Source organism: Pogona vitticeps, chromosome 3 (genome assembly GCF_051106095.1).
Source record: "Pogona vitticeps strain Pit_001003342236 chromosome 3, PviZW2.1, whole genome shotgun sequence".
Lineage (NCBI taxonomy): Eukaryota > Metazoa > Chordata > Lepidosauria > Squamata > Agamidae > Pogona > Pogona vitticeps.
Window position 1 is genome coordinate 162,569,534 of NC_135785.1, and position 72,089 is coordinate 162,641,622.

The following is a 72,089-nucleotide window of genomic DNA, read 5'->3' on the forward strand; positions in this document are numbered from 1 at the left end:
TTTTTTTTTTGGTATGTGTATGTCTAGATATCCTTGGTATGTATATGTCTAGATATCCTTCTACACACTAACATGGCTACTTCTTTGAAAACTACAATTAATGAATGATATGCCGTCAAGCCAATTCTGCCTTATGGTGACCCATTTTAAAGGTTTTGCAGATCAAGAATATTCTGGAGTAGTTTACCACTCCCTTCTCCTGGGGACTCCCTGGGACTATGCAGCTTGCCCAAAGCCACATAGGCTGGCTCTAGTTGCAAGAAGCACAGTGGGAAATCAAACTCCTAACCACTAGCTCCACAAGCAGATATCTAAACCACTGAGCTGTCCAGCCAGCTTTGAAAACTACAGCTAAAGAAAATTCCACAAGTTGACAGTTTTAAATTACCAAAACTGAAATCTGGCCCTTCCCAAAGCTATATGTCCTGACAGACCTACCTCACAAAGAATGGTTTGCCAGGAGTATTTACCAAGATCAACTGCAAACTGTGCTTTGGGGGGGGGGGTAGGGATGTGATGAGTACTTTCAAATTTTCTTATTCTTTGTGGTTTTCCAGGTCCTTCTGTGCCAAGATGCTCCACTGAAATATTCTCCTACACCAGCAAATTTTCTCCTCCTACCTTGAAAATGAGTTACTTGCCTCATTTTCCTCCTTTAATGTTGTGCAATTTTTTTGCCTGTTATTCTGGGCTGGATGCTAACAAATTCAAATTAATGACCTTTCTGTTGAAGCCCTATGAAGAAGGGAAAAACCATTCTGCACAGGAATCGTAATAGTCCTTTGAAGCTGGGTATTTCTTTCGAAGAAAATAATCACGAAACTTCTGACAAATCCAGGAAATATTGTGGGGGAACAAAAAATCTCATGCAAAGAAATCTCTCTGTAAGGGGCAGGTTTTTTTGTGCTTTTTTTTGTTTGTTTCTTTCTGGGAAGAACATGCAGTAAGATTCACACCCTTACCTCAAAGAAGGTTTTGAGCCTTATATAATGCTTTGCTCATTCTGTCCTATGGAGTTTTTTTCCCGTTTGTATGATTTTTGACTCAACTAAACAGGAATATTTTAAGACCTTGGAGAGAAAGACTGGGACAAGACAAAAATGTAGCGGGATACTTTGTGAAGGAAAATTGCAATTCCCTCCCCCCACTTTAAAATCAACTTTTCTTATTTCTAGCATAAAAATCCCTATGCCCCCCCCCTCTTTAATAAAATTGATAGGTTTCTTATCAAGGGGCAGTTCTGAAAACAATTTCTACTATTTTCATAGAAATAACCCATCAAACAGAGCACAGACAGAGTTTTGACTTCTGTCCTCTGAAGATGCCGGCCACAGAGACAGGCGAAACATTAGGAAGAACAACCTTCAGAACACGGCCAAAGAGCCTGAAAAACCCACAACAACTATTACAGAACCTTTGCCTTAATTGTGTGTGTGTGTGTGTGTGTGTGTGTGTCTGTGTGTGTGTGTGTGTGTGTGTGTGTGTGTGTGTTCTGTGTTGTCAAGTCGGAACAAACTTCTAGCAACCCTAATAGGGTTTTTAAAGTAAATGAGATATTTAAGAAGTGATTTTACCAGTTCCACCTCCTCAGTGAGTTCCCATGGTCAAGTGGGGATTTGGACCCTGATCTCCAGAGCCCTAGTCCATCACTCTCAATCCACTCCTTCACACTGAGAGTCCAGTGCAGATTGCTTAATTACTTCAAAACTATAAAGAGTCTTATATTGATGCCGGTGACAACTGGTAGGTTTGTCCCCATGGTATTTAGCAGGTTTGATTCCCACAGGAACAATTATCCCTTCAGGTGTTAGGCGCTGTTCCTTTATAAATATGTTTAAAGCAACTCAAGATCCACTGCAACAATTTATCGGAAACTGATACTCTCAGAATGGTTTTCTTTATCTGAAAATCATGTACATTGTGTCTAAAAGCAGAAATCTTATAGCTCCTTGTGGAAACCCAATGATCATCAGTCAGAGACACAGAGTTTGGGATTTCCAAGTCTTGTTTCAACTTTAGCTGTGAGCAGAGTTGTATGACCTCCAGTTTGGCCTGACATAAATCAGTCTATTTGGCAAATCAGGGCCTTGAAAGAATCTTGTGGTCAGCCACAAACCTGAAAAAGAACATGTGCCTGCTGAATCCGGCCAAAGGTTTATCTAGTTCCAACATTCTCCCCGCGCTGTGGCCAGCCTATAGGAAGCCCACAAGCATCTGCTGTGGGCTCCTTTTTCTGGAAATGTGTTTGCTCTGTGGCTAGTCTGTGCTTTGAAACACAGCTTGGAAAGTTACCTTTAAAAAGAATGACCATAATGACATGCTGATGTCATCCGTAACTGAGCAGTAGTAAGATAAAGATCTGCATCTCAGAGCATCATCTTCTATAGCTCAGTTATGGGCAATTTCACCATGTCATCAAGTTCATTCTTGATAAAAGAACCTTTCAGACTTTTCCATGGAAGTCTGTGGTCACCTTGTCTCTGTGCTTTATAAATGCTGAATAGCTGCATAAAGTAATGCAATGACAATGCAGTCCTAAATTCAGTTTTCTGAAAGTAAGCTTCACCAGATAGAAGGCAGGCAGGCAGTTCAACAATTATTCAAGATCAAAAGCATCTATATTCATAACTCAGTATGAAGAAATTATTCATGGACTAGTAGTTAAATGAAATAGAAATGATATATGCAAGAATGTAGCACTAAACATAACTGAGTCAAAATGAGAACTGCATCTCTATTAACTTCTTTGCACTGAAGGCTTGTTTTATTTTATATATGAAGAGCTATTCAATACCAAACATCTGTAATTTGTTTAATGGAAATAAAAGGGCAACCTTCTGCAATGTTCACAGCTGGTCTTAAGATTTGATTTGCTTCAAGGCAAATGGTGGTGCCAAAGCAAGGTCACAAGTTGGAATGCTCCGTGCCCTTGTTAGTACTTTGCAATGAACACAACAAGCAGTCTTGTAGCTTTTAAAAACTAACACATTTTATTCGACATAAGCTTTTGTGGTCTGTAGCTGGGGTTTGTATTCAGGTGGCCTAGGGCTAGCTCAGCATGCCCTCAGCCATTGTGGGTAGTTAGGATTGTAGTTTTAGGATGCAACCCTAACTAGTTAAGATTAGAGATGGGGATGACTCACCGTTTTGGCAAGTCGTCCCACTATGTGAATCATCAAAAGTTGACGACTCACGAAGCACAAAGTTGCCCCCATGAAGTGATGATGGCCCTGACCCTGAATGAAGCTGCAGCCACCATCTTTGCAAAGGGCAGCTAGTCTCCCTTTTTATATGTGTGGCTGGGAGGCCAGAAGGAGACCTCAGCAGCAGCCATTAAGGTAAGGGAGTGTTGGCAGGGGTGGGTTGGGGGCTAAGGTAGGGAGAGGAAGGGTGTGTGGGGGGTAAGCTGTTGGCATGGCTGGCTGTGGGGGGTGGCTGCCTATCTGCTGCTGATCAGTTGATTAGCAGCCGGTAGGCAGATTTTTTTTAATAATATGAAGGATGAATAAAAACAGGCAAATATTCATCCCTTTGTATTTGTGGGGGTCTCTGAAATCCACAAATATGAAGGGACAAATATTTAATGAATCAGCTATTTTCATCGAAAACCCAATCCATTTTTATAGTTGTCCCCATCTCTAGTTAAGATGTCTTGATGCCAAGATGGGCTGATAACTTTGCCAGTTGAAGTTATACTGAATCCAAACTCTCTTTCATCATTAGATACTAGAAACTACTGAGGACTACTCATACCTTGGCCTTACTTTGTGGTGGCATAGTGATAGAGGCAATTCTGCTTGTATTAAGATGATTTCTGTCGCTAGGATAGACGTCTGCCCATTCCATATTCACTATGGTGGGTGCATCTTTGAGCTATCACATTGTGTGTTACACCATAGATGTTAATGGATTGGAACCGAAGCTGCCATTCTGTTAAGGAATTTTAAGAAATTAGCTTGCTGGCTAGAACAGTGCCCTGCTGCAGTCCCTGATAGGTCTGTTTCCCATGAGAAACCATTAACTGCACTGGCTAATCTTTCCTTCATACAGCAGGCCTTCCCCTTGCTTTTTATGGACCTCCCATACATATAAGAATAACTATGTCTGTGTCTCTGTATTTTTTTTTTTTCAGGAATGGGCTTCACTACTGAATTCCACAAAAACAAAACTGAGATGTGTCTAAGAAAGAAGCAAACATCCTGTGCCATTCCTTGGATTCTGTACTCCATGGAAGTACAGAGGCAGGAACAAGAAGCCTGACTGAGTAAACTGAGCCTGGTGGGGCAGTCACTGCTCCTATTACTCAACTAAACAAATTTAATTCTGAACAGAAGCCAAAATGTGAGGCCCCCTCCAGCTTGAGGCCTGGAACAAAAGGCTTTCTAGTACCCTTCTCCCCTGTGGCTCTGATAATGAGGGCTGAATGGGTGAAATCTGATGTTAGCAGAAGCATTAAATCAACGGAAGTTTTGCCCTTCAAAAGGGCAAGTCTACCCAGATCCAACTCTATGTGTAATTGTTTGCTTACAGAGGCTGTTTTCCCCCTATCCTATGTGCCATTAAGTCAGAACTGACTTGTAGTGACAGGACTATAGGGTAAATGAAATAGTAATAAGGCTGTAGGATAAAACTCATTGAAAGAATCCCCTCTTTCATGAGTTTCCATGGCTGAGTGTGGATTCAAACCCATGTCCCCTGAGATCTAGTCTGTCACTCTATCTACTACGTCACTCTGGGTATCATTTACTAGAATAATAATAGTTGCGTGTTGTCAAGTCAGTTCTGACTTAGAGTAACCCTTTTCAGGGTTTTCTAGGAAGAGAATACTCAGAAGTGATTTTCTATTTCTTTCTTCTGGGAGCATCCTAGGACTGTGCAGCTTGTCCAATTCCCCACAGGCTGACTCTTCTGGGATGTGTGGGGAATTGAACTCACAGCTTCTGGCTCTGCAGCCAGATACCTAACGGAGCTATTCAGACAGCTTATCATTTTCTCTACCTACTACTAATACCCATGCAGAGACTGAGTCTGGTCAGAAGCTGTTATATTCCTCTAACTGCTTTTTAGGTTCTCTATACTTCATTATTAATAGCCCGGTGATATGATTTGCTTGGTCCATATTTAGAAGTGGTGATTCCTCAAGTGGTTAAAGATATCTGTTTTGTCATAGCACAGGGTTTTCTTTGTCTTTGTATCTTGCAATGAGTTGTGCTTTGTTTTGGAAAGTTAGCATGACCTTTCTTGGAAAGTCTGATGGCTGAAAAAGCCATCTCTGAGGAAATCCCATTGCTGGAGAGAAAATATGTCTCTCCTTAACGTCTACATTGACGCTAAAACGTTTGCTTTTCAAATGTGAAGGAGAATTATTGCAGTCAGTCCCTCACATACCAATCAATCTGTTCTTAGTTTTCTGTGGTAATTTTCTTTCGCTTCAGGAAATCATCCTAACATTCCCACCCACTTTTTGACCAGAACGCGCACATCCATATTATTTATAATCATTATTTATATATCATTTATTTTATTTCAGAAAGCAAGACACATAGATTAAAAAAGCTAACAGGGTAAAATGCTTAAGATTTGCTGCTACTATTTAAAAGGAAGGAAATGTGTTTGGAAGCACAGCAAAGATTAGTAACAAGAGAATAAGAGTTTGACTTAATACTGTTTTTTTCATGGAGCAAAAATAGTTTTTTTTTTAAAAAAAGATATAGTGCTAGTTATATTGATTTGACAGATCTGTTGTTAGTGGGAACAACAATTGAATTTAGAGCATCATTCCTACACGGCACACCCCACCCCACTATAATTTGTTCTCTGGGAATAATACTTTAGTTTTACAGCAAACTGTCTAAATAGGAGCTATGCGAAATTCTTCTTTTGTTGTTCCTAGAATATAATTTGATCCTTTGCTTTATTTTATTGATTGATTGTAAGCACTGTTGCCATATTTTTCAGTGAACAAGACTCCAAAGGTTGCTTATTTAAAACTGATAAAAACACAATTGCATTTCATCAAAACTGTAGAAATTGCTTCTTCTTTTTATCTGCGGACAGGCCTGTTGGTTCTCCTGGTCTTTGGGAAGCGGGGGCAGTACAACCAGTGGTGAGAAGGAGAACGCACCAATTCCTTATTGTCTCAAACGAAATCTTACATTCGCACCCTTTCTCAGGAGGTTACGGTATTTTAAAGAATGTGTACATTGATTGTCAAATTGTAATGGCCAGCAGCCAGTAGTCATATTCTGCTAATACAGATGAATCCTGAACAAGGGGGAACCCTATAGAATTATCCCATTTGCAGTTTGTTGTAGAATTTGTGAGAGAAATAGTCATTCAGCTAATTGCACAAGCAGCAGCGGGCCTAGGACTCACAAAAACAAATGTTCTGCTGTTTGCACCAAAGGAAAAGATGATGGTTGGCATCTTGTTTTTCTCTGCTAAACATCATTTTTAGTTTTAGTGTAACACTTATAGTACAGTCCTTTAAATTTTTACTCTGATTTAAGCCCAAATGGGGTTCCTTCCAGGTAAAAAAAATTCAGGAATGCAACATTCTCATTTTATATTTTAAGAAATGAGAATGAAAATAAATGGCATTTTCTAAGGGCACTTGCAAATAGCATGCATTATCAGTGATACCAAATTAATTTGATACGCCCGTGATTCATTTCCTTCTCCCTAAAATGATTTCTGAGTCATAAATTTAATTTTAGAGCTCTTGTGCTTTTTCTGGTGTGCTTGTTCTTTCATTTTTAAGTTTGATTTTTTCCACAGCTTGTTTTGCCATGGTGGGAAAGGTGAGGATGGCAAAAAGACAGCGCTTACAATGTGACTAATTTTTTTAAAAAGGAAATACGTCTGAATGTTCACATCATCATTTTCTTTCGGCTCAGGATTATTTCCCTAAATAGCTTTGTCATTTGGTTTTCTAAAAATAAAATAAAATAAAATAAAACAGTTCCCTCCTTTCACTATTTCATATCTTTCAAAAATATTTCCCCATCCATTTTTAAAGTGCCCTCAACTTACTCTAACCTTGAAGGCAGAATTGCCATTGTAACCGTTTTAAGGAATTCATCAAAAGTTGCCAGCATTTATGTCATCTAAAGGTTAATTACATATATTGCCAGCTCCTGCGAGTAAGGTAGCCTTTATACTTGCGTCTGATATAAGACTGTAAAGGTATTCTTCTTTGTGGAAGAGTAGATATGCATTTTAAAATAAAACCTCTGTGACTCCCCCTCTTCTACTGAAACAGTCTGAGCTGTCAGTTTGCCTAACCTTTGTTTGCCTGTCACTGTGTTCCCATGATTAAATGTGAAGATTATAATCATTAACTGTGCCAGAGGTTTACTGTGGGTGGAATTTTGATGTGTGGATAACATTCTGTTTTTACTACGATGCCAAAATCAGACTCCATCTCTTCCAGCTCAACACCTGGAGGTCTCTAGGTTAGCTACTAAGGGCTCGCCACATTTATGTCACCTGACTTTAATATTAAATACTGCAGCAACGGCAGATTGGAAGGTATTTCTCTATGGTCTTTAATCTCTACCATTTCTTTTAACTGGAATAATCTGTTGGACATAAATGAACTTGATTTGACCTAGACATGAACTTCTGAAAAAAAAGAAAGAGCGAAAGAAAGAAAGGGGGTGGGAAATCTTATTTAATACACAGACAATCCAAGATTTTCAGTCATTAACTAGTTTTCGCCTGGAGCCTCATAAGAATGTATCAAACCTACATCTCCTTTGAAATCTCGCCAGAGACTCCTTTCTTAATACTCTGTTGATGAGTTCACAGGAATTAGTATAATTTGCAAGCTCTTTTAGAATGGTGGCAAAATTATGTCTGAAACAGAAACGTTCATTTAATGCGAATCTACTGAATGAATATTTTGTAAATAAGCAAGAAATAATATATTGCAATTTAAGGCAAACATGCTCAGTGCCTATCTTTGAAGACCTGAACTCGGAAACGTACAGCATTAGGATAGATTCACCGTTGACATTATGGCAAAACTTAGGCATGTATCTTGAAAGGTGGGATTAAAATATACTGAATTCCTGTTATTCATAAGGAAATTATAGATGTGCTATAAAAATAGAATGTATATTAAGAATTCCCTGTACTACAATGGTTTCATTAGCATGTGATGCCTCAAAATAATGTTTGTTATCTTTTATTTATTTCTTCTTCTTCAGACTGAGGTGAACATTGAAATCAATGAACAGAATTCTGTATAAATATAGTTTACCTGTGCCAAAACGAACACTTTTTAGGTCTCATAGACTTAGACTAATTAAGTTAATAGAATAGTTTCTGAAAAGTTTAATTTCGACTGGACAAAATTGTTCTGCAATTGTTATGGTTTTTTTTTTCAAAGGTGAAACATTACTGAGTATGTACATGGCAATATGGTATAAAACACAGATGGAGGTTCTCACACATTATCATCATAGTTCTTGCTGCTGCTGTTATTCTTGCTTTTCTTACTATTCCAATGTGTATCTTGTCTTTTATCCAAATAGTGCTTAAGGTGTCTACCAGCAGTAAGATTTAAAATAAATGCAAAATAGTTTTCAGAAATGTAAAAACAGGTGATTAAGATATCAATAAAAACTGCTTACATTAACAGTTGATGGAACAGAAAGCTACCTTACTTGCAGTAGACATAGCAAATTAGTGTATGAAATCATGATATGCCACAACATGCTAAAATCCATGTACTTTATGCAGTGCATTAAGGAAAAGAATGTATATTATTTAAATCCTGATGTTTACTGTATTTTGCACCTCAATGTGAATGGCTATGCTGATCAGAGCTGACCTTCTGCTGAACTAGTCTGACTGGTTCACAAAGGAAGAGTGTGTGAAAATAATGTATGTATTCCTTTGAGAAATGTGTGGCAATGAAGTTGAAGGTCTGAACATCAAGTATGTCCTTTCCTGGACTGGATAAACTACACAGAAATACAAGGCAGGATCCAGCCAAATGAAACCATTCTAAGTATCAAGGAAAAATGATTTCTTTTACTCTATGATGTTATTGTAGTTTTTGTTTCTGGTCTATTTGATTTATTGTGCTGTTAAAAGCCCAGAACAGTGCTTTGCACTAATGGGGCAGTATAAAAATTGAATAAATCAATAAATAATTTTGTTTGATTCCATCATATTGATAAGAGTAGTGTTTTCACATCTTGAGAAACCTGTGAGAAGAAAGAGACATCATGAGAAGAATTCACAGAATTGCCAGCCAACCAGGAATTTGTATGTGAAAGAAACAGCTAAAACACACACACACACACACACACACACACACAGAGAGAGAGAGAGAGAGAGAGAGAGAGAGAGAGAGAGAGAGAGAGAGAGACGTTATAAATAAATAAATAAATAAATAAATAGATAGATAGATAGATAGATAGATAGATAGATAGATAGATAGATAGATAGATAGATAGATAGATAGATAGATAGATAGATAGATAGATAGATAGATATTTTAAAAAACAAACTGAACACAGACCCACTTGAGGCAGTAGGGGAAAGACTGCGAATTATATGTAGTTTGCAAAGGAACAAGAACATTAGGAACGGCTGCTAATATTTTTTTAAAAATCAGTATAGGTAGGCAGTACAAATTATTGCTTCTTTGTAAACACAAAGTTATTGACCAACTGAAACAAGGATGGAAATTGAATATAGGTGAGATGGGGGGGGAATCAATGATATAGAAAATCATGGGTTTTACTATCCCTCTTTTTTAATATGAGGCATGTAGCTATGTCCATTCTCTCTCCCTCACTCTGCCCCGAAACAGAAAGCGCAGGGGACCCAACTGCAGAGGGAGCCGTTAACATGGTGCCCTGATTGAGGGAAAACACTCCTTTTCCATTAGTGAGGCTTTCCCTGCCATGTAAATTGCAGGTGTACACGTGTGGGAAAGAGAGCAGTCTGACTCCTTCTACTCCACATCCTTCTTATTATCCTATTCTAATCTGTGGCATCTTCTGTGCTTATTTTTTGAACAAGAAGAAAATAACAACTGTACCTGCATCTATATACTAAGGGTGAAGTATAGTTTGGCTCTAAGTGATTTCTATCTGCATAAAGAACAAAGCGATTAGCGGGTCCAAACTTTAGACATCAATAGAGGTCTTTTTGTAACTGCACATCAAGTATAGTAGCTATCATTTCCCCAATCGGTCCGTTCCCCCTCCTCACCAAAACCTCCTTTTTCCCTACTGTCATCTCACTCCCCCCCCCCGAGCCTCAAATCCTGCATAATCTTTTTGAGGGGCTATTTTATAAAATATACAGAGGCAAGCCTGGGTTTGGTGCTTGGTTTTTCTATCAGCAAGGAGTTTGTTTGTGTTAATTCCATGAATTCATCAGAAAAACATGCTCATTTTAAAAACTGTACAGTGGACCCTCTACTTAAGGAATTAATCCGTATTGGAATGGTGGCTGCAAGTCGAAAAGTCTGTAAGTCGAATCTCCATTGACCTACAATGCACTGAAAACCGATTAATCCCATAACCAGTGGTTTTTATTCTATTTTTATTCCATTTTGGTTTTTTTCTGGTCTGTAAGTCGATTCTCTGGCTGCAAGTCGAATCTAAATTTTGCAGCCAGAGAAGTCTATAACTCGAAAAGTCTGTAAATCAAGCCGTCTGTAAATTGAGGGTCCACTGTATTGCCATCATTTAAAAAAAAAGACAAGACAACTTAACAGCAATAAAAATGCCAAAGAAAGCTGATAGCTCAGGATTACATAAAACAGTAAGTGTGGGAAACAGTCATTGACATACGAAATCAATTAAAGAACATACAGGGGATCATAAAGGAAACACCTGTAATCATAACAGACAAAACAAAGGTGGGTGGAAAATCCTCAGAATGAAGCCTTCTAAAACCTTTGAAAGGTCTAGCCAAAGGCCTTGTATACAGAACAACCAATTGAGACAAACTCTTTGTCTTTCCTCTTAACACCTAATTAGGGATGAGTGACAATTTTGTTTCCATTTGGTTTTACTCAGAACTTACTGAAATTGTCAAATGCCTTCAAATTTGAGATGGAAAAAACCATCACTGTCAGGACCATCCATCCAAGACCAAGGAGGTGAGTTCATAACCCTTAAAAGTCTGGCTTTGAATCCCTGCATATTAACCCATGTTAACTTTATTCAGGTGCCCAAAAGGGCAAAGGGAAAAAGAGACACTTCAGCCCAGTCCCCCACATCCACACTCCAGCCGAATGTAAGGTATATTTGTGTGTGTGTTCTTGGTTTTAATAAGGACTCAGATTTGGAACTTGGGACTCAGGACTTAGAACAGTGGGCCCTTGACTTACGGAATTAATCCGTATTGGAACGGTGACCGCAGGTCGAAAAGTCCATAGGTCGAGGGTCCATTTTCCATAGGAATGCGTTGAAAACCATTTAATCCGTTCCAGCATTTAATGCGTACTGGCTTTCAGCTTCCAGGGCTTCAAAAACCCCTCCGCTGCCCTCTGTCGCCCGTCCACGGTGCCCTCTGCCTCCTGTTCCCACAGGGGCAAGAGGCAGAGGGCACCAGGGACAGGAGACAGAGGGCAGCAGAGGGGGTTTTGAACCCCAAGAAGCCGAAAGCCAGCAGCAGGCTCAGAGCGGCTTTCGGCTTTCCGGGCTTCGAAAGCTGCACCCGCTGCCTTCTGCCTCCTGTCCCCGTGGACAAGAAAGGGAGGGAGGAAGAGCGAGCTAGAACTCAGGACGTGAAATCAAATCAGGACCCAGGGGAGAATCAATCTAGCTTAGTACTGAGAGTATTGGACTGGTATCTGAGGGTTCCAGCTTCTAGCCCCCATTGATCCATGAAGCTCACTGGGTGAACTTGGCTAAGTCCCTCTCTTCAATCTACCTAACAGATTTGTTGTGAAGTGGGGGGGGGCAGGGATTTCTTCTGAGGGAGGCAGAATATAAATCTAGCTATTCCACCCACAATTTCTGAACTTTAAATAAACCCCATCTTGTATCTGCCATTAAAAAAAGAGCACCTCCTCACATTTCAAGATGTATTTGCTTTACATAATTTAAATGCATTTCATCTAAAATGATCTACATGTATTTTGCAGTTTTGAATGTGTTTTCTTTTAGACTTATATTAGTATGTTTCAGTTGTTGAGAACTGCCTCCCAGCATTTGAAGGAATGGGAAATCTGGTGGATAGTTGTGTTCTGATTTTACTCATTAGTCTGAGAGATGCATCTAGGGCAAAGATTTAAGTACATGTTCAAACTCTCCTGTTGCAATCTAAATGGTTTTTTTTTTATGAGATACAATTTATTCCATTATAATAAAACCATTGCTACAGAGGGTTGTCAGATTAAGGCAAATCAACATATCAAAAACAGCACACTCTCTGAATATTTCAATTCCTTTAAAATAATTATTCTTGCCCCGATTGAACATGATTCAGAGTGTAACTGTTTACAGAAGCAAAAAAATATTGATTTCCAGGGACTGTGGATTAGAGGGCAACAGCACTACATCAGGCAGCTGAGGCAGGAAAAAGGGCGGGGCACAAAAATAAAAGAAACAAGGAGGCAAAGGGAGAAAGGCAAATTGCATTTTAGATAATTCAGACATAATATGCATCTTAGTGGGAGAAGGTATTCCACATAGCAGATGTCACCTGGCAATCATTTATGTTCAATTTATGTAGCAGTTAAAGAATCTCCCCATCTCCAAGTAGAAACTCTCATATTCAAGAGGTGAGTCATCCATGTTATCCATGGAGAGAATTCCACCACCATCTCTTTCTTTTTTCCAGACCTTCCTCACTGATACTAAACATTTCATGGCATCTCGCTGGGGGAGGGTGGTCCTTTTCGGTTCTGCTTAAATTGTGAGTTCACATGGCACTCTCACCGCCCGAGTTGTTCTTAGCGGAAGTGACATTTTTACCACATTTGTCTCTCACCTCCCGTAATGTGAAAACATATATATGATGAACAAAAATAAAATAACACATCAATAAATACTAAGCACATTATTTCCTCAGGACAGTCCATTTTCTTGCCCAGCACTAGCTGCAGCCTTGCAGTGTGTGTCATCATTTCTCATTAGAAGTATAAACCTTTACTCATTTAGTTCTGTCAGGCAAGAATGAAGCATTTCAAACATTATCTCACCACAAGGCGAGATGATAAGAGTTTTTATGCATTTTTTTTATTAGGACTTGTACCAGAAAAAAAAATTACATAACCTTATATTTTGCACAATAACAGAAGTGTTTTTACACAAAAACTTTTTTGTACTAAATATATTTGTGTGTTCTTTCTTTCTTTCTTTCTTTCTTTCTTTCTTTCTTTCTTTCTTTCTTTCTTTCTTTCTTTCTTTCTTTCTTTCTTTCTTTCTTTCTTTCTTTCTTTCTTTCTTTCTTTCTTTCTCGAGCCACAAATTCTTACAGTTGTTGACAATTTTTTTTCTTACACCCCTATCCCCCACCATTGGCTACAGTTGCAGGTAGTGATGGGAACGGACGTCCAACAAAAACGAGCAATACTGAGAAGTGTAGTCGCAGGTGATTCTTGCCCATCCCAGCCCCAGCTATACACTTTCCCCAACGGATGCATTTGACAACTTTTCAAAGCATCTGGGAGGGATGGTCTCTAACTCTCTTGGGCTATAGTGGCAAGGAATTTCTATTATACAGGAGAGCCACTGGAAAAAGATGGAGCTGAGTTACTTAACGGCTTTAATAAAACATGCTGAGTAGTTTAAAGGAAAGGGAATGAAATGAAAAGAGAGAAGAAGATAACCTGAAGCAAAAGAGTGCAAACAAAAACCTAAGCAAAAAAATAAATAAATGTTGAACTGAAAATGATAAGGAACAGAATGGTGGCTTAGCAGCCCGTTAAGGAACTCACAATATCGAACAGAGCAAAATAAGTGCCAGCCAAAGGATGTGCTTTTGATTGAACGCACTGGGAAAAATGCCATACAGGAGGTAAAAAGGTTGCTGAGCGTCGTGTCTCATTGGCTGCTTGTACCCAATAGAGTGGAAAGATACAGGACACTCAGAATTAAAAATTAAAATGATCCACATAAATAATTACACTTGAAACTCAGAACATGAAAGTCCATATGGGAGGCATGATAGAAATATATTTAATGTATCTGGGCATCATTTCCAGCAAGGGCTGGGGGTGGAGAAAATGTATGTGTGTGTGTGTCAAGTGCATGCATGGGTGTATAGTGTGTGTTTAAATCTCTGCTCATATTTCCCTTGAAGTCACTAGAAGCCACTGATGCTGAAATAATGTGGAAATGACTCTATGAGCTGCCTTTTGCTGTAGCATCTGGAGCCAGATTCAGTGCTTGTGAAACGTTCCAGAGAGAACATTCCAGCACACATTGACACAGAAGAAACTCCCCTATGGTTCATGGGCACTTACTTCTGATATGGATGTAAGGTTGCACCCCAAGAGGGTCAAATGAATCTGTGTCGGGCTCCCTGTATGCAAGATCTTTATAACATCAGAATTTACTTAATCTTGCCTGTCAAGTATTCCCTAGTTGCCACTTTAGATTCTCAATGGGCAGTAATCAGATCTGCCATCTTTCCTTCAAAAAGGAAAACTTCATGGTTTCTGGCCTTAGCTGTTTTATTCAGAGGAGCGCTGTAACTCTTCATTGCCTGTGACTAGCAGTGTTATGTCACCATGCTTTAGTAAACAATGATAATGATATATACTATACATGCAGTGCTTGGGCAGAAAATATATGTGGCTTTAACAGACAGCATTCCTGTGGCATTTTAATTGCATTACATGAACCACATGCATAGTATCATGTCACATCACATTTCTCCAAATTCTTCCAGGAAATTCAAGAGAACATTGGGCAACCATCTATCAAATCTGCTTTGATTTGAATTTCTGCGTTGAGCAGGGGGTTGGACTTGATGGCCTTATAAGCCCCTTCCAACTCAATTATTCTATGTTTCTATGAAGCTATGGAATTCTATTAATATTTTTGAATATATTTTGTATGTTTAGAAGGGTTTTGTAAAATTTGATATATGTTGTGCACATGTTGCCACTGCTACATAACACATTTGGTGTGAAAATCCGGTAAAGTGTCCTTCCTGTTGCCGCCTTCTCTCTATCTTGTTTCCCATAACAAGGCTGGAGAACACAATGTTCGGAGTGTTGTATATTTTGGGGTAAAAGAAAATGTTTCTTGGTTGCTGAGCACAAATGACTGGCTGATTATGTAGATTTTTAATATGTGCTTTTCCAAAAATTCAGATGTCACCTCAGCTAAACTCCTAACTGTGCTTATGAAAATTGATGCTGGCAGGTGGTCAGGTCCAATCAAAATGGAAGTAATTTTGTGCAAGTTTGTAAGAGTAGTAATTCATACCTCGAGACAGCAGTGGCTTGGACTGTAGTGAGTTTTGGGTGTGGCTGAGGAAGAGTATGTAGAATGAGAAAGAAAAAACTTACATGTGGCTGCTGAGGTAGGTTGTTTTTTTGCCTGACAAAAAAACAGCTTTGACATATCTCACTGGAGTCCAAGGAGGTCACTGGGACTCGGACTGGCACAGTTATTTGAAGGTCAGTAGAATCACGCTTGACATACCAGTATCGTCAGCTGGAAATTGTACTCGGGAGAGGGTATCAGGTGTATACGGTAGCAGAGCAGCTCTTCTGGCAGATAGAAGCCAGAGCAAACAGATGTCACATGAGAGGAAAGTGGGTGCACAGTACAATCTTCTGAAATGCAATCATACGGAGTATAAGTATGAGATAAACTTTTACAAAAGAAAGAAAGCCCAGCGAAAATGAAAGAAAAATGCCTTTGAATGCCCACAAGGCACAGCTAGCTTTTCAAAAGAGAAGCCAAAATAGAGGGAAAATAATGAATCCTGCTGATTTTACAATCCAGCATGTGCTGCTTCCATTCAGAGAGGGAAAGTACTGCCATGGCCTTAATTTTCAGCAGTAACATGTACTGTTAAGAGGAAAATATAATTTAAATATGCTCATTGATTAAAATGGCATGGGCAGCTCTTAGTCTAAGAAACCACGATCACCTCTCCTACTTAGACCAAAGCTGTCCCCGCCCTTTTGGGTGTAATCTCAAACACACCTACTGTATCGGTGGGTGACTAGCAATATACATTGTGGTGCCTACTTTCAAGATTTTATTTATTGATTTATTTAAACTATTTTGACGCCACCTTTCTCCCTCAAAAGACCCAAAGAAGCTTACATCACTAAAAGAATATTTAAAAGCTAAAACAGTAAGTATACAGATCCTAAAAAAGTATTAAACAAATACTATATTAAAATGGTAATTAAGGTCAATATTAAAACACAATTAGAACAACAGAGCACAACAGTCCATTTAAAACGCCTCTCAGACCACCAGTCGTTAAAGAAAAGCCTGCCTTTTCCTTAACAACCAAGGAAAGGTCTTTGCCTGCCTGCGGAAGAACAGCAAAGATGGTGTCCTTGTTTGGGTTAAAATGTTCAAGATGTTACTAACTTCAAGGATTGTACAACCTTAACTCTATATAAACACATATGCAGCAATATTTCTTGCCAATCAATGTATCATCATGTTAAATACTCCTACAGTGTGAATCATTAGCCCTTTTTTTAAAGTGGGCATCTCCCTCCAGTGTCTTTCTCCTATTTCCTTTTTTAGATTATTAGGAATTGGTCCTAAAATGCAGATACAGTATAAGATGAACAGTATAAGATGTCCTAAAATGCAGATACAGTATAAAATGCAGATACAGTATAAGATGTACAGTAGCTCCAAATACTTTTATTGCCCCTTTTAGCTTTTACCTGATGCCATTGTCATTAGATATTATTTATTCCACTGTTGTGTTGATATTGTTTTAATTAGCCCATGAGGACTTTTCCTGAAAGGTGAAATAAAATGCTAACATTATTACATTATTAAGCAATGATGCATAATCTTAATCAGAAGGGACTGCAATAGTGATAATAATAATGTTTTGTTATATGAGAATATATAATATATATGATATATATATATATTATATATATAATATTATATTAATATATATTTTATATATTTGTTATCTGAGAATATATATATACCTGATAATGTGGTGCAAGAAGAGGTAGATCTGTCACCTTTCCCCCTCCATTTGCCTCTGAGTGATATTTTGATTTAGTATCAGTTACATAAAGTGAATAAAATACAGTGTGTTTTCTAAACCAGAAATAGGGAGAAATAGGCCCGTGTGTGTGGCTTGAGAGACGGGGATCAGCCAAGGAATAACCCACTAAAACAATAGAGTCATCATCAACATTGCTTTACATTGCAGTCCTAATGCAGTGTGTCAGGCAGTAATCAGCTCCGTTTCACAGTGCTTTGCTCCATAAAAGCAGATTTGTTTAACCACAGCCTCCATTTCAGCATGACTGAGAATGAAGAATAACCAGCGAAGCTCGGCAGATCTCCCGGGTTAGAGCATGGGCACAGAGTGAATCCATCATTTGCTGAAGAGGCAGAGAAAAGCTGACAGGCCCATTCATGCCTCAGAGTCATTTTTAGGCCTATTGAAAATTAGAATCTGTGCACTTTGGATGAACTTCCCTACTTCTTAATTTAGCACATGTAGGCATGTGGCGAAGCCTGTCTGCCTCCCAACAGAGCAGAGATGCTCCTCCAGGACAGAAGCCCCTCCAAGCTCTTTTGTTACCCTTGACACAGCATGCCTGTTTGAACTTTACACAGGCATACAAACTCCAGTTAGAGGAGGATTTCAGAGTTAATTAAACACTGAATTTGTTTCTTTAGAAATCGCAGATGCCTCAAGACTGAGTCATAGCATTTCCGCAACCTTTTAAATTTGGGATTAAAGGTGATGTCCCTTTATTAATACTATTCTCATCATGTTTTACTGGTAATATAGTTTCCATTCTTCACAGACATATGTTTCCTTTTTTAAAAAAACAAACAAAATGGATTGCAAATGTGTATGCGTGTGTGTCTACATCGTCTACACGCTTGCAACGATTATTTTTAAAAATTTCTATTAATAATAATTTTAATTATTTTTAATGCTGCATTAAAATGATGAAGAGCAGTTGGAAGATTTTGTTGTCCTGCTGATTGATCTATAGGCATTGTCTATAAAATAAAATAAAATAGGCAGCTGGAATACAAATTGTAGAATCATCCAAAGAAAGGCTTAAGCCAAAACATTTCATGTTCCGTTCACACTGTCAACATTGATCCTTCAGTCAATATTATTGCAAGTGACAGTGGAGAGGCACAGGAAGTACCAAAGCACAACAAGTATGAATACGTACGTGAAAAGTGACAGGTTATATTAATCTGCAGAATTCGGCATATGCTCACTGCTTTGTCAGAATTAACGTATAATACAGGCCGGTATGTAAATAAACACATACGTAGAGGACAGTGAATTTCCCCCTTTTTTTCAACTATATTTGTATGGACAATTAATGATAATTTTGAAAATTTAGAATATTTCCAAGGAAGGAAAAACACAGGGCAAGTACAATGTCTCACATTCATTTTTATTGACACCTGTGGGCTGCGATATTTTCAAGATGATTGCACTTCTGCAAAATATGTAATTTGATGGGTCACAGATTTATGGTGAACTTTGTAGGGGGGAAAAGTGGGATCCATTTGACATTCAAGGAGAAATGGAAGTACATGCATTTCTGTTATTTGTAAATCTTTTTAGCATTCCCACCCACTATCTTCCTGATTTGTCATGAATTAAACTCTATTTTGTACATTGTTTTCACTGGTTTCTCTCACTGTCACACATCATGTATTTTTTTTTTTTAAAGAGGCAAGCAAATTAATTTGAAAGGGTCAGAAACTATAAAGCAATGGATAAATCGGTCATCTCATTCAAATTTCTATTAAAAAGTGGAACAGTGCTATTCCAATGTACTGTAATCCAAGTGGACAGTTGGATGATTAAAAGGTAAAAAGTTCAATCCTTGAGAAACAGCAGATACTGTTATTGGTTGAAATTGTCTTCAACTAAACAAGAGCAACTCTAGTCCATATTCCCCAAATCATTTGATGAAAAGCAGGTAGAATTTCACTACCTGATTTTTCTTGGGTCATTCTCATATGCATGCGCATAAATATGGAAGGGTAATGGTGGGTGTTATGTTTTTAATGACATATTTAATTACTATGTCAGAATTTGAATAAAACATACAGCCTTTATTAGTTCAATGCACCCAAACTTATCATATATTTTGTTTTAACTGAATTTTTCAGGTGCTGATTTTTGCATTAAGCAAACATGGTTAAAAAGGTATCAAGAGTAATTAGATCTTAAAACTCCCTGCACCAGTTTCACCATATCATATTGTACCATGTTGTTGATGATGTTATGTGTTGTCATGTTGCCTCCAACTTATGGCAACCCCATGAATGAGTGACCTCCAAAATATCATGTCCTCAACAGGCTTGTTCATCTCTTGTAACCTCAAGCCTGTGGCTTCTATTAGGGAGTCAGTCCATATTATGTTTTTTCTCTTTTATTGCTGCCTTTCACCTTTCCTAGCATTATTATCTTTTCCAGAGGATTGTGCTTTCTCATGGTGTGCCCAAAGTGGGGCAGCCTCAGTTTCAACATTTTTGGCTTCAGAAATAATTCAGACTTGATGTGGTCTAGAACGCACTTGTTTGTCTTTCTGGCAGTCCGGGATATCTGCAAAGCTCTCCCACAGAACTGCCTTTCAAAGGAAGCAATTGCTTTCCTGACAGCTTTTTTCCTGTCAGGAAAGTAGTAGAGAAATATAAATGCCATGATCTCCATTGTCACACGTTTTTCCCTCTTGTCTCCCTCTCTTTCTGCCTCTTTCCCTTTCTCCCTCCATTTCTCCCACTCTTTTTGCTCTCCATTTATGCTAAAACCCCAGGTCTTCCAAGAGTTATTGTCCATTTTTTTTTTGCATACCCATTCAAAAGCATGTAGGAGGAGGCCAGATGATAACTAAAATATTCCATCACAAGAAAAATGGATGATCCACTTGTTTGGGCACTGTTAGGTTAAATGCCATGTAGTAATTTGGGGGCAAGGGTTTGAAAGGAAGAGCTGCTGGCACTGTATGTTTATACTTTTCATTCTTCCTTTACAAAATTGTCTGGCCGTTCTGCCCCTCACAGAAGCTACCATTTGTCTTTCAGAGATGAGACAACCCTTTCATTCTCCTGAGAGGTATATTTTGAGATAACATAGTTTGGTCACAGTGTTAACCACTGCTGTGTGGAAAAACTGGGGGTCTCCAAAGTAGACACGCCCATTCCTCTTTGTTCAAAGAGAAGAGACACCAGTGGTCAGCGGAGCTGCACAGCATGTTTATCCACAAGGCAAACATTTAGCGCTTTCATCAGTTTCCTTTTATCTGCCTCTTCCTGTCAGCACCAATCAGCTCAGCTTTCGATCTGATGAGAGGGCACGAGTGTCATGGCAGAGAATGTGAGCTAATGAAAGTGTAATGCTTTGGTTCAGTCGAGTAGAAAATTCTCATCTAGTCAACAGACAGTGCAATCTGATATGATTGAGTTTTTAGTAGACATGGCTATTATGTGTTTAAAGGTCCAGGATTGTTACATTTCTCCTTAATCCCGTAAGCAGGGAGCATCTGCATTTTTCTCATTGTGTTTTCTCCCATGAGAGAATCCTTCAGGAGAGGTAAAATAAAAAAAAGCCCCCAGCCACCTTTTAAAAAAAGTTTCTTGGAAACAGTTGTTATGTCCGTGCCAGGATTTTTGTTACAACATTGATACGATGCTGATAACATTGACTTTAATTAGAGAAAGAGTTACTGTAACTATCAAAACCTCAGATTTTTATCACGGTTGGAAAAAACATGTGCTCCAGCTGCTTTTTTCCCCAACCCTAAAGGCAGATTTCTGAAATTGAGCAATGCTAATAATTTTCTTGCCTTGTGAAATCCCATAGAATGAAAGGGACTTTCTGATCCATCCTGGCCCAGCATGGCTTGGCAGTGTAAGAAGTCAAAACAGCAAGATCAGACCTCAAACTAATTTTGGCTGGGGGCACAGTTGTGTAACAGGAGAGAATGGTAAGACATAGTGGTTAATCTAATGGATTCATGCAGTGATGGAGGTGCTCTACATTCACACAAAGAATATCTTTAAATACACACAGAGAAAGACACAGATACAGACACACACTGGCAGAACTAGCACAGCAACGTAGAAATTAGGAGCAATTTCTTGTGACAGGGGAGTGAACATTGAGCAAGTCAAATACATAAAGCCATGGGTTTTAACTGAGTTAAATAAATGGCCACTGGTGGAAGAGTGAACATAACACCCTCCCGAACAGAAAAACATGAGTCCAAGGAGGAAAACCCTGAGTTATTTTGTACATCATGTTAAAAGGTTAAAACTTGCTAGATGTGCTCCAAATCCTGTCTCTAATGTAAATGCAAGCAAGCCCTGTGTCTCCCCACATAAACGTCTCTGGTCTTTCACATCTTTGAGGGAAAGACTTCTCATTGTTCCACAGCCATCCCAGGCATATTTGGTGAGGAGGACTCAAGAGGAAGCAATTTTGGTGGCTTCTAGCTTATGGAATTCCTTGCCTCAAAAGGCTAGGTTGGCTCTTTCCTTACAATTCTTCCACTGGACTTTATAAATCGGCTTTTAACCTCTAAATGATCCTGCAGGATATAGCATATTTTTGTTAGATGTTTTAACTTGCTTTAATTAATGTTTTAAATATTCTATTGGTTTAAGCATATTTTAATGTTAATGTGTTAATTTATTATTATTATTATTATTATTATTATTATTATTATTATTATTATTATTATTATTATTATTATTATGATAGATAGATAGATAGATAGATAGATAGATAGATAGATAGATAGATAGATAGATAGATAGATAGATAGATAGATAGATAGATAGATAGATAGATAAAGTAGTTGTACGCTGCCTTATGTCCCTTTACTTTAGAAAAAGGCAGGCTACACAGTAAATTAAGAAAATAAATAAATATCTTCTGAGAGCAAGTATCAGGGCCTGTTGATGACAAGTTTGATAAGAACCCTTAAGGTAGGCTCCCAAAGTCTTGAGAAGTTTTACTTACTGTAAGTCTATGGCCTTTGCTTTGAAAAGGAGGGAGCCTTAATGATTAATTTAAAGGCTTCTGCCAGAGGCAGCAGCAAATTCCTGGGGTGAGTTCATGCTCCAAGTTGTTTTTGATCATGTGGTCCCTGGAATAACACAGACTATAACACTGCAGTGTCAACAATGTGGCATCCGTTAATACTGACATAAATGCTTTTTGACAGATGACACTGGTGTGTGTCTGGGGGGGGGTAGCGTTTCTTTTCACTGAAGGTTTCTTCAAATATATTAAGATGTGACTAAAAAAATCAGACACTTGTTTTTTTGTTCACTCTACCTATAACATTTTCATTCAGCACTGATAAATACAGTTATTGTGTTTCTTCATGGCACCTACATGGCACCAAGGGTCAACCCAATTAATCATGCTATGAAAGCAATATTTTGTATTTTAAATCTTTTGTCCTACTGTTACTGAATGGTTGACCTATTCCGGTATATAGTTAGATGATAAAAATTCGCATTGCTTTTTATTGTGTGCTTTCCCTTTTTATTTTTTTTTTAAATTTAAGGGCAAATAAAGTTCACTACGTGCCAGTGGCAATCTACATTTTCCTCAGCAAGCGTGTGGGGGTGGTTTGTCTGGACCTGCGTATTGTTCATTTCATCCACATCTGATAACAGTAGCTTATACGCAAAACCTTTTTAAAAAAATAAAAAATAAAAATGAGCAGGTCTGGAACTGGACAAATTGAACGTTTGAAACCTTTTTGGAAACATTTTGTTGGGTGTACAGCCAAATTTAAAAAACTGATATTAAATCATTGCCATTTATCATAACTGACAAAAATGTTTTGACAAATCCTTCACGTTTGGGGTGTCTGCTTCCAATGATATTCAGTCAATACTGCTGTCGTAAGTGTGAGGAAATCTGAGGAAACCCACAAGGAAATTTAAAAGAAAAATCCACCCAGACACACAGCAATACTTGCAGTCTCACAGAATCTCCAAAACAAGTAAGCAAGTGTAAAATAATGCTTCTTGGGACCAATGAATCCCAGCTTCAAGTACACATTACTGAGCTAGTATTAAATCACCTAGAAAGAGATCCCGGGTTGTAATGAATAGCTGAATGTATGGATCGAGCCCGTATGTGGTTGCCAGGCATGATGGTGGTGGCTGAGTTTCGGTGTTAAGTATAATGAGAAAAGGAACTGAAAAGAAAATGGCTAAGACCATACTGCCCTTATATAAACCTATAATGCAGTCACATCTGAAATACTTTGTATAGTTTTGGTCACCAAACCTGGAAAGGGATACTGTAGAGATAGAAAAAGTATAGAAAAAAGGCAACCAAACTGATTATGGGGCTGGAGTGATTGTCTTATAAAGAAAGGTTGTAGCATTTGAGACTAGAGATGGGCATAGATTTTAAAAAGAATTGCAAAATTCATCAAAAATTGCTTATTTTTTGATTCATATTCATCAGAAGCGATGCCCTCCAATGAATTTGAATTGATGAATTTTTAGTGCTTTTCAATTGTTGATTCATTGGACTATAAAATGCCCCCCAGGCACCTAGGGAGATAAAAATTGCAGGGAAGCTTTTCCTGATTCTTCTCTACAAGTCCTGGAAGTTTGGGTTCTGAATGTCAAAGTCATACACCCACAAAGACCCCCCCCCAGCACCTAGAGACACCAAAATCAAAGAGAAGCTTCCCCTGATGCTCCTCTACAATTCCTCCAAGTTTTGTGAAGATTGAGTGTTTCCCAAGCCAGCTGCTAAAGGTCACTTTCTTGAGAGGACCCACTTTGTAGGTGTATAACTTGGATGTTTGAAACCCAATCTTCACCAAACTTGGAGGAATTGTAGAGAAGGGTCAGGAGATGTCTCTCGGCATTTTTGGTATCTCTAGGTGTCTGGGGAGAAGTTTACTAGTGGGTCCGTTTTCGTGAGTGCATAACTCAGATGTCCAAAACCCAAACTTCACCAAACCTGCAGCGCTTCTAGAAGAGAGTCAGTGGACGATTCTCTGCAATTTTGGTGACTCTAAGTGCCTGGGGATTGTTTTATAGGGTTTTAAAGTCAAGGTTAATTGCTGAATTAATTCATCAGAAAAAAAATCATATATTCATGATTTGTTGACCTTGATGAATTCCAGATAATGATGAATCACTATTTTTTTGACTTCTGCCCATCTCTATTTGAGACTATTCAGCTTTTAGGTACAATTAAGAGAAATGGAGAAAGCAGAGAGGGAAAAGATCTCCTTCCTCTCTAACAATACTAGAACCTCCAGCCATCCACTGAAACTGTAAGGTGGGAGATTCAGAAGAAATAAAGAGCAAGAATTCTTTCTACAGTGCATAGTAAAACTGTGAAATTCATTGGCATGGGATATAGTGATGGTTGCCAATTTGGATGGCTTTAGGGTGAGGATCATCAGTGGCTACTAGAGAGGATGAACATATGTCATCCCCAGCATTGTGTCCATCTGCCTTCCAGTATCAGTTGCTGGGAAGTGGACATGAGAAGTTGCTCTCACACTCATGCCTTGTTTGTGAGTTTCTCTTAGGCAATTGTTTGGTTCCTGTGAACAGAATACTGGTCGGTGTAGGTTTTGGTATGATCCAACATGGCTCTTCTTATGTTCTTAAGATATTCTGTGGACACACTCATGGCTTTTGTTTTCTACACAAGATTACTGATGAGATGTGCCTTCTCCCATTCTTCAGTTATGAAGAATATTTTTCTATTTGTCGATGTAGCTCAATATTGTCTAGCTAGGTCTTCCTCATCACTATGGATTCAACATGGGATCATCTGCATACAAAGCAGGCACTCAGTCACTGAGTTATGGTTTCTTCTCTTTAGGGGCACTTTTTTGAGGACCAGCAACTCCCTAGTCATAGGCTGGAACTCATTTCTCTCCTGCAAGAAGAGGTGAAGTGTCTCAATATTAAAATATATTAAATTTAAGCCATTTTGTTGGATACATCACTTGTTCATATTGCATCGAGTGGGAAGGACTGTAGAGCACTGTTGTGTCTCACCTTCAACCTGTCAGTGCAAGGATATCATCTTGAAGTATGATAATTTCATTAGGTCTAAGATGCTTGATTAAGGAACCAGCTTCACACCTTCTCCGGCTTCTTGTGAGAAAAAGCACAATGTGCCCTATAAATTCACTCCTTTGGTTTGTGGTATATTTTTGATGAATTAATTATTTACAATAACCATATAATGGATAAACGTGTGTACATTTAAAAAATACAAGCAAGCACACTTTTGCAAATGGGGGGAACCATACAAAATGTGAACACTATACATATACATGTATACCTCTTTTTAAAAGAAAAAAAGGACGGAAAGAAACATTATTGATTTCATTGTGAGAAACGTAAATTATGTCTTACAACTTGATCTGAGTCAAGGCTGTCAGTGGGTTGGAGAAATGCTATGAAATCGGGATTAATATTTTCACATTCCTATCCAGAAGGATAGATTAAGTGTGGATTCCTTGATATACAGATGGAAGAGAACCCTTTTTTCTCTTTTCATTCTGCTCTTGTTTGGGAGGTGACACCACACATCCAGGACTGCATGTCAAAATCTTGAAGTTACTTTTGTAGTCACAAAAGAGAGGAACTCCACCTCATCCCAAATGAGACCTTTCAAGTTATCTGAATGGGACAGGAGATTATTCCACATAGACAGGAATGCTCTCTTGTGAGATGGGATACTTGAGCTCCTGAAAGATTTGAAAAAGAAAAGTGGGCAGCATTGTAGCTGTGCATTTGTTGATGTAATTGCACAACCATTTCCTCACTTAGAAAACCAATCCTCTTAGCCCATAATCTCAATGTGACAGTTTGTTTAACTTAGTGAAATGGACCTCATTAAATTATATGTCTGATTGTTCTGAGGTCTATTATTCCATTATAGTATTACAAGTATGTTTCATACTTTATGAGTGCACTGTTGGTCATATACCTTGTTAGCATCACTGCTTATTTCATTTCATTAAAAGACAGTTAAAAATGTACAGCAGGAATAAATGAGTAAACTAGAATACCTTTTACCTGTAATGTAGCAAAACAACAACTCAACCAAACTCAACAGTAAGTTTTTTAAGGAACAAAGCAAAGTCGTTAATTTCTAAAGTCTTTTTAAAAAAAGAATAAGAAACTATTTGGTCCCACATTAATCAAGAGTTTTTAAGGTTAAGTTGAGGAAACTATACCTTAAATTCTCTTAGCTCTGTGTCTATATAATATTAATCTTAGAAATGCAGAGCTGGAAGGGATCCTGTGCACCACTGAGCCCAGCCCCTGTGCTAACTCTGCAACCAGATGCCTAATCATCCAGCAGTTCAGGGAGATGATAGCATCCACAGTAAAGTGCCACTTACTAAAGGCAATTTTGTGGTGCAGATGCTCGTACACAAGCAAACGAGACCACATGCACCCTGACATCGCCACAGCAAACTTTTAATCAGTGGCAAGTTGGCACTTCTGCTGACATCATGCCGGTTGTGCATGTGGATTTCAACCAATAAAAGGGAGCAGAATTCATAAGTGAGCCTCTGCAACAAAAAGGGCATTATAAACCACATAGTGATAACTCATCAGCTTGAATGCAGCTCACCAGTTTGGTACACTGGCTCATCTCAAGCTTTTACGTGAAATTCTCTTTACCAAGCTTTTGAAAAAGGGACTTACCTAGTTCGGTACCTGAAGATGGAATGAGACAAAGCTTGTGATTAACAGCCTGCACATATGGGGGCTTATGATACATTTTGTAAAAGAAAGAAAAAAAAAACCCACATACAGTACAATTTTCAAAAACTACCAAAAATGCCATGTATGTTTCTTAAATGTTCACAGTCATACTTAAAATTAGTGGGGGCATGCATCCATTAATAGATTCACTTGAAAACAAATGAATATATATTTGGAATATTATTTTGTAAGATGCTATGGGTCCCACGGGGGGGGGAGGGCAGATATAACTCAAATGTCAAAGAAACAAATGTATAAATAAGAAATATAAACAGATACATTCCTATTAAAAAGTAATCTGCACTGAACTGGCATGGAACCAACCTGGGGTAACCAAAGGGGTGAGCAACAGAGGAAGTCTGCTGATGTGGACTTGGAAACAATGCCTGAAATCCTGTTGCATAGTCGACATGAAAAAGAAAAGGGCGGTGGGAAATATAGAGACAGCCAGTGATCCTTTCCAGGCAGTCACCCTTTATCTTGTCCTCTCATCTTCTCAGACACCCAGGCAAGGAGAGAGCATCCCACATTCATTCATCATTGGTGAAAAGAAGTCAAGAGATAATATATCCAAAGGATCAAAAGTGCTACTAGGGGGTTAGAAAAAGCTGACTGCTTCTCTTAAGAGTGAGTGGATGGCTGTGGCCCCCAGAGCCATCAAAGGCAAAGGGGGAACTAAGAAGGATGAACTCAGCATGAATTCACTGGCAAAGGAAGAGAGAAGCTTGAGAGGGAATGACAGACAGAAAACATCCTGGGCTGCCACATATTTCTTGACTGGGAGGGATGACGTTGAACCCTCTTCAAATTGTCTGTTGTGGACTAGACTTCAAGCCTGTATCCTGCTCTCTTTACATCTTTGTGTTATTATCAATTGCTGCATGCCTGGAGCAAGGCCTGTCTTGTAGATGTTGTGCACACACAGCAAAATAATGGTCCCTGTGACCACTTAGGGATGAATGATGGTATCTGTCATTGGACTGTATGCCCTTGTCCAAGGAGCTAATTTTAGAAGACAAAAGAGGGGTCTATTTTATTTGTTTTGTTTTGTTTTTTATTTATTAGACTATTATCGTGCCCATTTATTTATTTATTAGACTCTTGTCCCACCCATGCCACTACTCTGGGTGGCTTACCTACATGAAGCGGAAACGTAAAAACACTCAGCCTCCCCAGCAGACAAATCTCTTATCAAAGAAAGAAAGAAAAAAACCCAAACAAACCCAACCCCCCCAGTGGCGACGGCACTCAGAAAACAAATTAAAATATAGCAACATAATAAATATCCGTTGTCATGAGGCAGCAGCCTGCTTCTCCTCTACAAACCCCCACAAGGGTGAACCCATGGCTGAAGCAGATGGCACACTGTTTTATCATATTGGCCGTGCTTGTAAATAAAAGATTTAAGATTCATTGTGGGGAGGCAAATAATTTCAAATCGAGGCCTAGAGCAGGCTGAATAGTACCTAATGGGGCTTGGGAAAATAGTAAAAAAAAAAGGGGGGGAGGGAGGCGATGCCTTGTTGTGTGACCGAAAAGGAACACAAGTGGATTCTATTGTATCCCTTGCATTAGCTGTTTGCCTTCAGATGAAAGGGAAAGCTTTTAAACAACCCAGAGGTGCTATGAGAGTGGACACATTTCACGCGCCATCTTTGGAACACAATAGTTTTATGCTTGGGATATCGATGAATCGAGAAGGGTCTATTATAGACTAGTGGGCTTTTATCCATAACAAAACCCGTTCCACTCTTTTCCTTCGTTAATCCTGCTAAAAAACCATCATCATAATTTCAAAACAGCATTTCACTAGGTATTTTCTTTCCGGAAATTTTACGTGTGCATTTTCTCTCTATATATATAGATTTTGCTAAAACGCCCAGACTCCCTTGGCCAATATGAGTACCGGGAATTGTACACTTTTAAAAAAAAGAAGAAAAGAAAAGAAAAGAACATCTCCCAAGCTCAAATTTCAGTATATCCAGATACAATGACATTACAGAGGACTGGCTGCACTGCAAGGTTTGGAGAAGAGCAAAAAAGTGAGTAGCTAAGTTCTCATTTGCACATCAGTTCCTGAAGTAAGAATCCAGTCATGAAGTACTGGCAAAGGTCAAAGTTACAAATCTTATATTTTCATATACTGCATTTAACAGGTAACAGTGAGACCACAACAATAATGGAGTACCAGATTTGGAGGGTGTAAGGAGAAAGACAGCATCCTTGTTCCCAAATGATACTATCACAGCCTATGATACTGTATGACATGCTAAATAGCCACAAGGACCTGCAAGCCGTTTCCCTCTGAGCACGTTAACAATTAACAGATTCTTAAGATATATGCAATAAAAAAGAGGACGGTGAAAACAGCTCTCAAGTAATGACAAATAAAGCCAACTCTCCTCCCCTCTCTCTCTTTTTAAATTCTATTACATTTCAGACTAGGTCAGTGAACACTGGATATAAAACCTAATTATTCCCAGTTGAAAAGTTCAATGTCACTGTTAAAATTTGACCTACTTTTTTCCTGCAGCCCTTGAAATTTTTGGCGGAGCTAACTGTCGGATCTGTTTAATATTGTCACTAAGCATTAGGCCAGCAAATTGTTCTGCATATACCCAATGTAACCCAAATGAGGAATGTTTGCTTTAAGTAAATTAAGAGCAACTGTTATTAGCTGAAATGAAGGAACAACTTTGTGGAAGCTGCTGAATGGTGCCCCTGTGTCTTTATATCAGCTTACACTGGGAGTATATTTAGCATTACAATGAAATGTAAATGACGTTGAATGCATAGCATAAAACAGAAATAATATCTTCCAGGAGTTGGAATTGATTATTCTAATGAAGTAAATGTGGCACTCTCCATTAATTTTGTAAGCAGTATTTATGAAGTTTGCATTTCTTCATTGTGTTCCCTAATGATATTATTCTTTCAAGATCTGATCTGGGCACGTCGGTTTCCATTGCCCATTAGTTTTGTCTGAAACTGAGGACATGCCAGCATGTGAAAAATGAGCATGATTAAGTGAGTTTGTTAGACTGTTCCAAATGGAGATTATAAAATTAAATTAAGTATGTGGCAGCTTGAGAATTTATTTCACTCCCATGTTTTGCCAGGAGAGAATAAAAATTGCATTGTTGCATGCAAACATGTGGAAAATTCAGAAGTCCTGCAGTAGCTCCGTACCCACATTGCTTTATGTGCATGGAAATGTCCAGACCACTGAAATGAAGGGGGAAGACTTTGGTATGGGATTGTTACTGAGAAGTTATCGTGAAGATAACAAAGCAGTGGACCCACACAGCATGAGGGGTGTAGCATCACTCAAAATGAGGGGGATATTGCTCTTCACATACTAATTTTCAGGATTTGTGGACACAGTTATCCTTTGGTTGTATAGGCCAGGGATCTGTTGTTCTGCATGAGAAACTGCCAAATTCTGTGTAGCTTATGCCTGGTGGATTCTGCCCAGGACAGATGCCATCTTGTGCAGGAGTTATAATAATCTTGTGGAACTTGGGTTTTCTTCAAGGGAAAAAAAAGAAATACTACGAACCTTCATAGAAACCCTGTGAGATTTCTGAGGAGAAAGAGAGGAACATCTGTCACAGAGAAAAGTTACTGCAAGGAGAAGTGAGGGAGGTTCTTTACCAAGAGCAAAAAGCTGTGGAATTCAAATCCTTAGTATGTCTCTGCATTTTGTGAGGCAGTTCGTAGCTCCAAAATGGCATAGAAAAATGTGTCTGTCAGGGACAATTACATATAAACCATGCACATATTTTAAACCAGTTTACAACCCAACTGCATATGATATGGAAAGATGTGTTTTTAAAATTGCATTTTTTTTCCAAGTCACAGATTGATGAATTAATGACTAACAGGGAAAGCCATCTCATCCCACCATTTAAAAGAGAAACTCCACCACTCAACCCCCCACAAAACTGCAGCAAACAGATTTGTGACTAAATCTATGTGAAATTGCAGTGGACTAAATATGAAACTATTTGTTCGTCCCTAGTATTTAAACAGCTCAGATATGCATTCATTTGAAGGAGAATGTTAAAGAGGACCCAGGATATCTGCAACAAGCTGCTATCTTTGATTTATTCAGTCACAGCTTTGACATTTACTACATTTGCTGGTGTATAAGACTACTTTTTTGCCCTGAAAAACATGCCTCCAAGTGGGGGGGTCGTCTTATACGCCGGGTGCACTTCAGTTGGGATAGACATAGCTGCCCATAGTGGCCTTCCGATGCTTGCCCGGTGCCCATAGTAGCCTCCTGATGCCTGCCCACCTCATTCTACATACCGTCCAGTATCCCGCGGTATTCTGCACAGCTGTGGCGAGCATCAGCAGCGAGACAGGGGTGCCAGCCTTTTCAACGTGACCGGTCCATTCTGCTTGGCGGGAAGCAGCGGTGCTCCGGCCCGCCCCTTGTCTACGCAGAGCTCACACATGCGCACTAGTGCCAGTCACAGGGAGATGCAGGGGCGGGTCGGAGGCACTGCGGTCGTGCTGCTGCCGTACAATGGTGGCAATGAATAGCACCTTTTATTTGGTGTGTGGAAGGTGTGCGGAAGAGGGGGTAGTCTTATACGGCGAGTATATAACAAACTATATTTTGAATGGAAATGTTGGGGGGGGGTCATCTTATATGCCCAGTCGTCTTATACGCCAGCAAATATGGTACATTAGATGGGTAGACTGCTGCTTCATGTCTTGCGTACTACTTATATACAATAGGGGGTAAGGCACAGTGTGTGTCTTCCCGGCCTGTCTCATAGACTGGCTTTTCCTGTATCCCTTACCTGGTTGAACCACAGCTGTATACGCTCAAGAGTGCCCACACAGAGGGTATAAGACCACATCATATAGACCATACATTTTTCACAGATGACGCTTACAATTGGAAACCTCTAGATCAGGTAGAAAACTCCAGAGGTCATGGAGGAGCTTTCTGAAGTTCTGGCCCATGTCAGCATCCTAGGCCTGTGTAACATTTTATTCTCCTGCGGCAATGATATAATATGCATCATGTGCTTGTGTTATTCCTACGGAGAAATGAAAATGGTCTAGAATGCATAAACAGAGAACCATGCACTGCACTGGGTGACACAAAGAAAAATGGAAGCAGTGATTATCTGAAAGCTTTGACGCCTTAGCCCACAGCATATAGACTCCACAAAGGCATGTGCTGTTCAACATGTGTTAGTCTTTAAGGTTCTACATTCCTCATTGTTGTTGTTTCCTCTCTGGGGTCCCTATAGGAAAAGAGGTTATCTGGCTTTCTTGAAGCTGCATGTGACTGCATCCTGTATATAATCGTATTATCCATAGCAGGGGAAGGAAAAGGCTTATAATGTGTGATTGTGCCACTCAGATGGGGAAGCAGGAATGTGTGCAGGTCACACACCTGCAGTTCGATCTGCCTTCTAGCCAGCCAAGAGAAAGCAGTATGCTTGATTTCTCCTATCCCTAGGCTTTCCCAGTCCATCATCTTTTCCTCCACATTAGGGAGGAAAAACAGAGTGTGCGATGTGTTTGATCGCAGTCCTGGATTGTGGCCAGTAATTAGAACTTCATTAAATAAGAGGGGGTGGGCGGAGTGAGAGAAAGACCAAAAGGAAAAAACTAATGTATATGTACTAAGTTATAATGCATTTATGTGAAATGTTGTTGAGAAAAAAAGCCCCGTGTGAAGGTTTATGCATAAAAGAGGAGGAAGAGGAGACGTGAGAAATAAAATGAGACGGCTGTTGGCTGCAAGCACCGATTAAAATGTTAAAAGAAATCCTTCTGTTAGTGAACTGGAGAATGATGCAGAAAGACTTTAAGTGGAAGTAGTTAGGTAGTTTTCTTAGGAAGATGTAAGACTAAGCAGAGACTACAAAGCACTTTATCCCTGTAAATATCCTTGTGGCACCTTTGTATGAATAAAAGGAAGCTAAGGTTGAAGGAGCATTATTCAAATGAAGATTCAGCTTCAGTGTACAGAAGGGGTGAGAGGTAATACTTTTATTGTTCCTGGACTGAACCCAGTGCAATTTGCTTGCAACAAGTTTCTGCAGTCTACATGTTCATTACAAGCCTCAAATGCAGTGCTTTGGTCCTGCTTGCACAAACTGTGGCACAATTCGTACAAACTTCTTTATACTGCAATCTCTTGTATGGGTTGTATATGTGTGTGAACATACTGTTGGATAGAATCCTCTGAATAATTTAACAAGGTGTCTTAATCTTGGACTTGTATTTTTTTTTCTCCCAGCGGAAAGGAATGATGACAGAGGCAACAGGAAGCAGTAGAATACATGCACATACATTTTACTCACATGTACTTAACAGGATTCTGCAGGTACTAAGAGTTTTCATGGAAGTAGTAGATTTTGCGGAAACATTTGGAAGAAATCTTAAGTGCGAGAGATAACATGTTAAAGCAACTGAAGAATAAGAGAACAGTGATATATATGAGAGGGGAAAAGGGGAAATGAAATATAAAATATTGCATACTGTAAAAAAGAAATAAAAACAGAAAAAGGATCAGAAAAATGATCAAAAATAATACATGCCATATATGATTACAGTTGTGTTTGTTCTAAGTTGGGTTGGGTTGGCATTAACCCACAGAGTGTATTTTTACAACTGCAGTGCATATGTGGTTAAAGAGAAGAATGAGAATATCCTGATTGCTGAGAACTTCAAATTAAAGCAGGGAAAAACAAACACAGTAAACACTGGATTTGGGCTCGTTTTGTTCTTTCCATGGATCATAGAAAACTAAAAAAATAAAATAAAATACAGGATTAGGAGAAAGGAAATTAGAGATCTAATTCATATATTGTGGTCAAAACAGTGGCTTACTTAAGTATGTGACAGGTCTTTCCATTGAAGGTAAGTAAGAAAACTTGACACAGTGAGGTGAAAATAAGCTGTGGGAAACATTAGGTGGAACTCCATGCCATATCTGAGCAAAATGTGGAAGCACAGAAAGTTAATTGAAAGACATTTGAGGCATGCCTTACTGGTACCAATCATTTTGCTTTATGGCAAGTGTCCGGAGATTAGCCAAGAAAGATTGTTGACTTCAGCTTATTTGGAGTTACTTGGTAAGTCCAACTGCAGATATACTGCTTTAAGTCCATTTTCCCAATAGCTGAAAGTTATTCATTTGTTCTGAATCATTACAAGTCATGGTATTATATAAAGATATTCCATGAACAAATCTTACTTGAGAGCAGGGTGGATAACTAGAGCTTTGCCCCAGGACACCAAAATCTAGAGGGCATCATTCCCTTTCTTTTCTTCTTGAGAGCATAAAGTTTATTTTATTGTTTTGTATTTTTTAAATTTCTTTTTCCTTGGGGGAATCTTTCACCCAAGCCTCGTGGGGGTGGGAGATGGTGCTGCTAGCCCTAGATGCCAAAACTGTAACTTACAGCTTTGCTTGAAAGTGAGTCCTAAAGAATGCTGTGGTACTTACATAAGAGGAAGGATAGTGTGGGGGGAACCAGGACTAGTGGCAGTCTGAGGCAACTTTCCACCTTTTGATATCATTTGGTGCTATTTCCTTGAAGAATGTGGTCACTGTTTACCTGAGTTGCAACTCTCTCAGTTGGTTGAGGGTCTTTATTTATTTTATTTATTTATTTAATTTATATGCCCCCCACTCTACCCAGAGGTCTCTGGGCGGCATATAAATAGCCTATATTACCTGTGGGTAGGCCTATGCCTTCTATGTAGTGAAAGGTCAGCTTGGTTTTTCAGAATTGTGTGAGACAGAGTGTGCTGCTTTGTGGACAGAGATAAAATGAACATATCGCCTCCCAATCCCTTTTCGTGAAGTTCTTCCTAATGGAAGACCAACTGTCTTTTCCGAAAGGGAGATTATTTTTTAAAAAGTGTTCGGTGATGACTGGATAGTCATCCATTTTCTGTTAGCACTGTGAGAGAAAGTGTTCAGTAAGAGAATGACATTAATAATATTATTACAGCTGAATTTCTGCTCTTCAATTGATTTTTAGAGAGTTGTTATGAATGATATGTGTATGGTGTTAACATATTATATTCATTTGCTACATTAGAGTACTGTAGTATACTTAATGCCATTATTATTTTTGCAAGCATAAAGGCAACATTTCATTTTGTGTTTTTGATAGATGGTCTTCTTCCTCATAATTCACATTATGTGCCACAATTATTGGATTATTATAAATTAAGAGGGATCTTTTGTTTACACGCTTAGCAATTTGATTTATGCTGAAATCTCCAGTTAAGTGTTCTGGGTCAGGATTGCAAAACGTTCCTATATAACCTTTATGATTTAGAAGTTAGTATGATCAGGCTGCTCCCTCCTCCAGGAGGTATCAGGTAATTCTTAAAAACACTGGTGCTTCAAAGGCAAATATATGAATGTGTATGTTTCTCAGGTATATGAGGTTGTGTGTCCCTATTGAGAGCACAAGACAGAGGTCTTGTTTTTGTTTCTAGTGCATTTTTTAAATGAAAGAGTTAAAACAGAGTTCTCTGCTTACAGTAATTGTTTAATGCTATTTCAAAACATCTTTAAAGCTTTATTCAGGGCGCAAGGCGATTCCATAATGTATAAAGTGAAATGAAAACAATGTTATTCATGTGCTTGTGTTTGCTTATGAGTATGAAATAAAAAATAAAAAATAAATCTCATATTCCTATTGTGTGCTAGTCCAATGATTCTTAACATTTTCTTCATGGCCCCCCTTTAAATATCTTTTGTTGCCTCAAACCACCAAGACTAACTCATGATTTAAAACCCTTGTTGTTGTTGTTTAGTCAATACGTTGTGTCCAACTCTTCATGATCCCATGGACCAGAGCACGCCAGGCCCTCCTGTCTTCCACTGCCTCCCGGAGTTGGGTCAAATTCATGTTGGTAGCTTTGATGACACTGTCCAACCATTTCATCCTCTGTTGTCCCCTTCTCTTCTTGCCTTCACACTTTCCCAATATCAGGGGCTTTTCTAGGGAGTCTTCTCATGAGATGGCCAAAGTATTGGAGCCTCAGCTTTAGTATCTGTCCTTCCAGTGAGCACCCAGGGTTGATTTCCTTCAAAATGGATAGGTTTGTTCTCTTTGCAGTCCAGGGGACTCTCAAGAGTCTCCTCCAGCACCACAATTCAAAAGCATTAATTCTTCAGCGATCAGCTTTCTTTATGGTCCAGCTCTCACTTCCATACATTGCTACTGGAAAAACACCTTTGTTGGCAAGGTGATGTCTCTGCTTTTTAAGATGCTGTCTAGATTTGTCATTGCTTTCCTCCCAAGAAGCAGATGTCTTTTAATTTCATGGCTGTCACCATATGCAGTGATCATGGAGCCCAAGAAAGTAAAATCTGTCACTGTCTCCATATCTTCCCTTTCTATTTGCCAGGAGGTGATGGGACTAGTGGCCATGATCTTAGTTTTTTTTGATGTTGAACTTCAGATATTTTTTGTGCATCAGATGTTATTTTGAAGTTTCCCATGCAGAGTCACCAGCAGATATTCCTTGCTGTAGCAGTGGCATTTTTAAGACGACTGGAAAAAGCTTCATTTTGCTTTGAACAGGACGCATCCTAACAATATCATCAGTTCTTTTATATTTCAGATTCAGCCAATGATCCATTCTGAGACTCAGCCAAAACGTATTGTTATGAAATTCACTGCAACAATATTGAAAAGTCATTGGCTGTTGTGGGTTTTTCGGGCTCTTTGGCCGTGTTCTGAAGGTTGTTCTTTCTAATGTTTCACCAGTCTCTGTGGCCGGCATCTTCAGAGGACAGCACTCTGTGCTCTGGTGAAAAGTCAGTTTACCCACAATACCAAACAGTTTTATTACAAGAAATCGATGAAGAAATACCATCAGAAAATCTGTCTGAACACCCACTCACACTCACACTGACTGACTGCGAGGTTCTCTTCCTGTGGCTTCTGACTGTGCAGCAGTAAGAAATTTCACATGCTGTCTTTCAGCTCCTTAGTGCCATACACTTGCATGTTCTCACCACGTGCAGAAATATCAAACAGATATTTGCTATTGAACAGTAATGTTCATAATCAATTTTTTTACTTTTGTTTGTTTTTAATGGAGGCAGTATGTTAGAAAAAAACAAGTTTTACTCAAACAAGCAAGGGAAATTAAGATTTTGTTTCTAAGTTTCCTTTTCTTGTTTGCTTTCACTCATTCATTCTTTGTATTTTAAATGCAAGAGATTATAACATTTGTTCAAGTTTTGTGGACAGTCACCTGGGGGTCCGTGGACCACAGGTTAAGAACCTAGGCATTAGTCCATTGAAATACATTTTTTGGGGTGGGCTTCTTCTTGGTGTTTGAGCCATTATGATCTGACAAATACAAGTATTTTAAAGTAAATGCACTGTTTAATGAGAGAAAACAAAACAAAATAAAAATTCATACAAGAACTCTTGCTTCTATCTGTAATATACCTTTGCTTTAGATATTTTTTTGTTGGGGGAGAGGGGAAAGAACAGGCTGCTGTGTGCAGAACAGTTTATTCTGCCTGCTCTTCCTCTCTGCTCATGGAAGACGGAATCCAGTGGCAAAAAGCCTCCTTGTTTACAATGGGGCTGTCTTTGGCTTGCATAGCCACAAGCCTAAGATTGCTGGGGCAAACACACATAGCACTGAAGGAGACTGCTGTAAATCTTCTTCCTTCCTCCAAATTCCTTCTACATTCGAGGAGAAAAGCCAGATCAGTCATTGCTGCCAGTTCCTGCTATGGTGGTTGGGTGGACTCAAAGGAAAGACCTAAAAGCAAGAACTTGTCTTTTGGCTAATCCTTGGGCTGCTCCCTCTGGACAGCTCTATAGACTGAACCCAAAATAAATGGGAGGGGTGGACAAGTAGACACATGTAGACACCAGTGACAACAACACAGAGCGCATTCAGTAAGGAGGCTCCTTGAGGACATATCGTGTGGAAGTTGACTTGGAGTGATATTGCACATTGATTTTATTATTGGGTCATATTCATATAAAGCCAACAGAAAGCCTCAGGGTCTTCCTACAAGTGGGAGTGAGTTAGAGGTTTGCTCATAATTCTTATTCCATGATTTAAACATTTGACTTTATTCTATTCCCATATGAATGATTCGCCCAAACACATTTGACATGCAGAATGGTTAGCAAGAGAAAATGCTCTGGAATGAATTATTAGGCTTATTATGCAACAGTCATACCATGGCTTGAAAAAATAAGAAAGAAAATTGGCCACAACCCAGGAAAAAATGATAACACATGAATAAGATATATCTGCTTGCACCTGGTGGGTTTACAACTTTTGCTTTAGTAATTCTGTCCTTCGTCCTAGCCCAGCCCCATTCACCCCACCCTGGATCGTCTCTTAATGCCAGAAAAGGATGGGATCCAAAATAGCTATTTGGCAACTGCAAACTGAAGGAATAACCTGGTTGTGTACAAGCATCTGCTACACACAACTGCTAAGATTACAGCAATTTGGCTGGTTCTCTCCCCCACCCTCCGTGTTGCTTTGTGTTTGTGTATGGTATGTTTTCTGTATGTGCTGAAACAGGAGCTCATCATTATTTAATTTACGTGCTGATTCTAGTTATACAATAGATAGGGACAGGTACTGTCTTTGAAAAAAAAAGTGTAAAAATGTACTTAATTTCTTTAATTTTTTTTTCCTGAGTAACTGCAGTCAAGACCACTAATGTTATTATTAGCTGATTATTATTTTTTAAAGTCTATTATGCGAGACAGAACTATTTATGCAAAAAATTACTATGCAGTTACTTAACTGGTGGCTACTTCTGTCACCAGTGGAAACTCCCACCAGTGAAAGCTGTAAGTGAAGCTCAAACTATCTAGGCATGATATTAAATTCTTGCGACTGAAAAATATTTGGTTGTTGTGGGTTTTTTGGGCTCTTTGGCCGTGTTCTGAAGGTTGTTCTTCCTAACATTTCATCAGTCTCTGTGGCCGGCATTTTGGCTAATCCTCGGACTGGCCGAGATGCCAGCCACAGAGACTGGTGAAACATTAGGAAGAACAACCTTCAGAACACGGCCAAAGGGCCCGAAAAACCCACAACGATTAGATCCCGGCCGTGAAAGCCTTCGCGAATACACTGAAAAATATTGAGCTATGCAATTTATGAGCACATTTAATTGCATTTCTTGAACGCATATGGTTTATGTTAAAAAACAGAAATGGGCACACTATCCCAGGTTTCCCCTGAGAGGACTCAGAACAGGGAGCATAAGGAATGCTCAGACATAAGTGGGGGCAATCGATTATTTCCTGAGTAAATCCAAGGGTGTTAAGGAATAGGGAGTTTCCCTTTCTGCCACACAATGCTCTCCGAAAGCAGTGATCCTCCTTTTTATTTAGCTCTCTGTGAACTGGCAGTGATAGGAGAAAAATCAACATAGAGAGGGTGAAGTGCTTTTCTTTCCTTCCCAATTCTATTGTGCCTTCTTGACACATCACCACCACTACAGGTGGAAAACTCAGTCATTTGTTCTCCCACCCCCCACATACGTAGATGGTGATGTGAATTCAGCACTAACATGGCTGGAGACACAGTTTTTGTAGTCTGAAATGCTCTTTTTTCTTTTTAGGGGGAAAAAGTCTTTCTTGACCTTAAACAGGTTCATGCATACCCCCTGAGGGGTTGCAACTGGCCAACTGTACTCCCCCCCCCCCCGGTTCTTGGACATATTATGCATTTCTGAGGCACACATCTTCCTAGGCATCTCCCAGAACATATGAGCTGCTGTGGCAGTGGCCATTTTGGCTGAGGCATCGTGGGAGGCTTTGTGCCAATAAGTGCATTTTCTGATCTCCAAAAACTGATCTTGTCTCTCTAGGTGCATACATTCATCCTCATGAAATCCTTGCTTTTAAATTGACAGGTAGCGATGTTTGTGTCAATGGTTTCTCACAACTGCCCATCTCAGTCTTAGACCTTGGTGAAGTGCTCTTGCATCATGCATTGTAGGAACAGAAATGTATTCTAAAGGAAAATATTGAGCCATCACTCACCAGCTATTTTCTTTGGGAACCTTCCTTTGTGTCTGCAGCTAGAAAGCATCTTCACCTCTCCTGCCAATCATCCAAAGTAACAATGATCAGGGTGGAAAGGATCTCTTATAAGAATGAGCTGTACTTACCGAGGAGGTACATGAATGCTGGAACAAAACACATACCATGACAGTTTGTTCTTCATCTTCCTTAGCATTGGCACCCTTCAGATTGGCTGAATGTGACACCTTTCAGATGGCCACTGAAAGTGTTCTAAATATATCCTTATCCAACAGATGAGACTCATATGGGACAACATATCATGCAGTTATTTTATGGGTCCATTAAAACAATATGGCGGAGCCATCTTTTCAATCCAGCTGTTTAATAACATTTAGAGAAGTTGCAGTTGAATAGATGAGAAGATGTTCAATACAGTGTTAGATTCTGAAATTTAGGTACCCATTGTGGCATTCTTTGCAGTTACACCTCCAGATAAAATACCATAATGCAAGTTATGTTGCTATTTTGATCCAGAGCAAAAAAAACCAAACAAACAAACATATTCTGGCAGTTATCCCCTTCATGAGGAACAGGTCATTTGCAAAGCCAACAGGTCTTAATTATCCCAAACAAGCCTCCCAAAATATTTTATGCAGTTAATTAGAATTGTTCATAACAATATATTGTTGCTGAGAAAATACATTTACTGTGAGCACCTGTGATGAATGCAACTAAGCCCAGAGGTAACAGGAAGCTCAACAGAGGTGGTAGATTATGTCAGCACATTTTTCAATAAAATATCTTTACATCTGTACCCAGTGATCCATGGTTCCACTACATCAGCAAGGAAGCCATTTCCATTTGCACATTATGGGTTTGAATATCTCTCTGGATTCTTCCTTTGCCCTTCCTTGTATACTAACACATATCTGGAAAACTCGTAAGATTGCCCAGTTAGCACCACCCCATCCCCTCAGATTCCAGACTAAAATCTGAGATGAGAGGATGGGCCCTTTTGTGGCATGGATCTTTGGGGGCAGGACTGAGTTCTGGAGTCCAGGTCCCATTTCTCTTGCCTGCACTTCCACCCCATCCTTGGTTCAGACCAAGCTTATGTTTCTCCCTGAAAGGGAGAAAATGGAGATAGATTTTCTGCTCACATTCCTGTAATATATTAGCAATCTTAGAACTGCAGAGCTGAAAGGGACCCTGTGGATCATCAAGTCTAGCCCCTGTCAAGGAGGCACAGTGGGGAATTGAACTCCCAGTCTGGCTCTGCAGCCAGATGCCTAAACCACTTTTGTGCTCATTTTCCCCACTGAATAAAATGTACTAGTGCATCTGGTTCAACTGTATGTGTGTTTAGCCATGTACTTAAAGGGTGTTAGATGCACAGATAATTTTGAGTGCATTTTATTTCTCAAAAATATACCACAAGCGTTGCAAATATGTGGATTTCAGTGCCAAGATTCACTGGGTGTTAAATGTCTTCAAGATACAGAATGGATCGTTTCAATAAGAATTTTGACTCTGCCAACATTCCTTTCCACCACACCCAGTACTTCACTTTTCTCTTTCTCTACATTTCTTCTTTAATTGTCACTCAACATACTGTTGCCATACATATTCTTTTTATTTATTTATTTATTTATTTGATTTATATCCCGCTCATCTGGTAAATCTATACCACTCTGAGCGGCTTTGTGTGTGTGTGTGTGTGTGTGTGTGTGTGTGTGTGTATGTGTATGTGTATGTGTATATATATATGTATGTATATGTATATGTATATGCATATGCATATGTATGTGTATATATATGTGTGTGTGTATGTATGTGTGTGTGTATGTATGTGTATATATATGTGTGTGTGTGTGTGTGTGTGTGTGTGTGTGTGTGTGTGTGTATACAGTGGTGCCTCACTTAACAATTGCTTTGTATAACGAAAAATTCGCTTAACGATTTTTTTCACAGCGATCTTGTGCTTCGTTTAACGATTTTCCCTATGGGCAATTTTCACTTAACGATTTCGGGACCATGCTTCGCTTAACGTTTTTGGTTTTAGGTCCCCTTGTTTCGCTTAACGTTTTTTGGCATCCCTGTTTTCGCTATTTTTTAAATATTCTAAAATATTTAAAAATGTTTAAAATGCTTGGAATCGTTAGTGCACCTAATAAAACCTTCGTTAACTTAATTTGGCTTTGTTCTGAGTCTTTTTGAATTTTTTGTGAATTTTTTTCCCCCATTGAAATAGGCTTCAATGCATTTCAATGGAGGAACCGTGTTTCACTTAACATTTCTTCCTATGGCGATTTTCGCTTAAGGACGGTAATCCGTTCCAATTGGAACGGATTATCCGGTTTTCAGTGCATCTCTATGGGAAATGGCGTTTCGCTTAACGATGTTTTCACATAGCGATTTTTTTTGAACCAATTAAAATAGTTAAGCGAGGCACACACACACACACACACACACACACACACACACACACACACACACACACACACATTCCCTTGAAGATTCACATGCCCTCCCTTTGATTTCAGCCAAGTCTGTTTTTCCTCCAAGCCTATCAACGCTTCCCATGTGAATCTACTATTAGAGAAAACTCCAGTTTCTGAGGAGAAACGGGGAAACGACATATTTAAGGGTTAATCAAAGGACACTACTGCTATTTAAGGCTGGGTCTCTCTCTCTCTCATTCAAACCAACCAACCAACAAGAAATTACATTTAATTGATTTTCTTTTATTTATCAAAATCATTTATACCCCACTCTATATCACAGGATATCTGGGAGTGTTACAAAGGTGTATAAAACAACTTTAAATCATAAGGTATTTTAAAAATTTTAAAATCAAACCATTTAAAACACAAAATTGAAATGTTTAAGTATTAAGAACATTAAAACCATGGGATTAAAACTTGCACAAACCTGCACAGGTGTATCTCCCTACTACACTAAAGGCTGGAAAGAGGAGGCAGAGTTATTGTCCTGTAGAAACAGTGTCAACCAAGATGGCTCTCTGACAAGCAGACACATGAGCATAATGCCATACTGAAGGCCTCCACACCTAAGCAGTAGTACAGAGGAGATTTGGGATTCAGAGCAGAATTCCAGCACTGCTCAGTTACACATACAGCATCAATGTCTCATTTCGTTTTTAAAAGGAATTTCCCAAATAAAGCTAGAAGAAGTTTCTGAAATGGAGTTTTCTGATTTGAGCTACCCCAGCAAAGAAATCTTGCTTTCTTTTTAAAGCAGTGAACACCAGCAAAGCCATTCCACCAATGGACAGATACAGTTGAACACAAACTTTAAAGAGCTTTGCAGTGTCACAGGCTGGTGTCCTGGCTTGCTTATCCTCCACCCTACCTTCCCATCCATTTTTCTTTGGGTTATAATGTAGTTCAGGTTATGAGGCTACAAACAGTAACTGTCTAGCTTTTCTTTTTTAAAAAAATCTGTATATATTGTATTCAAGTTGGCTGGATAGCTCAGTGGTTTAGGTATCAAGCTCTGGAACACACAAGTTTGGGTGTTCGATTCCCTACTGTGCCTCCTGGGAGAAGAGCCAGCCTGTGTGGCCTTGGGCAAGCTGCATACTGTAGTCCCAAGATGTCCCCAGAAGAAGAGAACAGTAAACCACTTCTGATTACTTGCTACTTAGAAAACCCTGCAAAGGTTCTGACTGCTGTAAGTTAGAATTGACTTGACGGCATATGATTACTAGTATAGTATTCAGAAGAAGTTATTAATTGTTGGAGTTTAGCTACGTATTTGTGTTGTTATGTATGTGTGTATTAAATATTCACTATTTCAAATATTTAATAAATGTCAAATTCACAGCTAACAAAGTCTGCCTATCTATCATTTGCCTATCATCTCTTTCTGTCTGCCTGCCTGCCTTTATAAGAGTAGTGGGTGGGATAGTATGGTCAATGGTTCTTCCCCGCCCCCCTCATATCGTATACATTTGTATAGAAACAGAAATACAGAAACAAACAAAAGAGGGATGGAAGTGGAAGGCTAGTGGTATGGAGAAGAGCATGTAGATTGTTTATGTATATAGTAAATCAAGTTGATGCTGCTCACGGCCACTGAAGCCGACATCCTGCAAACTATAACAGAGTCACCAAAGTCACTAGAGGTATCCTTGAAAAGAAAAAAATAATAATAAATGCATATTCCGAATATTAACTTCCACAACTGACAAACCCTTCTAGCTTTGCAAGCAAGAAAAATGGAAGCTTTGGCTCATTACTTGATCTAATGCATTCACTGTTGATGATAGTGAAGTTTTTGGTGTTTCAGCATATATGGCAGAATTTGTAATTTTGCCTGGGGGAAATAGCACGGTGGAGCATATTGTCAGTGTTGCTGAAAAGACATGAACTATGATAAGATCCACTAATTGCCTATGATTGATTCAAATGGGCTGGCTTGGAAGTCATTTATCTGCATCCACGTCTTAAAGCCTGATCAAAGATATGTATCTTTTGACATCAGTTTTGTGCACTATGGTAGTTATAGCACTCCATCAAAAGTAGCATGAATTTTTACCCTGTTGCTTCAAATGTAGCATTGGTTACTATTATACTATTTGTCTTGATAGTGGGTTTCAGCAAAAACAGAAACAGAGAAGTACTGTGGCATTTTTAAGGCAAATTTATTCCATTGCATACTTTTATTTTCTCATATACCACTGTGCTTCTTTAATCAGTTGAATATTTATGTTACAGGCATAATGTGGTGACCCATGGCTCCATCCAACAGTGCTTCAGAAATGTTTGTATTGAGGAGATGATGTGACAAGATTGATGTTGTTGGGCCACCCTGCTGCTCTTAAAGGTGAGGCACATGGACATGAGAGGTAAACATACCTGTGGCCCCTTCCACATTAGTCATGTTCGGATGTTTTCAGCTATATGTAGTTATTTATTTCTTATATTTATTTATTTCTTATATCTATACCTGCTTTGCACTAACAAATAGCACTCAAGGCTTATACATGTCTTTTAAAAATTAAACTGATAAACTCAAATTTTAATTAGAACACTATAAAATCTCGTAAACCATCAGCACTGTAAAAACTGTTGAAATTGAGTAAATACATTTAAAATCATTAAAATTAATAGTGGGTACAGTTAAGAACAATACAGAAGAGCAGGTTATAGATATCATACACCATTCTATTTTGTCCCCTTCTAAAAGTGGTCAGAGTGGAAACAGATCACAACTCTGAAGGCAGTGCATTCCACAGTTCTGTAGCCACATAGGAGAAAGCCCTAATCTGTGCGCTTGTTAAGCAGGCCTCTAAAAGTATTCCTGTGCTTTAAAGCAGTGGTCCCCAACCTTGGGCCCCCAGATGTTCTTGAACTTCAACTCCCAGAAATCCTGGCCAACAGAGGTGGTGGTGAAGACTTCTGGGAGTTGCAGTCCAATAACATCTGGAGGCCCAAGGTTGGGGACCACAGCTTTAAAGGGTCTCTCCTGGAAGTCTTAATGTCTGGACAGGCCCATAATGACACAGACGGTCCTTTAGATACCCAAGCCCCAAACCCATTAAGACTTTAAATGTTTTCTGACAGGTAAGGAAAGAGATTGATTTGAGCTCTTCTTCTCTTTGCTCCTGCGAAAAGCAACAAGGCTGAAGAAAAGAGTCTCTCTTAACCATGGAAATTTCTCTGCACTTGGCAGAATGTGGGAAAATCAAGGCTCTGGCTAACGTGGGAGAGCCCCCATGATTAGTGGCAAGTGGAAGACATGATCCCAGCTTTCTGAGGAAGACTGCATTAGAACTGAAGGTCTGTAGGTGAGGATGACAAGAAATGACATTAGAAATATGCAGATGAAAAGCTGTGGGAAGTATAGAAAATAAAACATACATCTTGTATAGAGTAGCATCAATTTCCCACGGCAGTAAAGTAGGTTAACCAGTCTTGTGCAGCGTATTTCATTTCACCAAGAGGCTAAAGTTCCTCTCCTTATAAGCTCGGAGTTGCACACACTTGGCTCTTTGCAAAGTAAATGTTAACTGTTAAGTAAACAGTGGAAATCTTTGCAACAGTGAGTAATTGTCTTCTGCTTCACTGACGGATATTAAAGCTTTTATCACATTGAAACCCAGGGTATAGATGCATAGCTGGTGATTTAAATCAAAAGGGAGAAGAAAGAGAGAATTTACAGGGAATAGTGACCACAAAAACTAGTGCTTGGCTGAACAGATCTAATGGGTTTATATTTTCTTGCTTTGCCTAAAGAAAAAAAAAAGGGGGGGGACACAATATGCCACATATAAAGAAAGACAGTTTTGAATGCTAATATTACAAATGCATTTTAATTTTAAAATGAAATTTAAGTATAAAATGGCCCCCCAGAACCTAGAGATACTGAAATAGCAGGCAAGCTTCCCCTGATTCTTTACTAGAAGCCCTGGTGAAGTTTGGTGAAGTTTGTTTTTCGGATGCCTGAGTTATATACTCACAAAAAGGTCCCCCAAGGAAAGTCCCCCCCCCAGGCACCTAAAGACACTAAAATCATGGAGAAGCTTCTAGAGGATCTCCTCTACAATCCCTCCAAGTTTGGGGAAGATTGGGTTTCCTCAAGCCAGCTGCTAAAGGTCACCTTCTGGGGGGGACACCCACTTTGTGGGTATATGCTTTGGATGTCAGAAACCCAATCTTCATCAAATGTAGAGGGCTTGTAGAGGAAAGTCAGGAAATGATTCTCTGCAATGTTGGTGTCTCTAAGTGCCTGGCAGGGGCATTTTATAGGCTTTTAAAGGCAAAAAACGAATTGCAAATCAATTCATCGATTCATCAGAAAAATTTGTTATTCATGATTCATCAACCTTGACAAATCACGAATCAAAATGCATTACCATTTTTCTGATTTGTGTCCATCTTGAATAGATTCTGAAGTTTGGCCTCTGTTTCCTCCACAGTTCACCATTTTATTCTATATACAGTGGTGCCTCAACTTACGAACATCCCTACTTACGTAAATTTCGAGTTACGAAAAGCTCTGGCCGCAAAATATTGCTTCAACTTGCATCCAGAGCTTTGTGTTATGGATAAAAAAAAAACGTGGAGGAGGAAGGGAAAGCATGAAAATTTAACTTTCTGTGAACCGTTGGCCAGTGAAGAGGCTGCTTGTCTGCTACCTCGCTCATCCCAACAGTTAGAGAGTGGATAGGGAAAATTCTTCAGACTGTCTTCTACTGCCTGGTACTGTACTGTATGGACTGTATTTTTTTTTTGGCATTTTTATTTTTAATTTTTGGCTTTTACTTTTTTAAAAAACAGAGAGAGACTGCCTGTTCTGGGTGAGTACACTGTATTTACTGTACTGTACAGTGGTTTTTGCAGCTTGGGGGGGCTAGGGCTAGGTGGGGGTTATGTTTCTGTGTTCTGATGGGTCTTGCAGTGTGGAATTAAAATGGGAAAAGTAGAGTGTGATATTAAATTAAAATTAAATGTGAAAATTAGACTGTATAATTTTTAAATATAAACTTTATTTATTTATTTTTGCATTCTGTGGCTCCTAGGGTTTGTGTACTGTGACCTTTCTTTTGTTTTAAAATGTGTCTGTTTAAAATGTGGCTCCAAGGTCTGTCTGCTTTAAAATCAGAAAATATTCTGTGAGGGGCTGTGGTGCTTGTTGATGTAGGCAGGCAGGCAGGATTTAAAATGGAGTGTAAAATGGAATTTTAAGATGGAGTCTACTGTAGACTCAAGGCTCTCTCCCCCCTATTGTCTTCTCTCTCTCTCTCTCTCTCTCTCCCTCTATGCTCTCTTTCTTTGATGAGAAGTTCTGTGCTGGAATAATATTTGCTGGATTCTGTGGCTTCTAGGATTTGTGTACTGTGACCTCTCTTTAGTTTTAAAATGTGTGTGTTTAAAATGTGGCTCCAAAATCTGTTTTAAAATCAGAAAATATTCTGTGAGGGGCTGTGGTGCTTGTTGATACAGGCAGACAGGCTTTAAAATGGAGTTTAAATGGGGTTTTAAAATGGAGTCTTCTCTCTTTTTGTGCTTAACAGCACAAACCTTTGTCTGAGGGGTCTGTGTGACCCAGTGATGACCTTCCTTCTTTTTTTCCCTCTTTCCCCCATTGTTCCTTCCTTCCCTCCCTCCCTTCTTTCCTGCCCTTTTTTAACCTAAAAAGTGCTTGGTTTTGTTTAAAAGGTGCTTGGGTTAAAAGGTGTTCTGTTTCAAAGGTGTTCCCTCCCCCTCCCTCCTTTCCTGCTCTTTTTTTGACCTAAGTTCATCTTAGGTCAAAAGAAGAAAAATTATCCCCCTAGTGGTAGAGGACAGATTAACCGGCTTTGCATTAGTTCCTATGGGAACTAATGCTTCAACTTAAGAATTGTGCCTCTACATAAGAACAAAAAACAGCCGAAATGCATTAATTGCTTTTCAACGCATTCCTATGGGAAATGGTGCTTCGACTTACAAAAATTTTGAGTTGCGGCCACCATTCCAATACGGATTAATTTTGTAAGTCAAGGCACAACTGTATTGTTATAATAACATATTTGACATTTCCATATCTCTGAAGGGGATGACATCTTGCATTTTTGATACCAGAATAATTACTGACCATGTTGACTGACAGATTCTGGAAGTTATAGTTCAAAAAATTAGCTTTGTCAGTAGTCCCTGCTTCCTAAGATGTACGTGTATATCAATGTCTACGCACATTTATTGAGGTGTAATCCATCAAATTCTGCAAGATATATATCTAAGCAAGTAGTACAAAAAGTTGTATCATACTCCTTAGACAAATATGTGCAACATTAGTGCTTTTAAAGCTTTGGAATGTTAATATTTACAGTAACCATGAGCTCAAGGCTCTGGCTATATTCAAATTCAAATTCAAAGCTCAAATTCAAAAAATAAGAATATTCTAATCACTTGTACTCCAACCCACTTACAGTGACGTCTCGACTTACGTGTGGCTCCATTTACGAACTTTTCGACCTACGGACTTCTCTGGCTGCAGTTTCACTTTGACTTGCGACCAGAGAATCGACCTACGGACCAGAAGGGGGAGGCGAGGAAAGCACCAAATTCAAATTTGGCTATTTCCTTGCCACCCCCTTCCAGTCCATAGGCTGCAGGTCTAAGCCCTGAAAGCCCAAAGCTGACAGCAAGTGCAGGGCAGCTTTTGGCTTTCCGGCTTCCAAAGCTGTGAGCAGGGGGGGTTGGCGGAAAAAGCCAAAAACCACCATGCGCCCGCTGTCAGCTTTGGGCTTTCAGGGCTTAGAAAGCTGGACCCACTGGCCTCATGTCTCCTCTCCCTGGTGCCCTCTGTCTCCTGTCCCCATGGGGATGGGAGGCAGAGGACAGTGGGGACAGAAGGCAGAGTAGCTTTGGAAGCCCCGGATTTTTTTTCTCTGGCTGGAATTAATGAAATGGTTTTCAATGTTTCCCTCGACCTACGGAATTTTTGACCTGCGGCCACAGTTCCAATACGGATTAATTCCGTAAGTCAAGGGTCCACTGTATTTAATCAATTCTTGCTTTCCTGGGAATTGTTGTTATTTAGTCATTAAGTCATGTCCGACTCTTCATGACCCCATGGACCAGGGCACGCCAGGCCCTCCTGTCTTCCACTGCCTCCCGGAGTTGGGTCAAATTCATGTTGGTAGCTTCGATGACACTGTCCAGCCATCTCATCCTCTGTTGTCCTGTTCTTTTCTTGCCTTCACACTTTCCCAACATCAGGGTCTTTTCCAGGGAGTCTTCTCTTCTCATGAGATGGCCAAAGTATTGGAGCCTCAGCTTCAGGATCTGTCCTTCCACTGATCAGCTGATCAGAGGGCCCATAGACAGAATGGGAAAGCCATAGGAAGAGAGGAGAATAAATATGGGGATCTATTCATCCTTTCATATTCATATTCATATTCATATTCATATTCATATTCATATTCATATTCATATTCATATTCATATTCATATTATTATTATTATTATTATTATTATTATTATTATTATTATTAAGCAGGCAGCACTTTGTGTTAGGGGCTTTGAGTTCTAATCCTCACTGAGGGAGGAGAGCTCACTAGCTGCGTGGCACTGGTAAAGCCACTTCGGGAATGGGGCCTTGGTGCAATTTGCCTTGAAATAATTTAGGGGGGTAATTGGTTATCAGACTGCTTGTGTCATTATATGTTTTTGATATTAGGAGTTTATATTTTCATTATTGTTACACTTTATAGTGGTACCTTGAGTTAAGAACTTAATCCGTATTGGGACTGTGTTCTTAAGTCGAAATGTTCTTAAGTCGAAGCACCATTTCCCATAGGAATGCCTTGAAAACCGATCAATCCATTCCGATGGAAGAAAAAAGGCAGAAAGGCAGGGAAAAGGGGCTGGAAATTTGAATTTGCCTTTTGAGACCTCTGAAGGCAAAAAGGCAGGGCGAAATTTCCAGCCCTTACCCCCTGCCTTGAAGACTGCTGAAGGCGCCGATTGCCACAGCAGGGACCCCCAGGGAAATCTCCCAGGGCTTGCCCGGCACCATGGGAGACCTCTCTGGGGGTCCCCACCGCAGCGATGAGCACCTTTGGAGGTCTCAAGGGCTTTCCCCCCAACATTGGAGCCCTTTCCCCCTGCCTTTTTGCCTTCTGAGGTCTCAAGGGGCTTCCTCCAATGTTGGGGTGGGAAGCCCTTGGAGACCTCCAAAGGCACTGATCGCTCCATTTGCAAATGGAGCCTCAACCTCTGAAGGCAAAAATTTCCCACCCTTTCCCCCTGCCTTTTTTCATTCATAAGTCGAGGCTCCGTTTGCAAGTCAATGCCAATTTTTGTGAACGGAGCCGTTCGTAAGTCAAAATGTTCGTAGGTAGGGAAGTTCGTAAGTCGAGGTCACACTGTATTTAGTAGGGACACACTGCCCCCTGTTGGTTCAATTGTAGTTGCTCATTTTATTATTATTATAATTATTATAATTATTATAATTATTATAATTATTATTATAACAACAACAACAACAACAACAACAACAACAACAACAACAACAACAACAACAACAACAACTCATTGATAGTTGGGGAACAGCACTATATTACAACAACAGTTTAAAGTTATTCAATAAATTGCAGTGAACCAGCATGGGGCCAAAAAGGGGCAAAATTCAGGAAAAGGCAAGCAGTCTGCTAAGCGCAGGGCCCCTGAAAGACCATTCCCTGCACTCTCTTCATCAGAGGATGAAGACTGGCCAGACTATAGTGCTATTCTGGTAAAAGTAAGTGAGTTAGAAAGGAAAAGGGCGATGGCATAAACCAAAATACAAATTGACTACTAACATTTCAATAATCAAACAAAACAGAACTGGAGAAAGGCATCTTGTCTGGTGCCTTGGCCTAGAGCTAGCTGCTCTGTCATCCCATCATTAACAATTACTGCAGAAGTGTTCTTCAAATATAATTGGTCTATTACCCCCCTAAATTTCTTTCCAAAACCCCAGTCCTTTAAAAAGATATTTAATGTTGGCCATTCTACACAATCAAATGCCTTAAAATATCTAATGATAAAATACCCACCCTTGATTTATATTTTTCTGTATTATTTATAATATTCAAAACCCTCCTAGTTAAATTTTCCATTTGTCTTCCCTTAAAAAATTCATTTTGATCCTCTTTAATATATTTTGTAATAAACTTGTTCATTCTATTTGCCAAGATTGCAGTAAATATATTTGCATCTTGATTTAATAATGAAATAGGTCCATACGAACTTAGGTCTGTCAAATTTTATTGGGTTTTCAAATAAGAGTTGTTAATGAATATTTCCAAGAATCTGGTATTTTCTCTCCTTCCAATATTGCATTATAAAGTATTTTTAACTTGGGGATCAGTATTGATTTTAAAACTTTATAATATTCTGAGCCCATTCCATCAAAGCCTGGAGTTTTACCATTTTTTAATTTGTTGACAATCTCTGTAATCTCTTCATCCTTTATCTCTTTTTCTAATTCTCTTTTCTCATTCTCTAATAATTTACTCTTTACATTTTCTTTAATATTATTTTCTATATCTTCTTTTGATGTACTATTAACTTTATATAAATTTTGGTAAAATTCATGTAATATCATTAATTTTTCCTTCATTAGGCTACAATTCTTTCCTGTTTTATCTCTGATCACCCCAACTGTGTTTTTTGATCTTTTAGTTTGAGCTACCCTAGGAGCTTTGAGTTTTTATTACTATACTCAAAAAAATTTCTCTTCGAGTATATCAAATCCCTCTTTGGTGAAAATTCTTAGATGGTTTTAATGGCTGTAGCATTCAACCTTATTATGTTAAGTAGTTATGAATATTCATGTTGCAGGCTAATGTTGCTGAGAGGCAGAGCCGAGAGATATGTAATAAAGAGGCATAGTCACAGAGAGTGAAACAGTCAGTAAGAGTCAGTAAGAGTCATAGTGAGAGAGTGAGAGAGTGGAGAAGGAGATAGAGTGTGGTATTTGGGAGATCTGAGATGTGATTAGAGTGAAAAGTGAATAAGAACTGTAATAGCAAATAGAAGGTTGTGATTGATGATAACAGAAGTTACCTATGATTAATATCCAGATATCTGTAATCAATAAAAACATTTTATTTAAAAGACAGTGAAGTTGGGACTGCATCTTCATCCTTCCATAATTAATGTTGATTTAGTGATCAACTGGTGGCAGCGGAGTAAAAAGGGGTATTGGTTTGCCTTCGTGTGCTCTGTGTTTGGAGGGTTAGGCGGGGCATGAGGGCGAACATCATAATGGCATTTTCTTTTTGAGAGATGAAGTGCGCTGAGGAGCAGAGTTCCAGGTCCAATCTGATGCTGCCGGCTCAGGGGGATACGGCATTTACTTTAGGGGCCGATGGTGTGCTGGCCTTTGGCCAATGGAGTGGTGTGACTCTGAAGTCACCCACGATTTAATGTTTTTGGAATTTTTTCCAATTGTGGGAGCCTTATGGCTTTGATAGACATTTGGGCCATTTCTGCCAACACATTTTGGTGTGACAATATAGTGGTGGTCCATGTTGTGAAAACTCTTTCATCAGAATCACAGAGGGTGATGAGATTGGTGAGAGCATTTACCTTGTGTTGTCTGAACTATAACATCATGTTCCAGGCTTGTCACGTGCCTGGTGTTAACAATGAGCTGGCTGACGCCTTGTCCCGTCAACAGATTGATCGGTTCAGGGCGTTGGCTCCGGGAGCTCAGGCTTGTCCAGAGACATTACTGCAGGAGGTATGGAGGATTGGACGATTGACGCTTACAGGGCAATCAGCTTAGCAATTGTTCCTAGCACCAGGTGTAGTTACGCAGCTGCTTGTGAGGAGTTTTTCAATTTTTGTAATAATGAAGATCTGGGAAGACTTTGGCCTATGACGGTCAATTATTTGCAACATTTTGGAGTTTATCTTCATCGTCAAGGTTTGGCTCCTTGCACAATTCAAGGAAAAATGTCTGCCCTGGTATTTTATGCTAAGGCTCAGATCCAGCAAGTGATTTCCGGATTAGGAAAATAATTGAAGGATGGAGCAAGGAAAGGGGTTGTCAAGAAGATTGGCACACTATTATGTCACCAAAAATATTATCTCAACTGAATCAGGTTTGGTCTGCTGTGTGCAGTGACCAATATGAGGCTGCACTGTTTAGGACAGCAAAGTTGTGTGCCTTTTTGGGGCCTTTAGAGTGAGTGATGTGGTGGCGCTGTGGGCTAAACCACAGAAGCCTTTGTGTGCTGCAGGGTCAGAAGACCAGCAGTCGTAAGATCAAATCCACGCAACGGAGTGAGTTCCCGTCGCTTTGTCCCAGCTCCTTGCCAACCTAGCAGTTCAAAAGCATGTAAATGCGAGTAGAGAAATAGGTACCACCTCTGTGGGAAGGTAAACAGCGTTCTGGGTCTAAGTCGCGCTGGCCACGTGACAACGGAAACTGTCTTCGGACAAACGCTGGCTCTACGGCTAGGAAACGGGGATGAGCACCGCCCCCTAGAGTCAAACACGACTGACTAAAATGTCAAGGGGAACCTTTACCTTTACTTTTAGAGTGAGTGAATTAGTTAGAACATCAAAGGAGGACAATTCAAGGACGGCTTTACAGATGGCAGACTTATTGGTCTCCAAAGACAAAGTCTTGTTTCATCTTCATTGGTCCAAAACAGATCAGTTAGGTAAGCTCAGGCTGCTGTTCTGTGGGTGAGTTATGCCCAGTTAGGGTTGTTTCTGAATATGTGGAGCTAAGGGGGACCTTTAGAGGAGATTTATTTTGCCATAGTGATCAATCACCCCTCACAAGATACCAATTTTGGACAATAACATCCTGAGGGCTTAACAAGGCAGATGTCGTGGGATGGAAATTTGGCACACATTCCTTTTGCATAGGGGCAGCATCTACAGCTGTTGCCTTGGGATATGGGGATGAGCAGATAAAGAAGATGGGGTGGTGGTCTTCCTACAGGTTCAAGACCTAAGTGCATTCTCTTCTGCAATAGATGCTGGTGTTTTTTTCTCTTTTAGGCTTCCATTTTGCAGAGGCCCAGTTAAGAGTGGTTTTGTATGGCCACAGTTGCATATATTGGGCGGTGAAGTACACTTTTTGGTCCGATTGGGGCTGTAATTTCGGCCCAGGCGCACAGGCCATGTTGGAATGGAGGGGCTGGAGAGGTATGCTCTGGGGCAAGTTCATGGAACTGGCATCCCAGGATTCTCCAAGGGTACCTCCTGATGTGATAGTTGTTCACCTGGGTGGAAATGACTTGGCTCAAAGAACGGGCAAGTCGCTTATTTTGCAGGTGATCAATGATTTCCAAGTTATTAAGGCCAAATTTCCAGCAGTGAAGTTGGTTTGGTCAAACATTATACCAAGGTTGGTACGGCGGGCAAATTGTGACCCGAGCTGCATTGACCAGGCATGGCGTCGTGTTAATCGAGAGGTGTCCATAGCTATGTTGTCTGGATTGGGGTCAGTCCTGAGACACCCTGACACAAGAGTCCATCACCCAGATGTATATAGGAGTGACAAGGTTCACTTATCCGATGCAGATTTAGACCTTTTCTTACATGATCTACAAGGGAGCCTTGGGGCTGAAGTTTTTGGCTGTGTTGGTGGGCTTGGGGCATATAAATAGCCCCAAGCCGTGGCAGGTAATGCAAGGGGATGAGCTTTTGGGGAGTGCCTGGTGGGTCACATGGTGCAAAACATCATATTTCCCCCTTTTTTGGTAAACAACAGGGCTCCAACGGGAGCTAGAATTTTATTAAGGGGATCTCACAGGCTGCAGTTCACCTAGGGTCATGAGGCTCGGTGAGCTGTGCCACTGGGGAAGCCCCTATCAAGGTGCACCTGAACACGTGCTGGTTAGAACGCAGCACGATTCAGAAATAGGAACTCGCCCTGCTTTTGAATCCGGAGGTAAAGACTACACCAGATTTCCAGATAGATCGCACTACAGTAGGTTCCCTTGTTGATCGGGGTTCCAGTTTAGATAGTTAATAAAGTTGTGGCCCAAGTTTAACCCAACAATCTGTGTCATCTCTTTATTTCCGGGCTGGGTGAGCAAAGAATCCTGCCTTAAATGTGAACAGATCCTAGGCTTGCACTCACAAATTCCACATTTAGAACCTGGTGGAGCTTTGAGCTTCTAATGCTAGTTTCAATCTCTAATTTACAAGCTTACTGTCGTTAGTGGTAACTATGGTTACAACAATTCAGACACACTGTCACATGCTGCAAGTAAATTGCTGTGCCTATTTTTGCCTTTGAGGAGAACCTGTGAAAATACCGTTAAGCTCGAACTGACTGGTTTGTTATCCTGATGGCCCGGATATAAAACTCCAAATCTGTGAAAGATCAGTCAGTTGGGGTAGTAATGGCAGATACCTGTCTTCTCTCATGCCCGTACATGAGAAGTTACTGTGGGGAATTGCAGCTTCCAGAATCCCCTGATCCACCATGGTCTTGCTGGTTGTGGATTTTGGAAGTATGGTTTCCCCCAAAATTAACTTCCTCAAGCTCTGCATGCAGAGCTTTGTATGTATGAACAGTGCTAGTGTGTGTGTGTGTGTGTGTGTGTGTGTGTGTGTGTGTGTGTGTGTGTGTGTGTGTGTGTGTGTGTGTGTGTGTGTGTGTGTGTGTGTGTGTGTGTACACATTTTAGTGGAAGGCGAGAGTTTAGTGATCGGAGACGGTGAAATGTAAGTGAGGCCATAATGTTACATTTTTTGCAGTCTTGGGAGGGACCTTTTCTGTGCTGGGGTGACTGTCAATGTATCCAGCAGTGCCCAATAGTTTCCTCCTGCCTTGCAATTCAGAGAAATCCCACTTACCTGTTCAATGCTCTTTCCCTCTCTCAGTCTGTCAAAGTATGCTGGAGGCAGTCTGTTTACTATGCTGTTGATTTTTTCACAACTGTAAGAAAAGAGAATGGTCTTTATTCTTTCTACTACAGAAGAACCCCCATATCCACTGGATTAATGTCTGCTGATTCACTTATCCACAGTCTGAAAACACTGTAATGTATTATATTAAAAATACTAGAAGAAAGAAATCCTCTCCCCTCCCCTTGCATGTTTTACCAGAACTGGCCACTAGAGGGAACCTGAGACAAATTCTTGTTCTCTTCAAGGATTTTTTTTTTCTTTTAGGTTCCCAGATTTTTACAACTCCCGTTCTTTCCCATCCTGGTGACTTAACTCCAGGAGGTAGGTGGAAGGGTGTTGGACTTGCCTGGGCCACCTCGTGTGAGGGCGGCAGCCTCCAGCCCTGCCCTGCCTTTTTCTCTCTGATCCTAGACACACAGCTGTCTTCACTCAAGTGTGCATAGCTGTGCTCCCTTGTGCATGCACAGCACATCCTTCTCAAGTTCTGCTTCTGGCCTAGGTGGGCGCGATCCCTCTTCCTCTGCTGCTGTCTTGGGTCAGTTTCTAGGTGACGAAGCAAAGTCAGAAAGGGTAGCTGTCGCCGGACCCCCACCCCTGGTGGCTTGGCCCCTTCACCCACTGTCGCTGCAGAAAGTGTGGGGCTGGCCTTAGCCACTTCTTGTGAGGCTGGTGACAACGGTGATGGGTGGGGGTGTTTACTATTATCCACGGTTTTCAGAGTCCTTGGGGTGGGTGGGCTTGGAACCAATCCCCCACAGATATAGGGGTCCTACTGTATTAGTGTCTCAGAGTGAGTTATTGAGACTGTAAGTGCCAGTTAATGACAGGAGTGGACTACTCTGGGGAACTTGAAGCTATTCTGCTCCATCCATCCCTGCACTTCTGCTGCACAGCTAGAGAAATTTAACCAAAAATTCAGAACTCTGAAACACAACGTTCATGCATGTAGTAGACATGTCACCTAACAAACTAACTTCAGTGAAGAGCAGGGAATCAGGATACCTTCGTGGAAAAATACATCAGCTCTTTTCATACAGTTCAAAGCAGATAAGAAGATAGCCACTATAATCTTGACTATTTTATGGGACAATGAAAAGCCAAAGTTATAATCTGCATTCATTTTTTTCTAGGGAGAAGGTCAGAAGAGAAGAAAAATGATGACTCAGGATGCAAACACCCCTCCCTCCTTCTCTCCCACCTTGGTTAGATCCAGTTTGATTGCTAATAGTGTTCTCAGATGAATTTGCCCTCTTTTTTTTTGGCCACAGTCAATTATTTATGAGACCATTCTGGTATGCTATTTGAGTTTTATATGCCTTTTAATGGACATTTTAAAAATTACTGTATATGATTATGGGATTTAAAATGTCCACTTTCTGACTGCACTCACTCATAACTACCGTTTGTGAAAATCTAAAGGGAATGCAGGCAGCTATATTCCATATGATTGCCTTTTCCAATTTTGTGATGCCAGTTGCTGATATTTTTGTGAAAAATCACCTGTCTCACTGGTCAATTCCTCCATAATGTTCAGGGTAGGGAGACAATTCTGTTCATGTAATGTATGTATTCGATCAGATGCTTGGAGCTAAGCACTCTGAGTACCAAGCCAAATTTTGACGGGCTTATTTTTTTAATTTTTGTTTTGGCAAACTTGCCACTTTGACAAAGCTAGAACTGTCCTCAACTGCACCAGCTTTGCCATCTGATTTATGGATTTGCATGGAGCAAGTCAGTCATGGCTGACCAAAGTCTCACTACCTGCAATGGGACTTAGCTGTGACTTACGTCTGCTGCATCTCCATAGAAACTACTGCGACTGGCAAATTTTGTTGGGTAGACAACTTCTCTGAAGGCAGCTCCTTTTATGACATTAGAGTGAGAATATGCAGTCAATAGTGGCCAATACTCCGATGGAGGCAGGGAAGGGGAGTCAATAAAATGTAAATATATTCACAGCTTGTGGGCACCAGAAGTTCAATATATTCATTCCGGCCTACTTGATATATTCAGTCACATCTATTTCCTTGCCTCTGCTGCTGTCATGAAGAAACCCACAGCAAACTAAATCAACATTTGAAAGTTTAGATATCATGATTTCTGGCATCATTCATGAGCACTTTATGACATTCACAGTTTCCATGATTGGTTTGATAATACTTAGGGCAATCAATAATAATAATATAAAAAAACACCCAGAAAAAGGGAGAAATTTGTTTTCCCTGCCTACTTTTCATTAAGTTACCACTGGCCTCGCTGCCTTGACTGAAAGAAAGCACAGTGTTCCTCATTATTCAATAGCACTTTTCAATCCCCCAATGAGCTGCTTTCATTATTGCAGATCATTTTTTTCCGTAGGATGTGTGATTTAATTTGAATGCTGGAATCTAAATCTAAATCCTTTTCCTCCTTAGTGTTTCTCTGGTGTAATAATAAAATGGAGAGAGGCCTAGTCCTTTGGTTTCAGGCTCAAGAGAATTTCCCCTGCTTTTGAATTATGACAAAACCAACATGAACTGACAGACAGTGTGAGATGTTTGGGCTAATCTTTCCCAGCGCTACCACGCTCTTCTCCTCTTTTCTAATGGAAATGCAGAACTTGGAAAAGTGACTTTTATGAGGAGGGGACTATAGTCCTCTGAGAATACTGGGCAGTGTAGTCCAAAAAGATAACTGTGGAAAATATGAACTGAATTTCCCTTTCCTCACACAGTAGTGAAACTAGATAATTCTAAACTTCTAAAGCCACTGCTTTATATGAGAATGTGCATTATTGAACATCCTTCGAAATGTGCTACATTGGCTCTGTCTTTTAAGCTGGGCAGAATTTGGCCCTTGACATCTGCCCCCTGGTGGCACTGCTGCCTTTCCTGGGATGCCTCAAACAAGTTACTCAACAATTGAGTTGATTTCATAACTGTTTGGCTTTCCCTTTGTTCTCACGCCTGATTCGCTAATGGCATTAATGGACCGGGCTGTTTTGAAGTCATATTGTGTTGTACTCTTTGTGCTCTGTTAATTCCATAAGGGCACCTCTGTGTTGTTTCTGCTCTTTCTCCCTGGCTGATCACGGCCACGGATTTGCTGCTACTCTTAGGACAGCTTTTCTTTCACTGGCTTGGAGCCAAGGAAAGCCATGATCTAATTCGGCACATTATTTCTCCCCCATGCCGGGTTTTTCTACTGTACAGCCAGGTTTATTTTTTCTTTCTTTCAAAAAGCAACATTTCCTTCCCTAACTTCAAGAGATCTGGATAGACAAGTAGCTTCACTTCCTAACAATGGCAGGCTTTTTTTTTCCAAATCTACGTGGCTGAAGTCTCATTGTAGTACGCACAATGTGTGAGTATGTTCCTTGAACCTCTCTCTTAAATGAGTTGTCCTGGATTTTAATAAAGGGGGGGGGGGACACCCTATAGAAATGAGGAAAAACAAGTTTTAGCTGGAAGCATCTTTGCCTAAGCAATGCCTTGAAATGCAGGTCAAGCCCACTGCTTAGCAATAGACCTGAAATCCAGGTCATTGCTGATCATCAGCTGTAAAATGGAGGGGTACGAGTGTTTTGCCATAGAATGGCTGCTGGTGGAGGTTGCTTAACTCTTTCCTCGCCCACTGTCTTTCTCCTACAACTCTTTCACTGCAGCCTTCTTTCTTGAAAGTCAGATGATCCAAAGAATGTGGAGCATATTATCATTATTAATAAACATTGGCAATTTTTGTTGTTAATTTGCTTATCTTCTAATATCTCCTCCTAATATGGGTTGGTTTCTTGTGTTCTTTCTCACAGGTGAAAATTGCTCTTACCTTTGTTCTTTTCACATGAAGTAGTAATGTTATAGAAGCAAAGTGTGCTGCTTATATACCGCCCCATAGTGCTTAAAGCACTCTCTGGATGGGTAACAATTTTAATTATGCAGGCTACACATTGCCTCCCACCCAGCAAGCTGAGTTACTGACTTCAGAAGGATGGAAGGCTGATGGAAGGTAACCTCAAGCCAGCTACCTAGGATTGAACCCAGGTTGTGAGCAGAGTTTTGGCTTAAGTACTGCAGTTGCAATGGATTTTTTTTTCTACAAACAGGCAAAAATGGGTTAGTTAACATTCATTTGATAGGGAAAAAAACACATGTGATGGGTGACTAGGATTAAAAATGTGATACATGTTTGATATCCATGTGTTGGACATCATCTTCCAGTTGAAGTTTATGTATGAAGAGATGGGTCAGATGCGCAGAATCTGTACACCACAAAACTTGACTGGAAATGTGCAAGGCCAGCTGGAAAGCATGATGGCTAAAGTGCCTGGTGGGAGGCAGATGGAAGAACTGACCAATGTGACCCCGCTTTCTCACTATGATGTCTTTCCCAATCACACAAAAAGTCCTCACAGGGCATTTCACACAGCTAATTGTATACACAGCATTGGCAAAAAGCTTTAAGTAGTTGCACATGTGGAAGCATAGGAGTGGGGATTCTGTTGACGGTCAAAGTTCTCCATGTTCCAGCTGGACATATCAACAGGATGCCTTGTAAAGATGGGCCAGAAGATTGCTAAAAAGACAACTTTTGAGCCACAAACTAATGTAGGAATTGAAACCTGGTTATTTGAAATTTACTTTTCTCATCGTTTTGGAGTATTTTGTTTTCTGATTTTTTTTAAAAAATCGATGCAAAATGTGTTTATTTTGTGAAAATAATACAGAAATGTATAAGTTTAGGAAAACTGCGTGCAAAATATGTGCACGTAAGGCAAGCTTGCGTGCAAAATACATGCATTAGGAGAAATGTGCACAAAAATGTATACAAATTTCCAAACAAACTTTGGGAAAAGTCTCAAAATATAGGATACGCCAAGTATAGTACTGGAAAAAAAGAGCAACAAAGAAACCAAAATGGAAAAATAAGAAGCAGGGGGACCACAGTGCTTTCAAATTTGTAAGATTTCCTCACAGTGCTCTTTTTAAAAATATTTTGTTTTGCTGTGACCCTTACAATACACCCAACATGGGAAGATTTTTTTTTCAAAAAATCTAGCTATTTATCCATGGTTTCTAACAAGTCTGTCTTCTAGGTTAACACTATTGGACAATGGAATTCTAATTTTGAATACTCCATCACTTACAGCAATGTCTTTTATGTGTCTGCCTAGAAGTGAGCCCTGCTGAAGCAAATATTCAGAGAGTGATTATTCATTACTTAGAACACATAGGTAAAATTGTACTGGAATGCAGCCTTAGTATATTTAATGTTTTGACACTAAGACATTGAATAAATTACTCAAGTGAGACTTCCTAGCTTATTGCTCCTGGAGATGTATGGCTGACATTTTCTGTGCGACTGAAGGGCAGACTGTCAGCAGTGTTCTTAAATTTCCCATCATTAGCTGATTTGTGACAAACATGAACAGCATTAAATGCCACTCTTATGGTTACCATTTTTTTTAATGTTCTGGTATTAAGCCCATAAAATGTCATCTTTCCTAATGAAAGTATTCAAAGTTTTAGAAAACAGAGTTTTAGGGTACATTCACAGCAGTCCTTCACATAATCTCTCTGATTCTGTGTGTGTCTCCCCTTCATCTGCCAGAATTTCAAAGTCTGGGCACATTAATGTATCTTAAAATATTCAGTTCTTTGGGTGCTGTGCTTATTGTCTGGTAGTTACTTTACTTTTAATGACTTCTTATAGGAACATTCGGACTGATTATGACTTAGAAATCTCTATACCAGGGGTTCTTGTCTCCAATTTTTCTGTGATAGAAATGAAGAACCCACTGTTTTTAAGAAGGGCATTTGTATCTTTCCTGGCACTTGGTTATTAGATTTATCATTCACCGTAAATTGTAAGGACACCAAAATTGCAGTAGTATTGTAGTTGGTAAGCAGAAATAAGCAAACAAAAACAATTCTATTAGTAGCTGACAACTCTAACAATATTATTGAGCACAAATTGAATGTGTTCTGATAACTATAATGCACAGAATATTTAATATTTAGATTTAACATATAAATTGTTGGTATTAATATATAAGGTGTTTAAAAGTTTGGCAACTTGATGCTTCTTGCTGTGTCTCTTCCTAAAAACATCTACCCAGCCTATTTGATCCTCTCAGGCCTTCCTACTCAGGATGTCCATACTGAGGGAAGTAAAAAAGACTGGCTATGAGCCAGCGGGCTTTCTCAGTTATGGTCCTGTCCTTGGAGATTGGTCTTCCACTAATGGTATGCCAGGCCCCCTCTCTTCAAATCTTTAGGAAATCAGTTATTCAGAGAAACCTTGGGTAGTATCCCTTCTGTGAATAACTCATGACCCTTTAAAACTCTTAATAACATCATCTACTAGTTTTTAATATATAATTTTTACTTCTGGTTTTCTTAGATTTTTTTTTCCGCCTTCATCCTGTATATTATACATTGCCATTGTTTGTGGATTTTGTAGCTGATGTTCAAATTTATTGAAATTGATTTATTTATATTGTTGTTATAATTTTGCCATATTTTTATGTATAAATTGCCCAGTTGGGTGGTATACAAATCCAATAAATAAACGAAATTTATGGAAATCGTGTGTCCCAACAAGACTATTTCTGCATCCTGCCTGCGGTATACTAGAAGTATAAGGGAGATGGTGGTTCTTAACACTTGATGCCCAGGTTTTCTAAAGGAGCTTGTAGTCCCATATATGAGACCACCTAGGTTTTGAGACCTAGACGTAAAGGTCCTCCCTTGATCCTCACACCCCACCGAGCTTTTCTAATAGTAATACTTCTCCATGGCAGACTCTGGAATTCTTTTCCAGATTTCAGTGGCAGGTTTATCTTTTTATTCAGCTGGGCCTTTGGCATCTGCTCTCCCTTGCTATGGAAGGAGCTTTCATCTGACTTGATGCAATCTTTTCTTTTTGTTGCTGCATTTTAAAATTATTTGTGTGAGTTTTTTTTTAATGCTTTCATTCGTTTTATAATTTAACCCTACTTGCTTTATTTAATTGTATGCTGAAATGAGTCCCATTTTGGGGGAAAGGTGGGAAATGAATCAAATACATCAACGGATAATAATTTTTAAATGTCATCAGGTTTTTGCTCTCATGTAGGATTTTTCTGGAAGGCAGTAGTCGTATTTATATCTGTGTGTGTTTGCTTCACATTGTTTAGGGCAAGAGCATTGTGCATTGTGTTTATCTAAGATGGATGCCTGATAAATGCTAAAATAACAACGATTAACAAATAATAACTGCCATAGGTGGCTCCCCCCCGGTACAATTTTGCTTTTTCCTGCTAGTATGGAGGAAAATAGTTAAAAAATTGTTTGAAGCATCTGTTTTTATTTAACTCTTCAACATGGAGAATTATTTTAAACTAGCTATACATGCTGATTTGTTATGTAGCTGAAAACAGAGCCTATAATTGTGCCGGCCTCTTTACCCTAAAGCCAAAGCTTCATACGAAAGGTCTCAGGGATGAAACTATGCCAAACAGGATTCTTCACCCACCTCCCAGATGTTTTAGATGAAAATTTTATTCTGTTATTTTCTTGCATTGTTAGAAGTTCCTGAATTACTATCTTCCAGTTGTCATGAAATCTGATTTAGATTGGTGCAGTGTGGGACCTGTTTCACATTTACTGATTTTTACGTATCTTTGAATTTTCCCCTTAAGCCCAAAGGTGATTTCAGGCTCTAATTAAAACATGTGCCTTTTCCTTTTGGGGCTGTTTCAGGGAAGGGGACAATGGGCAAACATGTTTTTATACTACCTTTTCATCTACTAATTGTGCGATGTCATCTCTTATTAATTTTGCTTCCTTGTGGAGTAGTAAAAAGGGAGTCTCAGGGGTAACCATGTTTTGAATTATTTTTTCTACCACAATTCTTTTATATATTATGAAGTTTCCAGTTGTATAGTCTCCTCTGAATGCACATGATATTTGAAAATCAGGGTTTTTTTCCCCTAGCTGTAGTTTGCTTCATCTACACCCAAAGACTGTACTCTATTGTATTGTAATGTGATAATACCGACATTTTGTATGGTCATGGTAGAGACCTTTGTTAACTGCAATAAATATGAAGTGGCCCCCTGTCCCACAAAAACAAAGCAAAGCAAAGGCAGAAAGAAAATGAAAAACAAATGGAAAAGCAGCAGGAATGTTGGAGTTGGCTTCTTAAAACGATACGAGGGCTGTACGAAACATGGATCACACTCCACGAGAATCCACACTCGGTGTGAATTTTAGATATTTATTAGGATAAATTTGCATGGCATCTGCTTATAATATATATTTTTGTGGGAAAATGCGAATTTCGTGTGCAAGGCTTTTACACACAAAGCACTTTCATGAATTTTTCTCAGAAAAATCTTGAAATGCAAAAATAGCACAAAAAGCAGAGTTTTTGTGCATCTCTTGTATTTTAGGACTTTTTCTGTTGAAAATTCTTAAAAACGTTTTTAAAAATTTTCATTTCACACACAAAGGTTTCACATAAAATGAACTTTTTGCACAAAATGTCAGGTACCTTGCTAATGCTGCTGATGAAGAAAAAAGTGCTGTTTCGTTTCGTTTTGTTCTTGTTCTTTTGCGGTAAGAAAGACATCATGACAATGAGACATCGTTGGTCATCGTTGATGGTTTTTTTTCCCAAGAGGGTGTCTTGGTAAGTTTAGATACTTTTTCTTCTTCAAGAACAAAAGAGTGTGTATTTACATGTTCTCAGAGATAATACCTGAACATCACACACTTAAGGGTTTTTAGGTTTGTCCTGATATTCTAAGAGATGAGAGTCAAATTATAAACCATGTTTATAATCCTGGTGAGTATTTTGTATGTCAGGACACAGTAACGTATTTTTGTGGCATGCTCCAGCGCAATGTGCTGAGTTGATTCAATGCACTGTGGCATGTGCAGGAAGCAGATACAATGATTGTGGCTTAGATCCAGTGTATGTTGAACTCAACGTTTTAAGTCTTCTATTAATTCCCCCGCCCTCCGAATCCTCATTATCCATCTCTGTCCTTCTTTCATGAATTAGCTTTCAAAAAGTTTTTTTTTCTGAATCACATGAGAGTTCAAAATAAGTACATTTTATGAAAAATGCCAAACAGTCTTTAAGCGATTTCCTTTTAAATACAAGAAAATCAAAATGAGAAAGTCCTCTTCTTTTGTTTTCCCTTTCCAACGCTTTTGTCAGTGCCTTCAGAATACATCAGCTCCGTTAGACAACACCCTGTCCTCGTTTCTACACATTGTTTGTGTACCAGGCTCCAAACTGCCATTTCACATCACAGTACATTGATTTTTAATGTTCTTCTAATTTAGGCTAAGGATGCAGAAATCTTAGCTCAGTTAGGCTGCACGTTGACCTGCATTTGAACTTCCTCCCAGCTGCTCTTAGGTTTCTACCCACAATCTGTGTTTTCAATGTTTTTTTTATTAAAAAGACAGAAGGCAAAGGGAGGTGGGAAGCATAATAAGAGAAAGAAACCAGAAAATGATACGATCAACTGGCTTTAATTATGTTTTAATATTGTTGTATTGTCAGTAGCAAATGTGTTCTTCTGAAATGCTTGCTTGGGATGTGAGATTTAAACAGATGTAATAATCTCAATTACTTCTGTCTGGTTCCCTCTTTAGATCTATTGCTCTTATCTGATTTACTTGGACACAGCAGCTGGTATGCCCTTTTTGGGGCGAGCTTTGCAAGATTAAATCCTGCCACCTTGACCTAGCATACTGAGCAACTGTGCAGCCCAGGTTCGCCCTGGGATCTGGTGCATGAAATTAATGCCGGAAAGTAGGATAATATAGTGCCAGTGACATGGGTGCGTCAATCAGGATAATTCTGGAATTCTGAAAAGGGGGAAAAGTTCAGTGCAACTGCCATGCCCTATTTCGTAGTCAGAGGGGGATGGGAGAAGGATCACATATGTGAACTGTTCCAAAGCAGAGAGCAGGGGGTCTACATCAATGCAATGTGATTTAGAAATGTGGTTCTTTCTCTCTTTTTGCCCTTAAAAAAAAAGACATGTAATTAAAAATGAACAGTGTCCTTGTAAATTCACTACAATAATCTTTGCCTGTGCCTCATTATGGGTTTTGGTTTGTTCAATTAGCAGAGGAGCTGCTGAATTAAAATGCTCCCTACTGAGCTACAGCGGTGAAATGGAGACCCAGACTGGCAGGCAGCCTTTGCTCAGCCAAGCTGTCATGGACGTCAGTGGAAATTTTATCAAAGCTATGAAATGCCGGATCAGAACCCTGCCTTTTTCGGAATGTTGTTTTGCAAACATTTTTTTACGGTGTACATTGCTTGAAAATCCTTCGTGTTCTAACTTGACAACAATAGGAATGTGTAAATTGGGTTGGTAAATTTCTTTTGGAAAAAAAAGGCTAAAGAAATGGCTTTTATCAGAGAGATACTATGAAGCACTGATATCAGTATTCTCAAGAGCAACTCCAGGCTCCAGAGGGCAGCCCAGGATCTTAAAATGGCCAATTTCCATAATAAAGTGGACACCATATTGGAATGTGAACAGTTCTCAGTCTTAATTTTACTGGATTTCTTCAAACACACCCTCCTTGTTTCATATCAGGCTTCAAGGCTTTGTTTTTAATTCCCAAATTTCTACACTCTTAAAAATATATGTCTCCCAGTTTTCCCATCTATTTGCTCATTTTCACCTCTTTCTCCCTTTTACAAACACATGGTTGCTCCCATTTCTTTAGGAGTGTGTGTTTTTTGAAATGTGCACATTATTTAGTACACACTTTGTTTCAACAAAATGCCCTCACAAAAGCAAGGTGTGTTTCTCTTCACAGTCGCTCTTGAAAGGTGTAAAAAGTCTGTTTTGGTTAAGAGTGCCAGCCTGACCTGTTACAAAACACATGTGCTTGAGAAAAAAATGATCAAAGGAAAATTAAGAAATTGGTCTATGACATATCAAATTCTTAGAGTCTGAAAGTATTTCTCTTTTATTTGCCACTCAAACTGTCTGAAAACTTTTCAGCCCACCATGAGTAACAGGTAATTGTGTTGCTGGGTAACAAAACAAGTAAAACTGCTTTGGGAGCTACATATAGCTCATGGGGCATGGATTGGCCATCCTTGATGGAAGCTATTCCTGAAAACTTTTTTCTAAAGGTAGTCGTGATCTGATGGTGTGCCTTCACACAGAAGGGCTGTGGACAGTCATTGCATGTAAAGATGGGGTTACCTTATTCTCATCTTCACACAGTCGCATGCCTCACGAAATATGTGAGCATATGAACAAGAGAGCTCAATTGGAATAAATTTGGCAGCACTTAATTAGATCCAGTGTTATGTAATAGAATATCTGACTAGGACTCAGGAGACCTGGGTTCAAACCGTCACTTCACCCTCATCATCTTAGAGCTACAGAGCTGGACGGGACCTTATGGATCATCAAGTCCAGCCCCTGTCAAGGAGACACAACGGGGAATCAAACTCTCAATCTCTGGCTCTGCAGCCAGATATTTGAACCATTGAGCTAACAAGCAATTCACTTAACCATGGAAACTCGGGGGGGGGGCGACAATAGTGACCATGAATGTGTCACATATCTGAAAAAAAGCCTTTCAGAATCTCCATAAGACAGAAGTGAATTGATGGCAGATAATAACAACAAAACCACACAACAGGGATATACATAACTTTGGGTCATTAATAATTTGAGGAGAGCCTGTGGTTATACGCATTTCAGCTGTTATACTTGCATATGTATATAGGGTATCAGTTCAGTGGTTGCAAATACACTCCTTAGCCATATACATTGATCCTTCTATTATTGTCTCAAGTACAAGAAACCAGAAAGCAGGTCAGGGTAACTAATTGTACCACACTGTGTTTTTTTTATTTACTTGACTACAGTCGCTGGTCTTTCTGGTGATTGCTTCCGATATGCCTCATTAGACTACCAAGACATACCCCGTTTCCCCGAAAATAAGACCTAACCTGAAAATAAGCCCTAGTATGATTTTTCAGGATGCTTGTAATATAAGCCCTACTCCCAAAATAAGCCCCAGTCAAGTGAAACCTCACCCTCCACCACTGTGCAGCAACCAGAAGAAGATGACATGACTGTATTTGCATAAATGTAGATTGTTGTATATGAAAAAATAAAACATCCCCTGAAAATAAGCCCTAGTGTGTTTTTGGAGCAAAAATTAATATAGGTCACTGTCTTATTTTTGGGGAAACAAGGTAGAGATAGGTGAGCATTTTATTTGGTTAATTTCTTTGGTAAGACGTTGTACAAGTACTTAAATTTGTCTATAAACTAGGATGGGATGAAATATAGAAGAAAGTGGAACTGATGCTTTAGTCTATCCGGACAGAAGGCTTTGAATATTTACCTTTTAAAAGTCTAGCTGAATCCCCCCTAGGTACTCAAGCATGAAGTGCTGAATTAGAGTTGCCATTTCTCTTTTCTAACAGGTTTTTCATCTTTAACAGCTGAACAGCAGGCAAGTAAAGCATGATCCTCTCTATTCTGGTTATGACTGTACCATCTAAATTTTGGCTAATATAGCTGGGTGAGAATTTGGTTTGTGGTTGTTGTGGGTTTTTCAGGCTCTTTGACCATGTTCTGAAGGTTGTTCTTCCTAACGTTTCACCAGTCTCTGTGGCCGGCATCTTCAGAGGACAGCACAGAGACTGGCGAAATGTTAAGAAGAACAACCTTCAGAACACGGCCAAAGAGCCCGAAAAACCCACAACAACCATTAGATCCTGGCCGTGAAAGCCTTCACGAATAAATTTGGTTTGTGTTTTTGGTGATGGTTTAACATTATTTGCAAATTTCCCTATAGGAGATGAGAACAATTCAATAGCCGAAAAATGTTTGAATGTAGGAGAAAGCAAAACTGACCGTTTTTTTTTGTCAGTCATTTAAAAAAGGGATAGTGGAGAAGACCAAAAGTAGTTGCTGATAACAAGAAATATTTGATTACAGCACTCTCATACATAAAACAGAGAACACACTTCCCAGCTGGAACGGATCCCACTTTTTAACTAAAAAATGTTCATGCTTCTCTGAGTCCACTGATCTAAACTAAAGAAATATTTGAATCAAGCCTAGATGACCACTAGCTCTGGTCTTTAATTTTGTAACAGGAAAAATATAAACAAAAGCCACAATCTTTCTTTTTACCATACAGTGAGGTATGTGATGATCTGGAAAGTTTAAAACAAGCATGGATAAGAGACTGAAATTTTTATTTTGAAATATAATGGAAAATTGGTTTATTCAACCGGTGGGGATTTTGCTAAATAGACTGTAAATATTTTAAAAAGAAAAAAATTAGCCCACCTTATATCATTTGCAATGAAAGAGAGGACATTGCTTCCTCAGAATGTCGTCCAGCAGAGCTGTTTCGGGTGGTCCGGGATCTTCTTCAACCGGGAAATCCGGTGGAGGTCCCGGACTGCTCATCAGCTCGCTGTGATGAGTTTGCTATACATTTTGAGGGAAAAATCGCTCAGATTTGCAGTGGGTTGGACTCCACAGTTACTGCAGAATCAGAGGATGTGTCCAGTGCGCCGTGCTTAGGTCCAGTATTAATGGATGAGTTTCAATTGTTGAGACCTGATGATGTGGACAGGGTGCTTGGATCTGTCCGTTCTACCACCACTCCGCTCGACCCTTGCCCATCCTGGCTAATTGGAAGATCAGCCAGGGGGGTTCGCACCTGGGTCCAGGAGGCCGTGAATGCCTCTCTGAGAGAGGGAGTGGTCCCTACCGCCTTGAAAGAGGCGGTGATTCGACCACTCCTTAAAAAGCCTAACCTGGACCCAAGGCTGGTGGTCAACTACCGACCAGTGGCGAACCTCCCTTATTTGGGCAAGGTGTTGGAGCGGGTTGTGGCCAGGCAACTCCAGGCGCTGCTGGATGAAACGGATTTTCTGGATCCATTTCAATCGGGTTTCAGGCCGGGTTTTGGTACAGAGACTGCCTTGGTCGCCCTGTACGATGACCTTTGCCGGGAGAGAGACAGGGGGAGTGTGACCCTGTTGATACTCCTGGACCTCTCAGCGGCTTTCGACACCATCGACCATGGTGTCCTTCTGGATAGGCTGGCTGGGTTGGGAGTTGGGGGCACTGTTTTACAGTGGTTCCGCTCCTTCCTGGCTGACCGTGTCCAGAGGGTGGTGCTGGGGGACAGTTGCTCTGCCCCATGGCAGTTATGTCATGGGGTTCCTCAGGGCTCAATACTGTCCCCCATGCTGTTCAACATCTACATGAAACCGCTGGGAGAGGTCATCAGGAGGTTTGGGCTGAGGAGTCAGCAATATGCTGACGATACTCAGCTCTACCTCTCGTTTTCAACCAATCCAGGTGAGGCAGTTTCTGTGCTGAACTCGTGTCTGGACCTGATAATGGACTGGATGAGGGTTAATAAATTGAAACTCAATCCAGACAAGACGGAAGTGCTGTTAGTGGGTGCTTCGCCGGACAGGCTGGAGGGCCATTTCCCCGCCCTGAATGGGGTTACACTCCCCCTAAGGGACAGGGTCCGCAGCTTGGGGGTGCTCCTGGACCCCAGTCTAACACTGGAAGCCCAGGTGGACTCGGTGGCCAGGGGCGCCTTCCTTCAGCTGCGGAAATTATACCAGCTACGGCCCTACCTGGACGAGCGGAGTCTCATGACAGTCACACATGCACTGGTAACATCCCGCATAGATTACTGCAATGCGCTTTACGTGGGGCTGCCTTTGAAGACGGTCCGGCGATTGCAACTGGTCCAGAATCGAGCTGCGCGGCTGGTGAGTGGTGCAGCTGCCACGGAACATATCAAGCCGATTCTGTATAAGTTACATTGGCTACCAGTTGCTGCCCGGGCCCAATTCAAAGTGCTTGTTTTGACATATAAAGCCCTAAACGGCTTGGGCCCTGGATACCTGAAGGACCGCCTCCTTCCATATGAACCTACCCGGCAGTTAAGATCTAGCCAGGGGGCCCTTTTGAAAGAGCCGTCCCTTAAGGAGGTAAGAGAGACGGCTTGTAGACAAAGGGCCTTTTCGGCAGCTGCCCCCAGACTATGGAATGCCCTCCCGACTGAGATTCGTCTGGCGCCGACGCTGATGACATTTCGGCGCCAGGTCAAAACCTTCCTGTTCCAGAAGGCTTTTAATTGAAATTATATTAGCTGTGGGTCTGATGGCAATTTTAATTGTATTTTAATTGTATTTTAATTATTTTATCTTTTGCTATATTGAATTTTAATTATTGTAAGCCGCCCAGAGACCTCTGGGTAGTTTGGGCGGCATATAAATTGAATAAATAAATAAATAAATAAATAAATAAATAAATAGTTTTTGAAAAAAATGAAAAAAATATTTATGCATCTGTGTTGTTCAGAAACCTGTATATTAACAGATGCTCTAACAAAATCTAGCATATGGACAGGTTTTAAGAGAGACTGAATAGTTGAGTACGTAAAATAAATAAGGCCATGACAAGATTCTTTCCTACTCCCTGCTTTTGGCCTTGTACACTAATCACATGGACACCACATGGAATGTGCATAGCTCACAGCATAGCAGAATACTTATCGTATTCCCTTTACAGCTCCACTGCAAAGATTTAAGTCTTAACCTGCACTGTTTATATTTCACCATATTTCCCAAATTCCTAAATGGTCAGCTTCTTTAATGGATTGCTAAATGGGAATCCAGGAACTCTGTGTTAGGATTATGTACAGATTTAGGAGCCAGTCCTCTGTGTCAGCAGATCAGACCTCTTCTGTGCCACAG

At 39.7% G+C, this 72,089-nt stretch overlaps 2 long non-coding RNA genes across 2 annotated transcripts; both read left to right on the plus strand.

Annotated features, from left to right (window-relative positions):
* Positions 1-7,407: 7,407 nt before the first annotated feature.
* On the plus strand, positions 7,408-48,536 carry LOC144588482 (uncharacterized). Its single transcript, XR_013544069.1, has 4 exons — positions 7,408-7,530; positions 11,046-11,128; positions 28,789-28,966; positions 44,689-48,536. It is a non-coding gene; the product is annotated as an uncharacterized LOC144588482 (long non-coding RNA).
* Positions 48,537-57,039: 8,503 nt separating this feature from the next.
* On the plus strand, positions 57,040-68,715 carry LOC144588483 (uncharacterized). Its single transcript, XR_013544070.1, has 2 exons — positions 57,040-59,666; positions 60,112-68,715. It is a non-coding gene; the product is annotated as an uncharacterized LOC144588483 (long non-coding RNA).
* Positions 68,716-72,089: the final 3,374 nt, after the last annotated feature.